This window comes from Tinamus guttatus, unplaced genomic scaffold (genome assembly GCF_059628265.1).
Source record: "Tinamus guttatus ecotype Peru unplaced genomic scaffold, ASM5962826v1 Tinamus_guttatus_pri_ptg000153l, whole genome shotgun sequence".
Classification (NCBI taxonomy): Eukaryota; Metazoa; Chordata; class Aves; order Tinamiformes; family Tinamidae; genus Tinamus; species Tinamus guttatus.
In genome coordinates, this window is record NW_028288687.1 from 201,609 (window position 1) to 269,145 (window position 67,537).

General features: G+C 47.6%; 3 protein-coding genes across 4 annotated transcripts; all 3 read right to left on the reverse strand.

Annotated features, from left to right (window-relative positions):
* Positions 1-7,239: 7,239 nt before the first annotated feature.
* LEPROT (leptin receptor overlapping transcript) lies at positions 7,240-9,267 on the reverse strand. Its single transcript, XM_088522391.1, has 4 exons — positions 9,192-9,267; positions 8,968-9,043; positions 8,695-8,881; positions 7,240-7,400 (listed from the first exon to the last, which is right to left on the reverse strand). The coding sequence occupies exons 1-4, from the start codon at positions 9,205-9,207 to the stop codon at positions 7,284-7,286; spliced, it is 396 nt and encodes a 131-aa protein (XP_088378517.1). The 5' UTR covers positions 9,208-9,267; the 3' UTR covers positions 7,240-7,283.
* Positions 9,268-11,196: 1,929 nt separating this feature from the next.
* DNAJC6 (DnaJ heat shock protein family (Hsp40) member C6) lies at positions 11,197-53,826 on the reverse strand. Of its 2 annotated transcripts, XM_088522400.1 has the most exons (20): positions 53,719-53,826; positions 42,659-42,803; positions 27,996-28,146; positions 27,014-27,063; positions 26,758-26,906; positions 25,329-25,451; positions 25,097-25,230; positions 23,732-23,926; positions 23,191-23,308; positions 21,676-21,755; positions 21,302-21,495; positions 21,135-21,215; positions 19,822-20,262; positions 18,387-18,539; positions 16,971-17,039; positions 16,313-16,447; positions 14,562-14,822; positions 14,165-14,310; positions 13,274-13,450; positions 11,197-12,210 (listed from the first exon to the last, which is right to left on the reverse strand). In XM_088522400.1, the coding sequence occupies exons 2-20, from the start codon at positions 42,669-42,671 to the stop codon at positions 12,109-12,111; spliced, it is 2,772 nt and encodes a 923-aa protein (XP_088378526.1). In that variant the 5' UTR covers positions 42,672-42,803; positions 53,719-53,826; the 3' UTR covers positions 11,197-12,108. The 2 variants fall into 2 exon arrangements, with proteins under 2 accessions (XP_088378526.1, XP_088378525.1); XM_088522399.1 differs by lacking the exon at positions 53,719-53,826 and having other exon boundaries at positions 42,659-42,863.
* Positions 53,827-55,901: 2,075 nt separating this feature from the next.
* AK4 (adenylate kinase 4) lies at positions 55,902-59,680 on the reverse strand. Its single transcript, XM_088522401.1, has 5 exons — positions 59,524-59,680; positions 57,780-57,899; positions 56,760-56,932; positions 56,483-56,601; positions 55,902-56,053 (listed from the first exon to the last, which is right to left on the reverse strand). The coding sequence occupies exons 1-5, from the start codon at positions 59,657-59,659 to the stop codon at positions 55,939-55,941; spliced, it is 663 nt and encodes a 220-aa protein (XP_088378527.1). The 5' UTR covers positions 59,660-59,680; the 3' UTR covers positions 55,902-55,938.
* Positions 59,681-67,537: the final 7,857 nt, after the last annotated feature.

Sequence of the window (67,537 nt, forward strand, 5' to 3'; positions counted from 1 at the left end):
TTGCCTTTTTATGTGCATATAGTTATTATAAATTATACCATGGCTCCTGATACTGTATTAGCAAAGACACCAAGATGAATGTAGGAAAACAGGGCGAGTACACTAGAGATCAGAGCACTCAGAATTATTAGAATTACCAAAGCTGGTTCTGGCTGGGCAGAGAAACCATCATCGCAGAATCTCTTCTTATGCGGTGCATCCGGGCAAGCCATTCCTGGCAGAAATGGCCCTGAATACGTTCTAGCCCTTCTGCTGAGCACGAGTTGTGATTCGAACATCAATCCACACACAAAGGGATGGGTATTTTGTAACACCCCTCTTTCTGAGCTGCTGGTTGCCTGCCCCTTTTTCTACCTTGTTAATGCTGTCCACAAATGGGTGTTCAGGTCAGGGCAGGGAGGACCCCAGCACAACGTCCACCCGCCCCATGGTCAGAGAGGAGGACGAGACACAAACAGTCGCCAGCAACTTCCCCCAGTGGGTGAAGATGCTCCATCACCTACCCCGGGACCGGCGCTGGGAGGCAGCCGGCTCACCGGGAAGTCACTTGAGGTACCAGCATCCACCCAGGGGTCTAAAGACATTCGAAAAACCTGAATCCTGAATGCTAGGGGGTTTTGTGTTGCTATGGGTGCAAACTGTCTTTAGACATTTCCAGCTTAGCAGACTCCACCAGAAAAAAAAAAGGGGGGGCATTTTGAAATGTTTGTCCCTAATGAGTATTCTTCTAACTATATAAAAAAATAGAAACCAATGTATTTTTCTGCTGCAGATTTTAACTCAACAAAAATACATGCTAAGAACTCAGTCTTTCTTCCCTGAATAAACGAATAGAAATGATAGCGTTCCCTGGGCTGCCTACGTTATATTACTTTGTACAGCCAAATCCAAAAAAGCAAGCAGACTTTCTGCATGCATATGAGCAATATCCCACATTTAAAACAAGACTCGGAACAAAGTGCTCCCTCAAGATTTACATGGGAGATGGCTTTATCATCACGCACTTGCCTTCAAACAGCCCAGCGTGGTCATCAGCCTGGGCACAGAGAGGAAAACCCCGGCGAAGACAGACGGGCCTGGCAGGGTGACACTAGACGGTGTCACCAGGAACAAGGACAAGCTGTTAAACACTGTCTGGGCTCCAGGGCCCTGTGTTGAGACACCAGCTGACGGGCCCTGGACCAAACATGAGCCAATGGGCTTGGACCCAACACAACCGCACGCCCTGTGCGGCACCGTCAGGGAAAACGGGCCGTGAGGCTGATGCGTGTCCTGGAGCTGGTCCATACGGACACCCACGGGTGTCGCGGCCTCAGCGCCTGCCAGGATGAGGGGTCTTCTACACCCTCCCTCCACGCTCCATTGACCCCAATGGGAAATTCCCACCAGCTTCAAAAAGGGAGAACTTGGCTGGTGGCCAGTAACAACCGCTGCAGCTTCTGTTCTCATGTTGTGCAAAGGCTGTTGTTGTCTTTAAATGGAAGCCTGGCCACAAAGGTTCCCATTATATTGTGACACATCAGCCTTAAGCAGGAGTTAAACGAGTAACCAAATCACAAGCCCGGACTCAAGAGTCCAAGCAAAGGGTAAACAAAGCACATAAATGTCAGGATCCATCCGGTTATTCCAACCACAAGCTTTGTGCAGCTGGAGAAATACCTTTAACTTCTTCCCAAATGCTCAGGCAAACAAAACCATTCCAGCAACGTCACTTTTTGTGTTGACCAGTAGCTTATCCAGAATATTGGAAAGTAAAGTTCAAAGCAGGTGATAAAAACCAGGATTTGGAGACGTGGAGAACCTCAGCCGACCTCCTGCACGGCGCTGGCAATAGGACAACATCACCCCTTCCTGCCCGAGCTCTCCTGGAGACACAGCTCATTACACTGAACTGCATTCTCCGTTAAAGGAGTTCAGTGAAGTGTATTCAGCTTGAGCTTGAAGATGTTTTAAAAACTTTATACGTTTTAAACTACAAAAATGAGCAATTAATTTTATAAACATTCCAGGAAAACAAGGAATTAGAACTAAAATAAAAGACAGGCAAATTATATTACTAAATGGGAAATCCAGCTCAGCTGTTGGCAAAATAGCCAGCAAAGTTAGGGTTTCAGATCACAGCACCTGGGAGGACTGTCATAGGCACACGAAGGGTGACGTTGAATATTTTAATAAAGACAGCAAAGTCACAAGGGTGTCTCACAAAAGGAGCTTTCCTACATGCAAAGATTCAAAGGAGAGATCACACACTGCCCATACTGTTCTTCACTACGCACAAATTACTTTAGTAAACGCAGCCATATGCCTTGTCTCATCCTATCATTTATAAAAATATACACTTTTTTCCTTTTTTTTTTCCCCCTCTTAAATTCACAACTTGCTGCTCAACTGAAGGGCCTCTCTAGCACAGAACGTGAGCACCATGGAATAACATTACAGGCACGTGGTGAAGATATTGCTCCAGCCAGACAGGTTGGGGCTACAGGAACAACAACTTAAAATACTCAAGGGAACTCCCAGTTTGACAATGGATAAGACAGCTGGCAACAATTATACATTTTTTTTCTATAAAGCCCTATTTCTGGGTGTGGTGAATGCTCAAAACACATTGCTGTAAATGAACTGCATGTCTTTTAAGTTGGCCTGTCCCTACTCTGTCACCTCCAACCCCATCTCTAAACCTTTCTGGGGCTGCTTGGAAATTCTCCAACTGCTTCTCAGCTGAAATAACCTCAAGAGAAAGAAACAAAAGCAGAAGTGGGTATAGGAACAAGACAATGAAGAAAATAAATCCCAAAGAATATCAATTTGGTCTTTAAAATGTAATCCCGTTTCACCAACCCAGGGCTCCTCCTGTATCTCATGAAGAGGCACTTCCCGGTAAAGCCCTACAAGTATGAACGGGTCGTGTATTTGCAGGAGCCACTTAAACAAATCAGTTATTTGTACCTGATGCGTATCCAGCTTAATGAAACAGTCTTTCCATCCATTACCATAAACCAGAAATAATCCCTGCAGAGTAAATGATGCCGTATCCCCCAAATCTTGTCATGTTAGCAGTTGATCAGTATTACAGAGATCATTCTAGGGCTTTACATAATTTTCAACTTCACAAGAGAAGTCTGCATGTGGCTCCCTAGGACAAGTTTGTTTGCTTAAGCCCTGTGTATTAATGAGTTTACATTCATTTTACAGAATGAAAGTCTGCTTACAGTTCTAAAAAGTCACCCAAAGTCGTAACTATTTAAGAAGATTACCAGCTTAAGGCCTGAAATGACTATAAAATCAGTGCAAATTCCCAATTTATATTCACTCATTTTTTCCCCCTCCAGCTAAGGTTTAGTTGACAGGGAAGAGGTCTGAGCAGTCACCCAAAACCAGGGTGCGAGGGATAGACCACACAAGATGCTGCATCACGTTGATGACACAAGCAAACCCAGAACCAAGCTACGTTAACAGCATTCAGGATCCAAGCCTAAAAATCAAGAGTCTCAAGTCACTGTGTGCAGAGCATGAGCCACGTTAGGCAGCAAGGAGCAACTGGCAACGTTTGTCTAGCAGAACAGGGCAACGTCAGCACTAACTGATTCCAAGCACAAGCGTACTGACCTTCTCCCGAGCTTGGATGCTCCATCCATCAAGCAGAAAGCATCGTTCTTCAGACTCCAGACCCTATAGTCTTCTTTTCTTGAAGTTGAGCGACTTTAAAAGTTAACAGGGAAAGCTTCATTTTCACAAGCAGCAGTGAGATCAGAACCACCCACTTAACGTATTTAGCAACTACAGTAATGACCTAGAAGGGAAAGGGGTAGCTCTGATGCCTCCTGCATCCCTGCTTCCACCAGGGCTCGCTCGGTCTGATGCTCCATCCTTTTGGAAAAGCTCCTGCTCTAGTGTGCCACCTTACCCACACGCTTTGTTTTCTTTGAGCATCTTTAAAGAGATCAAAGGTTCAGCACGTACAACTGAGTACAGAACAAGCAATAGCTGCAGGCTAAGTGATGCTAAGATCCTGGCATGTTTGAAGGCTCTGTAATACGCTCTGGTATAAAACAACAGTCATTCCAGCTACTGCAATTAGATACTGGCTCCTGTTCCCCACGTCTGGGTCTCAGCAGAGCCGAGTGGCCCTCCTGGTGACCCCCAAGCCCAAAACCAGGACAGCCACAGAGCCAGGAGCCACCAGCGCTCGCTGCACGTGTCCAGAACCGGAGGGACGCAGACAGGGGAGCACCTGGCACAAAACCAAGGATCCTGCAGCCCGAGAATCCTCTCGAAGGCCTCGCTTACCAAAGAGCAATTAAGAGCAGTGAGCTCCACTGCAACAAACATCAGAACTGCTCATTAACCTCCCAGCTTGGCCATTTCTAGCAGCAACAAAACCACCATGAAGGACCCGCAGGCGGTTTCTCTAGCCTTGCCTCTTGTTTAGGTCAGCTCTGTGAATGCAAGAAGGACAAATACTTAAGCATCAGGCATCTTTACTCAGTTTTATTAGACAATTTTAAAAGAAAAAAATGAATATGTTTTAATTTCCATGGCTTAATACTTCATTTCAACAACCTGATGATTATGGAAAATAGTGTTTACAAAAGTTACAAAAGCTGCACTGCTGGATTTCAGAAAACATGGTTAATTGACAAAGAAGCTTTATAAAATGCATAACAGATTTTCAAATGATTATGAAACACAGTGATATTTCCATGGGCATGAGTTCACAAAATCAGCACAGTCTTGAAATTAAGGCACTTTGGATACATAGTATGCACTCCCATAGAGGAAAATAATTTCAGAGAAACCACAGTAAACTACTACTGGTAGATAGTGACAGTATGTCCAGTACTGGCCATCAGAGCACCAGGTTTGTTTGAATGAGTGAAGCTCTTAAATCTCTTTTTTTTTTTAATCCTATTAACAAGGACGACTCATTCAAGCAAATTGACTTTTAAGAAGGTGAAGGAAGAGTTCCATGATTTAAACCCTATATTAAATACAATTTTAGAAAACAACCATTTTGAAATAAGAGTCTCTGGTGAAAACTGCATGAAGTTCACATTAAAATTAGTGCATAGAGCATTTTCAGAAAAAAAAAAAAAAGTGTTCACTTTCTCCCTTCCGCATCTGCCTGCTGCTTCATGAGGTACCCACCGACCCCAGATTTACCCAAAGGAAACACAACAAAATAACTTGTCAAAGAGGCAATTTCCCTTCAAGACTGTCCGTTCTAGCCCTTTCCATTTCCGATTGTCACGTGTTTTCTGCAGCCTCCATCAGTTCCAAACACACTACTTACTAACAGAGCTAAACACAGTCTATAAATACTTATTGTTTCAACTGAAGAAAAAGTAATGGTCTCAGCTGTTCTTCACTTCCCTGTCTCTGAATGATATTTGAGTGGTAACGTAATAGTTCTGGAGCCTTCTATTGCAGCCTTTGGTATGCAAATTCCAAGGAGTAAAAATACAAAACACCCTTAAAAAAAACTCCAGAACCTGGTCCTGTAAATACACAACTATTTTAACAGGAGTTAAATGGAATGGTCATCAATGTCTTTAACAGCCATATGTAGGATTAGGCACTTAATTTTTTGTATTATCGTGTACCTCACCAATCAGAACAAGTATATGTTGTAGTGTAGGACAAATAAAAGACTTCTTTCAAGAAAAAAAAAAAAAAAAAAAGAAAAAGAGCAGTCTATAAGTGGAAGCTATGTTTAGAGTGAACAGCTCTACTGGTAATTTGAATAAGTTATTCCCCTATTAATGCTTTACAATAGTAAGGACAAATCAGTTGGGTCTAGCAGATTTCACCTGAAGTCAGGAAAAAACAAAACAAACCTTCTAAGAGAACGTGCTTATGCTCAGCATCTTCGCAAGCATTTTCCTGCTACAGCTGTGATGAACCATTAACATGCAGAAAAACAAAACAAACAAAAATTTGTCCTTTAACGTTAATTCTTCTTTTACAAGAATTACAGTCTAGACAGACGTATGAACTCCAGGCACTCAGCATTCCTCAACGCTGCAGGATTCACCTCTCACACACCATACCATCATCACCATAGCAATAATCACCTCCTGCCCATTTTTCACAAAAGACTGAGTTAGAGTGTCTGTTCTTCATCCCTTTTCATATTTCTGAAGTGTCCTCTAGAATTAGGGTTGTATCAGAAAGCGTCTTTATAAAGTCACATGTCTCCACTATTGGAAGGCTTCATCAAGTCAAAACAGCAATAAACTTTGCTTTTATGTGTGATTATGCGAACATTTACCAGGATAATGCTATTTAAAAATAGTGTTTTAATATAATCTTTTCTCACAGACATAGAAAGCAGTAGTTTCAGTTAAATATGTTTTAAAGCAGTAAGAACTGAGGAGATACCAAGTCCTACAGTTTCTGCTGTTGGGACTCACTCAGCAGAACACTCATTTCTTTGCAATCCAGGTCCTTCACACGTAGGGATACAGAGCTGTACACTACACTGCCATTATCAGCGTCCTGAGATCATGAAAGCAGTTTCAAATGTGCTGTCTTTTATGAGTATTTATGAAAGAAATGATTTCAGGCCTGAGCATAGCAAAAGGTATTAAATATATCAGGTATCTCCCCACATATAGCCAGAATGGTAAGTCATATGTGGATAAACCAGAACACCCTTACAGGAAAAGAAAAATGCTAAGTGAGCAGCATAAATGGAAGGGAGGATTTTAAACAAAGTTGTTATTTTCTTCTATAGTGCAGAACAGGTTCTGGCATAAGTGACATTCAGTCTTACATTATCAAAAAATCCTGCCAAAGTTACAATGGAAAACAAATATTCATTCATCCCCAACCGAGGCAGAAAGATCAAATGAAGTTGAACAGTAAGACAATCTTTATATTGGTCTATTTTGACTATATTGTTAAAACACAACAGGCTGCTTAACCAATGCCACATTTGTCAATGTTACTGTGATTAAAAAAAAAAAAGTTAATGCACATAGTGTGAAAAATAAGCAAAATAGTTAATGCTTTGTAAACGTATTTGTGGACAAACATTGCAATTGTGATTCGGGCTTGCACTGAGCACACTTAAAAGGCAGCCACAAGGGCCTTTCTCCTTCGCCTGATTCACGTTTTGGAAAGCACGTTATGAGCTGGCAACGGAGGGCGACTCGTGTGAGCACACACATCCTCCCCACACGCACACGGATGCACGTTATAATATTTTTACACACATACACAGGCAGGGGATGCACATGGTGGCAGATGCTGTCAAACGTTACCAGTGTCGGAGCGATGTCCTACCACTGCTCCCAGCTAAAGTCATCTCCTCGACCAAACACAAGAAAGAAGCCTAAAATAGTGAGGAAAATGACGGCGTTGCCAGCCAGGACCAGACCACAGGCTCCCCACTTGATCTGAAAAGCAAGGAAAGAAGAAATGCTGGATTGTTTCATAAGACAGGCACAGGCCAGTTAATTTTTTGCATGAGATAAAGCAAACAAAATACCTCAGAAAGGTGCTAAAAGCCTAAGTAAAAAGGACAAACAATAAATAATTTGTGAGTGGTTGCTAATTGAATAATTACACATATAGTATTAATACAAGACTTCAACAGACAGAAAATACTGTATTTTAGGGCTAAATAATTTTCTTGCCACATAACCCTCTCAGTAAGTAAAACATTTAATGATAGGAAAAGCTGGTGAAACAAGGGCTCGCTTTTAATTAGTGTGCCTCAGACTAGGAGTCTTTCAAATAAATGCAAGTAATAAACACAGAGAAGAGTATGTGGCCTTAAAGGTGGGTTGCTTTCTGCACCTTAGTACCTGCCTAAGCTTACTTTAATAAACAACATTTTACTTTTTTAAAAGCTCTTGCCAGGATGAGCTACAGAACAGCTATTTTGAGGGACTGCAGAATTCAAGGTCCCCCTCGTGGTCATCTCTGGTTCTGCCAGTTCTCAGGTCTATAACTTAAAAAAGCAGCGTTGGGTAAAGGGTGCATTATAGAGAAATTACAAAGCACTCAAAGGATGAAGGAAAACTGAAAGATCAAGGCGGGGAGGGGGGAAGCAAAACCACCCCAAAATGCCACTGGGTAGATTGGGAGATAAAAAGAAAGAGCTCTTTGCCTTGAAAAGAAAAAGGACAACATTTCATTGCTAAGGAGCAGCTTAGGGAGGACTAGGAGGATTTCCTTGGACTCAGGAGATGAAGCCTAAGCAAGGGAACACCTTGAAAACGAGAGCAGCCGTTTGGGATGTTTAACTTTGTATTTTTTTAGCTGATAATACATGCCAGGCGCCAAACTACCAATATCTTAAATGCAGATAGCAGACATTTGGGGGATAAAAATAAGGAAAGTGGCAGAAAAAGTGATGAGAAATTTGATGATGGAAGCATGAGATAATATCTAGCATTATCTCCTCCTCTAAGATCCAAAAAAAAAAAAAAAAAAAAAAAAAAAAGAAGCTGGGAAAAAGGGACAATGTTTTAGACACCAGAGTCCTTTGCTGGTGTCCTAGTGCAGCACAGAGACACAGACCTAGGTGGATCCATTGGAAACACATAAGTGACCAAGGTGAAGAAACCGGAGCCAAGATTTGCCCTCAAAAACGCTCCTTGGGGGACACAACGGGGCCCTCCAAGCCGTTTCAGAGGGCCCCGGGCGCCCAGCTCGGCGCAGCACGCGCCGGGGAGCAGCACTTACGGCCTCGACGCGCGCCAGGATGATGGGGAAGCCGAAGGCAGAGACGACGATGCCGGTGGTGAAGAAGTAGGCGAGCTCCCTGCAGGCGCTGCTGGCCGCCTCGCTGTCCTCGCTCACGCGCTTGGCGATGAAGTGCGGAATGGGGCAGACGAAGTAGAAGAGCAGGACGAAGAGCGGCCAGTACACCCTGCAGGGGAGGGATAAAGAGGAAAACGGTCGATTTAGGGCGCTTGGGGAGGGTTTTTACACGACGTAGCCGAGGTGTTGCCTCACCCGTAGTACTCCAGGGCGCAGCCCAGCATGAGGAAGGTGAGGCCGATGGCTCCGCTGAAGGAAAGCGCCACGAGAGCTGCAAGGGAACAAGGCGGGCGGTGAGGGGGGCTCGCGGTCCTGGGGGGGTGTCGGGGCTGGGGGGCGGCCGGGGGCGACTTCGTCGCCCCCGGCCGCCCCCCAGCCCCGACACCCCCCCCAAAACCGGTCCCCGGCGCCCTCGGTACCTTTGATACCCGCCATGTTTCCGGGCGGAACGAGCGGCGCCTCAGCGGGTCACTCAGCGCTGAGGTGGCGGCGGGCGCTGGCTCCGCCCCCTGCCGCGCCACGTGGGTGCCCGCCTTAAAGGGGCAGCGTCGGCCCGCACGGAAAGCGGCCGTCAAAGGGGGGCGTCGCCCTTTTAAGAGGGGGGCGGAGGAGAGCCGAGGTGCCCGTCGCTATGGTTACCCGGGGGCAGGGCGGGGCTTGGGGCCTGGTGACAAAAACAAGCAGGAAAAAAGGTTGAAAAAAATAGAAAAGTGGTTAAAAAATAAAAAAAAGTTTAAAAAATAAAAAAGGTTAAAAAACTAATAAAGGTTGTGGCTTTGTGTACATACTATTAGTGTATCCTAAAAGTTATATATAATATATAAATAAAAAAATATGGCACACCACTTGATTTGCTTCATAATTTTAGTGTTTAAAGAAATTGAAGATTTGGGGTTTCATGGAGTGAAAATTGTTTCCTCCTCCCCCCTTCTCCCCTTCAGCAAGTCAGGTTGGGGATTTTTTTTCTCCCCCATTGCCCCGTTTCTCTGTATAAATCCAGTTTTTGCTGCACTAAGAGGCCCTCAACGTCTCCACTCAGTGCGCTGCCTCTTGAGGAAATGAAAATAAACCAGAAAAAGCTGTTTCCAGAGCAAGTTAATTGTGGGTCAGGCTTGTGGAGGAGGCGCAGATGCCACCCCGCCCCGCAGCAGTGACAGCTGCGTTAGTCATAGGGAAAGAGAAGTTTCCTCAGAGCAGCCCCGGCTGCCTCCGTTTTGCAGCATGTTCCAGTTGTGTCTGGGCTGTGTTTGAACCAGGATAGTAAAGGACATTTCCCCACCCCCCCCCAAGCACAAAATATACCTGAATATGTTAATTTGAGCTTTTTAATGTATATACAAATATTTTAGACCAGTCACAATTTCATTGAGTATATACTGTATTTACAAAAATTACAATAGTTTAGTCAAACAGTAAGCCTGAACACTGATAACCTCTGTCACTACCAGATATGACAAGATTTTTTTTTAAGTTAACTATTTTGATATACATACATCCTAATACTTTCATGCATCCATAAAAACAGTTGGGATGGGAGTAATCAAAACGTAAGTGGGGAAGGGTAGACAAAGTTTAATGATGAAGTGGTATTTGTGAAAGTATGAGTATCCAGAGTTGTTTGCCATGACAAAAACCTGATACAAAGCTAATGTCATTTTCATTATTAAAAAAAAAGTACATTATAGCAATGAGATCCTTTTTATTATTAGGCATAGGTCACAATATCTACAAATGTAAATGAGAAACAATAAACCAACAAATCACAGGAACATGATTCACATTCCAGGTATCTCTTTAAATAAGACAAGCACATACTGGATCAAAACATTAATAAATAACATCCAGTTTGTTACTAGTATCTTAAGGTCTTTTATATAAAAGGAGACTTATATGTTGGTTTCACACCTTCAATTAATGGTAGTAAATAGTGGACCAATAGAACAAAAGGATGACTTTTATACAGAGAGCACTGTATTCAGACACACTGTCATTGCAGTAATAGTTTCGCCACTTGAGAATTTAAGTGCAACAGCAAGTGGATTGTCTTTAAAAACACCAACTTTATAGACTCACATTAGATATCAACCTTTTCCTTCAACAGGAAGCATGAAGCCTCTCCTTCCTGACCTCTCTCTGCCCTTTCAAAGCTCGGATACAGACACGTGTTGGCAAACGGGATGCTAGTTTTACTTATCCTGTGAAAGGAGAAAGCCAGGAATTGGGGTGAAGAGCATAACTTGCATTTTAGCAAGGCAAAATACTCCAGCTTTAGCATCAGAGATAGTCCCTTGTAACTATTACTGCTTTAGACCAGTACAATCTTTAAGATAATGGAGTTGGGCTGTATTTACTGCTCCACAGATGCTGCATGGCAGCTTCAGAGTGCTCTGGAGCTGCTCAAGGCAGAGAGGTGATGCCAGCAACTTCTCAGTCTGCACAAGGGGAAATATAACCCAGCACCTGGAAATCCACTGAAACTTTCACTGGTTCAGTAGGGTTTTTAATCATTGACATTTCTTTGATGGCTTTAGCTGCTAAGGAGAACTTCATTTGAGATGTAGTACATGTTTGTTCTTCACTTCTACAGATGAGGAAAATGATTTCTCCCACTATTTCCCAAAACTGTCTGTTTAACAAACCAACAACGTGTCGTTTAACATCATATACTTGTTGCTTGCTTTAAAGACACTGTGCTGTGGAATTTCTTCTGCATGTTTCACTGCTGGACTGTGAGGTGAAGTACAGTATTAATGCATAAAGCAGCAATAAGCTGCCACACTGATCTACCCAGGATTCTGCTTCGTCTCTATTCAGGCATACTGTGTTGAGCAGCAAATGGTGACTGTTAGAAGTGTGTCTAAACCAGGTCTGAGCACTTAAATTTGATACAGTTTGATCCAAACCCAGGAAGAAAGCACATCAGAGTTTGGGCTTCCACCACCAGTGAGTGAATTCAACTGAAGTGTCGCCATTTCACAATTCACAAAATAGTAGAAAATTCAGCAGCTACACAGTGTCAGAGACAAAACAATTCTGCCTTTTCCAGAATATGTTCTCTCACACCCCACTTGAATCTACAGGGAGGGGGAAAAAAAGTTACAAGAAACTGTAACCTCGTGGCTCCCACATGGCAAGCCACATGGCTAGAGTTCCTCTGAGCACAAGATTCTTGATACAAGCATAAGGAAACCTTTGTCTTGTTCTTCATGATAAATATTAGGTTCACAATTTTTTGAAACATCTGAATTTCCACCCGAGTTTGGTTGATCTGTGACATTTGTGACAGGAGACGATACAAGCACTAGCAGAGGTCTGCTGTGGAAACTGATAAAATACCTAATACAAGGGTTTTTGCCCTTGGTTTTCAAATTCCGACCAGGCATCATTTAGTTCCATAAATATCATCTTTGCATATTGTTCATACGGCTGCCCTGTAGCCTGGAACAAGAACAGAGAAAGGGATATCACATCTACTGAGACAGACTACATAAAAGTGACATTTTTTAAAAGCGTTAAATTCTCAAGCAGTTAGTTCATTTTAAGCAAATGGCTTTCAGTTATATTTGACAAGAATAAGTCACCTTTCCTGAGGGCTGCTTACCTGCTTTATAGCTTAAGAACTTCATCGTATTTCAGCTGCTCAGCTCCCCAGAGCAGATAACTCCACAAGTTTATGGTAAAGCACTGCAGCCCCGAGACGGGATGAGGACTTTTAATCTAAGCTTTGCCAGAGGCTTCTGCTCAGACTGTATGACAGAGCTGTCGCTTGCCCCATCTGCCTAATAAAAGCAGCATTCCTGCAAGGCTGGGTGCAGCCTGCATCTTCAAGCCTTGCTCTGAAAACTTCAGGATCTCCAGACACTTAATGGTGGAAACTGCATCACTGTAGGGTTTCCCAGACTGCTTCATTGCACATCAGCTGGCACGCGTGATCAGCAAGACCATAAGACAGGTTTGAGACTTGGATAACCCAACTCTTTCATTCCAGAAGCATGCTGAAGGCCTCTGCCCTTTCCTATGTCTTTAATCACACCACTCTTCTGTAGCAAGCGCAATATTCTGTATCGTTGTCTGGCCACTACATCTTAGAGTCAAAGTAAGAGTGAGAGAAGCGGAAGATCTGAATCCCTGTTGCTTAGGGAGGTATAAGCTGAGGGAAGCTTATACCAAGCAGTCTTGACACTGGGCTTGTTTTGTCAGAGTTCTCACCATTCAAAAACCTGACAAATTTTTCAACTAGAATATTCCCACAAAGTTGTTTGAACCAATGAATTAAGCTATAACATGAAATGCTTTATTGCTCACCTCATTTTCAAGAGCAGTGCGAGTTTCCGAACGAGATGAAGCCAAGAATCATAGAATCACAGAATGCTCAAGGTTGGAAGGGACTTCTAGAGATCATCTAGTCCAACCCCCTGCACACGCAGGGTCACCTAGAGCACGTGGCACAGGACTGCATCCTAGCGGGTTTGAAGATCTCCAGAGAAGGAGAAACCCTTACCTTGTCAGGATGAACGACAAGGACTGCCCTCCGGTAGACCTTCTTCACCTGCTCTGGCGTTACTAGATCTGCCATGCTAACGGGCTTCCACTTGGTCTCCCCTGCCCACAGGACAGTATGCATTGTGGACAGCAGGGCTCTAATATTTCTCTCCTTCCCCTCAATCCATTCTAGGACCTGGAGAGAAGAATGAGAATTCTCAGGTTATGCCTCACATTACATGTTGCAGAGGAAAAGAGTTTCTCCGTTTGAACAGGAATAACTCCAAGCAGCACCCAGCACTTCTTTACAAGTTTTAGAAAGCGACTGGAAGATACTTGGCAGTCTGTGTTTTGTCTTAACTTTTTTCATTGCTTCTGAAAAGAACATCCCTCATTTAGTCAAAATCCGAGTTTCGCAGACTAGCAAAAATGTTCTTTGTTATTTATGTGGTAGAATAAAATGTTTAACAAACCACTACAGGCCAGAGTTTGATTTTATTTTTCAGAGTAGAAAATATACCTATGCATTCTTTCAGTTTTTCTCCAGCAGTTTAGGACTTTGTCTTTCTGTCACATTAAGAAACTGCAATGTAAGTGTGGAGCACAGCAGTTTATGATGCAATCAAGTTTAGGCACATACCTAATGGAAGGCAAGCACAAGGCACCGCCTGGTGCTAGGGATCCAGCAATGCAGTGGAGCATGTGCATGAGATGAAGTAAGTGCTAAAACAGGGTGATTAATGACTTTGGCACTGAAGAGTAGGGAAGATTTGCTTAGCTGCCTCCTCACATTTAGGAAGGCTGGTCACTTCTTAACTCCCTCCACCCTTCAGGGGGAATAGTGCAAGCAGCCTCCAGCATGATGAGAGGGAATGATTGTAAGAGCGTAACAAACAACGGTATAGCTTACTTTTAATTTCTCCGGGTCCATCTCCTTAGCCATTTCTTCTTTTCTCATCTCGGCTATTGTTTTGGGTCCTTTCTTGTCTTTGTGAGCATTGAAACCTTGACCAGATAACAAATCTTCAAAGTCTGCAGACACTTTTGGTTTTGAATCTTAAAAAAAAAAAAAAAAGAAATTCACGAGTAGTATCATGCAATGCTACTTTTGAATTATCAAGCACATTCATAATCCAAAATTTCCTAAATGCAAAGTTGACAAGACAAGCAGAGCTGTTGAGCTTTGCATTTCCAAGGATAATGCATCTCAGTGTCACTCATTTAGATCCTAACCTGTTTAGGTGTTTGAGCATTAAGCTGTATTGGAAAGCCCCAACCCTGCGGATACTGAATGCAGAGATGCTCACCAGCATTCGGTGGCCCTTTTCCACGCTCGTTCTGTGCTCCCGGCATGGCTGAGAAGCTCACGTTGTAGTTGGGCTTGTTCTGGGGCGAGGAATGCGGCATGCCCGGCGGGGCCTTGCCCTGCGCCTGCTGCCAGCCGTATCCCGCTCCCTGCTGCCAGCCGGAGCCGCCCATGGGCTGCGGAGAGGGTCTCTGCGGCGACGGGGGGAAGCCCCCGCCGAGCCCCGTCGGGGTGGTGGGTTTGCTGGCAAACGAAGGAGCGCCTGCAAGGTCAGGGCAAAGGGGTGTGCGTTAGTGAACGGGACACCGGCCGGCCTTCTAGAATGATAACCTACAAAATCCCCCCGGCAGCTGGCTCCTTTCCCCTCCCCGTGTAACACCAACTTACTTTGGTACTTTAAGCAAGACGTTCAACTTTCCTGCTTTATAAGCAGCCCCTGCCTTGCAAGCTTGCACAGGAATTAGCACAGTGGCTTGGCAGGGGCACAGGCAGAGCGAGGTGCAGCCAGCAGCTGCTGCATGACAGCGGCAACGCCAACTTGATGCACACAGATATTATTTCAATTTACACTGTGCTGTCCTGATGTCATGCAGCAAAGCTGTGTTCTTCAGCACTTTATTACCTGAGGGGACGCTCCTCTGATTTAGTCTGTGGTGGGTAGGGTGCAGTGTGAGTGCTTTGAGACTAACATGCAAAGTCAACTCTGACTCTGAAACGTGTCATGGAAACTGGGGCAAGCGTTTTTGACATAATCATGAACTACAAAAACGTGGCAAATATCCTGCAGATGTCAAGTCTCCATTTGTTTTTGAAACCTGTAACTGGAGATAGAAAAAGGCCACAAAAAAACCCAACAAAAACACAACTTCAATGGCTTTAACATGAGGCTTGGCATCTTTTTTATTTTTCTCCTGCAGAGCAGCTAGCCATCCAGCAGAGGGAACTGGGAAACCTAATTCCAGAACCATGCTGGCACTGACGCAAAGGAGAAAACAAACACCGGGTAAAACCACAACAGCTTAGAGCTGAAAGCAGTGACAAAGGGAAGAAAAATCTATTTACCAGACGCGGAGAAGCTGACATGGGTGTTTTTAAGGAAAACTTAAGTCAGTTGATCAGAATGGCCTTTTTAACATTGGGGGCTAGGGTTTGCGGATGGTTTTTGCAAGATAAAACAAGGGCTTATTGAGGAGCCAAGCAAAGTCATTCGCAGCAGGTGCTATTGCGAACAGGCTGGGGGCCCAGCCTCCACCTTTAGCTAGTGCTGTGAATTAGGGGCAGAGCTGGGAGAAAACCTAGGGTTCCTCATTAAGAATAAGTCATGTCTAGAAAAAAGAAACGAGTCCCTAAAGACCCCAATAGCTTTTAAGAGGCAAAGTCTGTTTCTAGGGACACCTCCAAGGCCACTAGCAACAGTTCTCCAGTCAAAGGCAAATGGAGCAGCATCCTTAGCCCCCAACTTTGTTTAAATTTATGAAGAGTATGTTATACTTGGCGATCTCCATTGCTAACTGCACTATAATCCCAACAAGGTGCTGTCAAGACGTTTCAGTGCAGGGCCAAGTAAAGGAATATATTTGCAAAAACTTGTGGAGAATCAGGCAGGAGGGAAAATCTGAAGCATGTTCTGAGAGCAACACTGTCATACAGTCAGCCTGGGAGGACCCAGAGAGATCTCTGCCACATCCTGGGTTTGTTCATCCTATTTCTCCAAAATAGAGCAAACTAGTAATTTTTATAAGGAATGCAAACCTGCTAAACTTGCTCCAAGAGTGCCCAAATCAGCAAACGGATCCAGTGTTTGGGGTTTAGGATGATGAGTGGGAGTGCTGTGAAGGGATCCCGTAGGACTGGTGGCAGCTGACCTACTTCCCATACCTAGGCCACCTTTAAGAGAAAAATAAAACAAAATAAAAGTTTTACATGGGCCCAACTCTGTTGCCTATGTTACCAAGGTGCTGTTAAAACAGACTCTACTATTGTTAAGTTTCCAAGCAAAGCCTTGACTCAGTAACCCACACTATTTGCACACCTACTCACAACTAGGTTCAGCAGCCAGAATGTTTCTCAGACTGCCTGCAGGGACTAGTTCTGACAAATAGGTTGATTTTTCAAATTAAGAGGCTTGAATTAGCTTTGCATAGTATTTTGCCAGGACACACTTATTCTCTCTATATCAGAAAGTGCACTCGTCCAGGTGCCTGGGAGAGCAGGACAACAGGCTCAGCATATCTGTGACAGCCTGGACAAGAGTAACTAAAATCCTGATAAAGGTTTGCTGTATTAGCTAAGTGGCAGACAGTGGGAACCAGTTCTTTTCAGGCACTGGCAGCATCTTCCACCTGTCTCTCATCTCTCAGTGCTCCTTAAAGTGTTTTTTTATTAAGTGTCTTGACGTTTTGACACGTACCTGGTTTGCTGGGCCAGTCCCAAGCACCTGAAACATCTGGTTGAATAGAAACCGTTGGCGTGCTAGAAGCTAAGCAGAATGGTTACATATAAATATCTCAAAGTAATACAGCAAAACAAAATATTCCAGCTTCTAGGAAGAGTAAGGGGCAAGGGAGCAAAAGAGCTAGTACTTTCTTTATCTGCTAGTCTTTATCTACTGTTTGTTAATCAGAAATGAACTTCCCCACTATATGCATTGCAAATTTGGCATTTATTTATGATCTAATACTGTGCAGAGGTAGCTGGAGAAAGGCACAGATTTATAGTGTTCATAGATTTGGTCTGGGACTTTATATGCGTAGATATAAAAGCTTATAATTGGAATAACATTTAGCTTATCTTTCTGACTACAACCCAATCCAAGGAAATATTCTATACTGAAAATGGAAAAGTTGGAGAATAAAACAGATCATCACTCACACACATAAACCAGAAAAAAAAGCACAGGCCTTCCTTTAACCCTGTATCAAATAAAGTCTTCACTTCTACACAGTTCATCCTGCCAGTAATTCATTATTCATAGGCAGTAGCACTGTAATTCAGTACCTTATCATGCTGGAATACCATTTAAATTCCTTTCATTAGGGCAGCCAGTTCCAAGTATGACCCAAACATCTTATTCACTGAGTTAATATCCGATACCCAAGTTTGGCAAAACAAGGCTACCAACAGTGGCAGCAGTGTACTAGTTCCCTCCTTTGTCATTTTGACTTTCCAGAGAGACTGTCCCACCAAGGCACATGTTTTAGATAATCAGAAACAGAAGAATTTGTATCAGGATGTGTTTTAATCACAGAAGATTACAATATGAAAATTTTAAATGGGAGAGGGGAAGGGTAAAGGAAACTAAGGGACAGTGTTTCAAACTAAGCAAGACAAGAAGAAAGTCCAAAGGCGGGAGGGGGGAAAAAATCCTTGCCTTATCTGCCAGAGCCAATTTTAACTGTGAATTTGACTGGGATTACTATCAAATCTGAAGAAAGAAGATGCCCTTTGACTAAAAGAACCAAAGGGCTTGTTTTCTTTAACACACTTAAAATACTGTGCTTTGTTTAGCTCAATTAATGGTAGTTTGGTTCAAATGAGACCCTATAAAGACAGGCATATGTAGGCAGATGTTCTTAGTGGTCTCACTTCTTTGTGCACACAAGTGGCTTATTAATTAAGCATAAAACACAAATATATTAATTCTCATCCTACCACACTTCAAATTATGAATATGCTTTAAATCTAGAGACAAAAAGCTTTCCTGTTTAACAGGGTTTCTGTGGTTTAGACTCATTTCATGGTAAGCACTGATTTGTACTTCATGGCTCCATCACAAAGCAGCATTTCATGTTTACTTAAATACACTAGTAGAGCCTCAGTTTCTTACCCATGTGAAAGGGATCAGTGTGCACGGTCGGTGAAGGACTTCTTGTTGCTTGAAGGAACGGATCACCAGTGACATTTGATGAACCAAGAAAGGAACCCAGGAGGTCTGGACCAGTTTGCTTAGGGCTACTTCCAAATGGGTCAAAGGCAGTTGCTGTAGAAACATATTTGAGAAAGCAAATCACTAACTTGTACGATGAATATGCTCCAGGGAACAGAGGAGGATGTGGAGAGGGAAGCCTAATACCTGCCGATACCAAACAGAAGTCAGCATTCCACTGGGGAAAGCAAATGAGAAAGTACCAGTACTGCCCAGCCATGTGCTGGGGGACCTAGAAAGACACGTGACAGTCATGGCAACGTGTCTGTTGATTCCATCTGTCTCAGGCAAAGGAAGTAGCTGAATTTAGAAGCAGTCAAAGCTAGGATTTAGGCACTTCCAACTCTAGGTTTCACCTTGCATGTACTGCAGATACATGAATGGATGGTCAAGCACAGCATAGGAGCTGGGAGAGTGGACCCTGCTGCACTTACTGCCGTCCTCTCAACTACTGAATGCAATCCAAGATTATTTCAGGTCATCTAAAGTTATATACATCCAGGGATAAAGGGCTGTTGCTTAGAAATAGCTTTAGAAAATAATTGGTATCTTTCATGGAATCACACAGAATCACAGAATGATTAGGGCTGGAAGGGACCATTGGAGAATACCTAATCCAGCCTGCCACGCACAAGTAGGGTCATCTAGAGCAGGCTGCACAGGATCATGTCCAAGGAGGTGTTGCAGATCTCCAGAGAAGGAAATTCCACAACCTCTCTGGGCAGCCTGTGCCAGTGCTCTGTCACTGTCACAGTCAAGATTTTCTTCATGTTCAGACGGAACTTCCTGTGTTTCAGTTTGTGGCCCCATTGCCTCTTGTCCTATCACTGACCACCTCTGAAAATAGCCTGGCGCCACCCTCTTGACACCCTCCCTTAAGGTATTTCTACACACTGATCAGGTCCCCCCTTCTCTCAGCTAAACAGGCCTACCTCTCTCAGCCTTTCCTCACAGGAGAGATGTTCTAGTTTCCTGATCACCTTTGTAGCTCTACCCTGGACTCTCACCAGTAGCTTCACATCCCTCTTGTACTGAGGAGCCCAGAACTGGACACAGGACTGCAGATGTGGCCTCTCTTAAAAAGCATATTGTTCCTTGGGTGACCCACACCAGAGGCTTTAAGACACACAGTGGATAGTCAAGAGCAGAAACCAGGACTGTTAAGCAACACCAATTTCTGCCTCAGAATAAAGGGGCAGGCTGAGTGTTTGGGATCCCTTGCAGCTCTTTGTTCCCATGAGATGATGCATCCAAGGAGGAAACCAATAGGAAACAATTCAGAAGGGATTCTCAAAGCACTTGACCCAGGACATGTAGTAGGCATGGCCAACATTACCTTCTCCTACCCTTGGGGATGGTGATGGGGATGCTGAAGCTGCAGAACGCCGAGGAGTTGACTGAACAGATCCGGTTCCCCCCACCTGAAAGACCTCCTCATTGGCAGACTGTCCACTTTGTGAACTTGGCCCACCAACCCCAAACAAATCATTCAGCAAGTCTGAGTTTGAGGGAGCAGCGGTGGGCTGGGAGGGAAAATTCTTGCTCATAGGGCTGCCGTCTAGGCCCAGCAGGTCAACATCTTCAGGCGGAGGCGGTGCTGGAGGCTCCTGCTGCTTTTTGCTGTGTTTTGGTGTCCCATGAGGCTTGTCACCACTGGCATTACTGTGCTGACTGGAAAGGGACAAGAGTTCGTCATCTGACTGTTCGCTTTCCTCATGTACCAACGCTGCTCGATCCTCTGAGGTGGGGTGAGAGCTACTTTTGTCAGATTTCTGATCTAAATGATTAAAAATAAAATTAATTAGCTGTCAGGTTTTTTTTCCAGTCACAAAGCCCCTATAAAATCAGCTTGCATACACAACAGTTACTGAGAACACTACAGCAGCATTCATTAGATATTTTTAGGAGGCCTTTCCAAAGACTAATTTAGAACCTTATCTGGCCTGTATTGTAAGGAATGGGTCTTACTGAACAGGAAACAGACAGAAGTTAATTGATTCTCCTAAAACCTGAAGAGCAACTGAGTGTAAAGAGCACAAATGACAACTGAACAAATTTCTGGGTCAAGACCGAGCATTTCGGATGTCTAGTCACGCCTCAAAACCCAGGCAAAACGCTCCTTTAAAAGAAGCAGTGCCATAAAGCACCTTCCTGGTTTTACACACAAGGATCCCTTATACTGGGTTCCTACCTAACATGTTATTAATGCCAAAGGAAGAACCTTGCATTAGGCTGCACCATGAGATTTTGAACATATACAGCACTGTTCAGTGGTCTTTTGGACAGACACCCAAATCATGCTTTTTATTCAATGCTTTATATTCTCATAACATCTTATATATAAATGCAACATCAGGAAAAAGCAGTTTGAATTTATTTTAGCACCGAGGAGGCCTACAGTGAAACTATATTAGAACTATGTCAGTAATCATGGTCATATACAGTAAAGGCAGGCAGTATTTGAAGAGAATATTGTAAGAAATTAATTTCCACTCAATTGCAGCATAAGGATGTGACAGCAATCCACTCTGGTCAAATTCAAATGATATGTTACAATCAGATCCTTTGGCCTGGATGCTTTAGGGAGAGATGAAAAGTGAGATTTCCTAGTTCTAAATGAACTTTACTTTAAAGACCAATTCTACATACCTTGCCAGCTAAGAGATGAAAAGAATGCGCTCTGCCCAACATTTCTTATGTTATCCTGAGGTGTTTCAGTGGGACCTTTGCCTGCAGCACAGGGAAAAAAAGAAGTCAAAGAGTCCAATATGCAGTTAAGCTTTTAAGTTAAGTGTGTAAGACTGTGCAGCTCTCACCTGCCAAAGCAAGAGTGTCCTGGTGCTCCTGATGAGAGGAGAAGAGAATGCTTGGATTGATGTCTTTTGTTGTGAAGTTCTCCCAGGGAGGAGTTAATTCAGTTTGTCTATCAGCAGACTGTATTTCTATGTCCAGTATAACATGGAAGAGTTGTGGATATTTGTCCGGAGAATCACAGGCATCCAGTTCAGGCCTAAATGGGAACAAGAGCTGTTCAGTTAAAAGTGAAGGTTGTTTCTGCAAGTCTATATTAAGTCTTTTAATATATGCATGCACACAGGCTTGCATGTTTCATTCATGTGAATATTCTCCTTCAGCTTTCATAAGGCTTTTACGTTTCAGGTTTGATTAATGCCCAGCGTAAAATACTCACTTGGTGAACTTTAGTGTGGTTGTTCCCAGGGCTATGAATCCAGTATGAAATTGAATTTGGAATATTTGTGTGTTGGTCATCTGGAAAACAAAACACACACAGAGCACCAGATTGAACAACTGCTTAAATTCACGCAATTAAAATATTTATAATACACAAAGACAGTTACTTAAGACTATCTCTCTGCCACTTACTATACAGGCTAATTATAAATAGGAGTATAAGCTTATTTGTTCAGTTGTTTTTAGGGAAGTGAAGTTGATATCTCTTTCTATTGAATGAACTAGAGCAACAGTTTTGTAACCTGGGACCATTCCACTTGCAGTGGAATCTTCAGTGAGGAGTTGCCTACACAGCAGAGGTCACCAATAAAAATTTAAGAGAAAAAGAATCTCTAGTTAGTCTGTAACTTGAACATTAGAGTTTCAGATATATCATCAGGAAAATTAAGATTGGATGACTAGAGTATCAGATCTGGTGGACAACACGACAGTTCAAGGATGCAGCCACCACAGCTGCCTCCTGGGATTCAGGAGCTGTTCTGCAGCGCCCAGCAGCAAGGGAGGTGGGGCACGACTTGCTTCTTCCATCATTTTTTGCTCTTTAAGCAGATTGCTTCACTGATGAAGACCGTCTTGGCCAAATAACTAATACAAAGGTTATTGGAGCAACTTAGGGTATTACTACTTATTCAGCTTCTGCAGATACAAGAGTTTGCTAGTCTGTGCATAAGGCATCTCCAAATTACTTCTCCGCTATTACAAGAGCTAAGTAACAGCATTTCAAAGTTAATCTCAAGTCATAGAACAGTATGGACCAATAAATATCTTCACTTTCAGGGCTGCCAGTACCTTGTGGAAAGCAGAAGTTTGGGTGCACTCACTACAGTGTCCCTGTGTTCTCCCTTCCCAGTTCCCACCATCTCCCATTTCTTTGGTCTGCTAGAGTTGTAAGGCTGTCTGGCTGTGGAGAGGTGACTATCTGAGCAACCTGGGGCTCAAGTTCTTTGCCATCCCAATGGCTGACAAAAAAGCATAGAATTACCTCTTTGCCCTCAAAGAGAGGGGAGAGGAAAAAAAAAAAAAGGCGTTCTCCATGTCCTGCAAAGGCTGTTGGGGAGCAAGAAACACGCACGCTGTTCAGTAGTGATGGCTCAGTAAGTCACGTGAAGTTGAGAGGAGGATGATGCTTCTTCTATCTTCTTACAATAGGTAGATGGGGGGCTTGGTGGTGGTTTGCCCTGAGCTGGTTACTGACAGATTTGTTTCTTTTTACAGAAATAGGGTCTGATAAAAAGACACCTGCACTCCCAATAAATAAATAAATAAATAAAATAATAATTTAAAAAATCTCTGTTTTCAGTTGGCATTGACCAATTTTGTGTATGTCTGCTGTAAGGAAAGTTTCTATATTAGCAAGATTAGTGTCATGTGAAGTCTTAGATCATATAGTTATTCCCTCCCTTAGCTAACTATACTGTCTCTACTGTGCAAGAAAAGTCAGAGAAACCCATACTTTTGCTTGTAGGCGTCCCCCAATGGTGGATCTCATGTGGTAGACAGAAACAACAACATCTCCATGTACAGTGGCTCCTAGTGGAATTAGGACTTTCCCTTCTTGTACACGGTATTCTCTTTAAAGGGAAGAGAAGGAGATCGATTGTTAAGCTCCCCTCCACATACAAGCAATGCTTAAAAATGTCAACATAAAAGCTATCATCTCATTCAGGTCAAGCAAACAAGAACAGCATTCAGCACTCTGCTTAGTTTTAGCTGAAGCAGAAACATTTCACAGAGGAAAGCAGCATAATCCTGATCCTGAATCCTGTGAAGGCATTCTGCTGCACGACATGATTTCAGACAGATTTCAGACATGATTGCTGGCAGTTTGTTTTCATCACTATGCACCAACCTTGAATTCATATTGGCAGTCCATGATTTATCAGGCAGTGTGACGATGACCGCAGCCAGCAAGGATACTAGAAACATTACAATAAAACCAACCTCACGCCTTGCTTTAGCTTCCTAAAGGATGGTGGAAGGTCACAAGAACTCACTTCATTCTTTCGTACTCCTGGGAAGTTGTAAGGATTCTGGTTTCTCCACTGAGAATGTCACAGAAGGGTCGGCAGCCATTTCGTTGCTTGTTGAAGCAGGGGACTGGACTGAGGGTGACTGACTTGATCGTAAGTGGCTTGCAGTGAGGAATGACAGGCTTGTCTGCTATTAGATCACAAATGTATCCTATGTATCTGCAGGCAGAGAGAGCCGTTACTGAAGTCTCCCGGGACGACCAATTTTATTCTGTATTTAGAGTTCATTGAAATCCAGTGAAAATGCTCATCTTTCACAGTTCCCAAACTGGAATTTTCATATACTCTACCATGCTTGAAACTGGCACAAAAACTACATTCATGATTTGTGTTTAATTACAAGAAAAGATCAAAAGGAAGGAAGTTAACCCTTAGCTCTGGCTGGAAATTATTTCTCTGCACCCTTCAGAAGAGAAGGTGCTAAGCAATGATTTCTGGTTTACCAGTAGAAATTTACTTTCAATTTTACATGCACATAGTACAGAGTATTCTGTCAGTCAAGTATTCAAGCGTTATTATTACATATGTAACACTATATCTTTGGTTTGCACTGGCAAGCAGATCTTTCTCAGCTAAAGGAAACTGCAAGCAAGACTTTTTTTTCCTACAAAGACAAGGCCAATATAGAGAGGGGGCTCACTAAGGCTATGTTAACCACAACACTTCTCAGTTTTCCTGAGCTAAACAGCAAAATTATTGTAATACTTTATTCTGTTCCTCCATTGCTATTACTTCAGTGTGGGCAAAATGCAAGTGGCCATAAACATTATTTAAGACCTGGCAAAGCTAAGTAACATGACTAACAAACACATGAGTCTTAACACTTAGAATAGCAATTTTGGAGTTTTCTGTTTGTCGTCACTTGCCAGAATCTTCAGGACATTTTGGGTAGAGAGGCTGGAGTACACAGCATACCCCCTGTGCCAACATGCAGGACTCCCCTTCAACTCCAGTGCATTATTTCACAAAATCATAAAGTCATAGAGTAGTTCAGGCTGGGAGAGACCTCTAAAGGTCATCTGATCCAGTTCTCTGCCCAAAGCAGGAATAACTGCAGAGCTGTATCTAACCTCAGAGCTGGATTGTACTGCTTAGGGTAATACCCAGGCAAGTCCCATGCATTTCCAAGGATTGTGATCCCACAGGATCTGACCACTACTTTACTGAAACTGCCAGTTTCACTTTCAAATATTTCAGCAGAGCTACTGAAATTTGAATGCACGTCTCTGAGAGATGGGAACACACTGCCAAAACACACGTGTGCACTCACATGCTTTTCAGCACAATGAACACAACTTGGTTACTTAGCACTTAAGCAGTATACTCTACCTCCTGTGAGATGGCCAAAGTACAATTCCAGGTCTTTTCAAGTTTAGCAAATGTATAGCAGGGCCTGGATTAGAGAAGAGGTGGCAGAAACAGAACATCGCACTGACCAGGACTGCTGAGGCTGCACGGCCATCCTGTTAAGGAGAGAAAAGGCACAGCATCACAGATATCCTTTCAATTTCAATCAATGCTTCATACATCTCAAAACACAGTTACTTTCTTGTGTACTTACCATACAGTGGATGACACACACATTTTTGGGGTTCTGCTGTAGCCAGTTGTGCATGTTCTTACAGACAGCATAGAGATTATGCAGACTGGGTGCTTGTCTTACTGGCCAGCTACATTCAGATACCTACAGAAATGACATAGTGAAAACCATCTTCATGAGGGCACTAACTGAAGTATACTTTTACAAACTATTTTTGCCAAGAAGAGTACTGCTGTTTTATAGTCTATAAATTTTGTCCTTATCTACTCCATCCCTTCTTATGTGTAATTCTGCTCCAAGACTTTTATGAATTATAAAGGGAAAAAAAAAGAAAGAAAACAATTAAATAACATTATATTGATGTATTGCCAGTGGGAAATACATCCAGTGGTTTTGCAGGTTAGGAAATGAAGTATCAGAGGTGGAAGCATTGTGGAGTTACAGCCAGGTCAAGCAGTATACCAAAAGATGTTTAATGCTGGGCTGTTAAAAGATTTGTCCTTCTCCTCTTACCAAAAGCAGTGTACCAGAACCAAGCAAAAGTGAAGATTCAGAGCCCTTGTTAGCTTTTAGTCTTTCCTGTTCATTTACCCATATTTAAAGTTACGGATGAGAAATTTGCTTTTTTTGAAGAAAATTGAAAAATAGAATAGCAGAAAATTGAAAAATAGATTCAACTATATCTCCAGCTAAAATGGAGTGAGACTTGTGCAGCATGAGATTCTCTTTAACAGAGGGCTAAGTCTGGCAATTGTTGTTGCCTTCTTTGTTGAAGGCTACAGCAACAAAAGTCATTGGTTCCTTGTGGCAGAGGGAAAAGACAGGCAGATTTCTGGAAGATTAGGTCTAATCTTGAATTTGAACAGCAATATTTCATAGGGATGGCCTTTAAAGTCCCTTAACGAATCAGAGCAGTGCTTCTGTATTCTGCTCTGGTTTTAGAGAAGGAAACTGGGGCAGAAAGTGCAGGTGCCTTTTTGAAGTCACACAGCAGCAGAAAAGCCAAAGCACACTTTATATCCAGTTTCTAGGCCTGTGCTTTGCCTGTTAAGCAGCCCAACACACCTGAAAGTCCTTCAGTATGAAAATAAGCTATCTTATTTTATTAATTTATTTTGAAGCATGTTTGTTAGGATCCATCAGGAATCCCTTAGAATTCCTGCTGAATCCTTGTCGTTCCTCCCACCTCACTGGTCGAGAGGCCCACAGCTTCGCCCTGGGCTGCCGATGCTGCCGACCCCTCGGTTTTCAGAACCCTGGAGTTTCAGTAGTGATCTGTTGTGTCTCAGACTTCCTTTAACTCAGCCTAGAAAGTGTCTATAATTCCTTTTCCCATTACATTCTGCCACACAGAAGACACAAATACACACTCCTGCCTTGTTTCACAGGAAGACTGGGAGGACTTGGAAGAAGTGTTGCCATTCTCGTTATCCTGTTCGAACACACTCACCCTGTTATGAAACTTGGCACTGCGATAATACTTCGGTGACAAGTTGAAGACTGTGTAGTGGTCAGGATGTCTGGAATCCAGAAATGTCCGTACATCTTCAATGTGGTTCCTGAATCCCAGTTCAACGCCTTCAGCAGGAAAAGACATCACTAGAACCACAAAAAGAAGCCAGGCTGAGCGTGCACCATAACATGTTCATGAATCTCCGAACCCTGGAACGCTGCAAGCTTTGTTTCTGCCAAAAAGCAGTACTTACCTATGATTCTTGAGGTAATATACGAAATATCTAGCTCTCCCTTGGTATAACTAAAAGAAAGTAGGAGACAGATGTTATGCACGTGTTTACAGAAGACATTTTACTACAGGAACCAACAGGACAGTGTTTTCCCACAAAGATCTTTTGACGTAAGGAAGGACTCTCTTAAAACATATAATACAAAGAATTAGTTTTAAGAGAATGGTTTGAATAATTTCCTGCAGTCAACGACTTGTTCTTTACCTTTACATCCATTTGTATTAACTGGATGCAGAAGTCGCCAAAGAGAGTCCTTTCTCCACCATTTTGTCATTAACTATTAGTGCCAGTTTTCAGGAGGAATCTCTATTACGTAGCCACTTAACCAATTCCTCAAAACCTCTGTGGTTCACATCCTATTTCTTTTAGTTTGTTGTAGCCCCATATCACTGAGAAGCAGGTGAAGTGCCAAGTACAGGGGATATCACCAACACAGGTGACTGAAGCAAAGCAGAGTCGGTTAGCTCTTCCTTCAGCTCAAAAGGGGGGATTTTCCACAGTTAAAACGGTTTAAGAGGGAGAATTAGGTTGTTCAGCAAGAGGAACCTTCTTGAACAGAAGAGTAAGCGCTGAAATACAAAATGAGCCAAATTCAGTGCTAAAATATTCAAGTGTGGCTAAGCAGTAGGAGGATCCCATAAGGGGAAACGAAAGAATTGGAGAGAGCACTCCGGTTTCATAGGGGATGCCTTACCTAGATTTCAGAATGCTGATGTTCAGCTATTATCAAGATTAGAGTCTTACTTTTTTCATGCTTCCTTGAGGCCATATACCCAATTATGAGGCAGAATTATGAGAGTCATTTGTGATTTTCACCTCATTCTTTCACTAGGTCCTCTGGAAGTAGAGTTTTCCTGTATTGTGCTAGTTAAGAGGACAACTTAGACTGGCACTTTGCAGCTACTGATTTCACCTGAGTTTTGTCGCTTCAGCTGTACTGTACCTGGCAACAGATTGCATGACCTTTGAAGATGTATCTTTCAGGGTGTCCTTCAGGTTATCCTTCAAATTGCTGAAGAGTCTCCCTGCTCCTCCTTTCACCATGTCTAGCAAGCCTCCCCCATAGCTGGACTCCATGTCTGGTGATGAGGCACCTTCAAGCATAACAAAACCAAACTCAATATCACTTTTTTGGAACAAACGCATAGGGCCAACAAGTCTGCTGCTCCATTTAGACCAAACTACACCCGTCAAGAGCAGTGCAAAAGCTGCAGTGCAAAAGATTAGAGATTTTCCAGATGTGAGAAGTAGCACATTCTTTTTGGCTAGGCCACAGAAACTGTATTTTATGTAGGCTAGGTCCCTAGGATCAACACAATATCAACAGTCGCCTTTCAAGCTCTCTCATCCCAACCCAAAGGAAGACCAGAGAGCAGCGACATTCAGCTCCTTAGTATTCATCTGCTAACCACGGACTAGACCAAATCAATAGGTGCTTCCACAGGAGTAAAAGAATTCCTAGCACATACAACAGCTTCAGCATAATGGTCATGGCTACCAGTTTGAATGCAGGTAGGTGACTGAAGGTTGTCTGTGACTATCGATTTCTATGGATATTAAATAATTAGAGCAACTTTGAACCATTTAAGAGGACAGTTACATTCACTTGAAAGGAAGGAGATAGAAGTTTGCTTTTAGAAGAGAGGAAAGGATAATAATTGAAAAATTAAACTTCCTAACTGAAAAAGTAAGGAGCTTTCTGGGTCTTCTTACACTCACAGCATTAGCACAATCCAGCGAATTGGTAAGTCTAAAAGGGAGTAGGGCCTTGAATTAAACCTCCTTAGTAAGCTTTTCCTTCACAGCTTGAAATGTCGAAGTTGCAAAGCCAATAGTAGACTAAAACTGAAAGAGCAACTTCTGAGGTTATTTTGGTGAAACATGATATGGTCTTAAACTTCACACGTTTACATTTTACAGTTTAATACTATTCCACCGTCTTAATCAAGAACTGACTTATTGCAGCCTCTTATTACAACAGCATTGCATTGATAGTGTAAGTTATTCCTAGAAACATAGAAATACAATCAATTAGATGTAGACTTGAGCAAACATCTTTTGTTTCGTTGCAGAATTGTCAGACACAAGTCTAATAAAATGATACTTTAAAAAGCTTATTACCTATAAAATAGATTTAAGTAGTAAAATTGTTTTCTATTCAACTACTTTTGTCTTTACTGAACTTTAGCTATATTACTTTAATTACACATTTGTTACCTTGTTATGAGAGATTAGTTTAAATGCTGCTGCTTCAGACTTGTTAGTTTTAACAAGTCAACTCCTAGATTGTTTCAAGGCATGGATTAATTTTCAGAACAGATAAAGACCAAGTAAAGTGGGACATAAACCATCTCAGAGACTGCAAGTCTTCTTTATCTGGTATTAGATAAAGGTGGGAAAAAGAGATCTAGATCATGCAGCATAACAAATGAACAAGCAACCTGTGCGAATACACGTCAAACACTACGGTTGCCTTAATCAAAATGACATCCAATATGAGTTGCCCCTCACAGAGCACAAAGTCTGCAAACATTTGTCCTGTTTTAGAGTAGTGGTTCAGCTGCTTTCTAACAAAACCCATACTGCTCATTATAAATTATTCCAGCACCAGGAAGAATGAAATATTTGTCACAGCTAAGGCAGGCCAATGGCATTCCCAATGCTCATTATATATTTGTGGAAGCTTAAAAAGAGCTACAGAAGTTATAGGTGTAAGGTCTCTATAGCATCAGTGGTATTAGATACACACTGCTGAAATATGGCTCCCAAGATCATTACCAGAATAAATATTCTGGGGGCATTAGGACTAGTAAGAAACATGAAAAAAGCTAAGAAAAAAAAGTTTCTGCTGATTTGTTCAGTAGATTAACAGACCCACTTAAAGGGTATTCAGTATTTTAAAGCCAGAGTAAGCCATCAATTAATATTTTTATATATATATATATATGTATGTATGTATATCTTTAACCTAGAGACTCCACTGGTAGAGGGATGTTATTTATTCCTCCGTACACAAGTGGTGCTTAAAAGATCTCAACCCATATGCATATGATTCATGTGCTAAACTGATAAAACCCAAGCCAGCATTTTCTACTCTCCTTTGTGCTTGTAACAAGATCTAAAATGCTCTGCCAGCTTCAGGGCAGAAGATGCCTTCTCAAGGCAATAGGAACATCTCCTTTATCCAAATCATTTCCAAGTATCTACTTCAAGTAGAAATCAAAATAGCTTTTTGGCTTCTGAGTAGGGAATCAGTGTTTGTTATCTCTGCAAATGCTTTGCTTTCATATTCTTCTGTGTTAGGAGACCCAGGAGGGTAGGAAAGAAGAAATGTTCCGGGGGTACATTTAGTTTTGTAGGTCAGCTTTCAAAAGAAAGCAGGAGAGCAAGAAAAAGGGAGCAAGAGGGATCAGAAGACCAGCGGATACTTGGCAACTTTGACATTTTCCATATTCTTAGAGCTTTTCTGTTGTTCTCCTAGAGCATTTTCAACAATAAAGTCTTGAGGAATCCGTCCCACCTCCCAAAAAGAAATGAGAGTAAAAGAGAAGCAGAAAGGGAGTGACAATTTCACTATTTTTAAGATTTAGCATGAGACAAAGCTATAGAAGAAGCTTAGAATATACCAGCATTGGGCACTATATTAAGTGCACTAACTTGCTTATCTTTCTGCCCAGGAATTAGATCAATATTCAAGGTGCTGACGAGGACTGTATCCTACCTAGTAGGTGAGACAGAGAGTTTCCACAGAGAAACAAGGATCTAACTTCATTTCAGAGATACCAAAGTTCCAGGATTAGGAGCAGCTAGTGGAGATGCTAACTGAGAATGTAGCGAAGGGCTGCTGTAATAACCAGCGTGTCCTGGCTGCAGGGGGACATGGTGACAGGCAGGGCTGCCATCAGCTCCCCGGCAGCTCCTGGAGGTGCCAGCCAGGGGGTCAGGCCTCTCCTCACGTCCTGCTGCTGTCGCACATCTGTAGAGCATCCTCCCAGGGCACAGGCTTGGTGGATTTGCTTGTCTTGCACACACAAGCCCTGAGTAAATGGGGCCGCCACCACGTCCTCTGCAGACTGGCCAGTGTCCTAAATCCTGCTCTGTGGCAGAGGGAAACAAAAGCTCGACAGAAACAAGCTCCAACCACACAACCACCAGAAATTAGATCAGGCTGAACAACCACACACACACACCAGGAAATATCCAGGCACAACCTCCAAATGATCCTCATTTAGAGCTGTTTTTAAGAGACTTGATTTCAGTACTGCAAGTGAGACCAGGCATTAGTAATCCTTGCCTGCTTCCAGGCACAACCCTGGGCTACCAAGGACACTCGCTAGACCTGAAGGAATGATTAATTGCTCCATTTTGAAGCCTGGAAAAAGAGATAATGCAGATAAGACAATCAACACCAGCTCGGTCAGAGTATTGAGTTGACAGCACAGTGAAGAATTTATCTGTTCAGAAAAAAAATCCTTGTACAAGAAACAGGTGGTAAACTCAGAAGAGAGACATAGTTAGCTTAACACAGCAGGACTTGCATCCCGCTTGCCTATTAGCTTAGGCTGCAGCCAAAGCCAACATCGACGCTCAACTTTGCAAACTAACCACAACAGCATCTCCTGCTAGGGGAGAAATAGGGGCTTGCAAACTCATCTGCATAAAAATACTTCACCGCAAATTAGCAGCACGGCACATTTGCAATTCTCAGCAATTTGCAACAATTTAAGTTTTCTGCACATTAACACACAAACTTAATTGCTGTATGCCAGAGTTGCTGTCTAGAAGCCTTATTATGAATAAGATGCACTTCGTATACAGTAAGAGTTCTTCATTAACCCAGTTCTGGGTATTCCTTGAAAGGCTTGGTGTGCTCACAGATGTGCTTGACCTGTGTTTGGAGGGCTTACTCATTGACTACAGCTCTTTAATTTCTTAATGAAGGAACTTCTAGTGCAGCACCTTTAAGGCAGCAGAGCCACTGCAGACGGGGTCTGAGACAGCTCACGAGACACTTTCTCCTGAAGAAATCCATAAGGTTGCGATGGCAACCCAAGCTAACCAAGCCAACAGAAGAGCATGGAGAAGTGACAGCTTCACCCATTTGGTTGATAAGGTGAAGTTTACGTGTGTCATGGCCCGGTCTAGCTCGATGCATTGCTCATTCTGGAGAGCACGGCCCCTCAGTTAGCCCGTCAGACCCTCATGTACCCTCATGTATCCTCATGACTGCCCCAGCCTCTCCCCCTCCTAGAACACACACACACACAGAGCATTTTTTTTCCCCTCTAGCATAGGCTAATGTCCTCTCTGAGGAGGGACCAGCCTTGGTTCATAGCACACCTCAAGCTGCCAACAAACAAAGTGACAACCTGTGGCATCTCCTTACAAAGCTCAAGTACCATATAGCGTGCGCCTGTCACGGTCTTGCCATTGCGGGGACACAAAACAATCACGATAGAGCCAGAAGGTAGAATCTCTGCAGGCATGGACAGGTTATAATGCAGGGAGCCTCTGTGACAACACTAGGGTTGTGCTGTATGGAAGAGCCTTCTTAGAAGTTTCACTGAAGCATTTGAAGTAGCTCCGTGTTCTCTGGCTAGTTAGACATAATGTTAGGAAAAGTGTGAAGGGCAGCAAGAGAGCCTGCAAACAGACAGACTTCAGAGACCCTCCAGTGGGCAGCGCATCGCTATAGACTTGTCCCGCTATAGTGGGTGCATGGTTTTATAGGTTAAAAAATGCAATCACTTTGGAAATTCAGAAAAAAATAAATCCTGGATAAAAACGATGTTTTGTAGGGTGACAAAGTGTAAGGTGCACAGAGTTCAGAAGCAGCAAGGCTATAGTTTCAGATGTGCAGCTCTGGTCTGTCATTTCCATGGGCCTGCGGAAGGCAGAAGGGAAATCTCTCCCTCCCTTATGGTCACAAAGGGCCTCTCACACTACTTGGTCTTCCTATACTCCCACAAGCAGCATTAGTCCCTAGTGTCAAAAGCAAAGATGCTTAAGAAAATCTGTTTCAAATACTGGATGTTCATGCCAGAGATGGCATGGAGGGTGGATGAGATGAGCTGGCTGTCCAGCCAGTCCATCACTGTGTGCTGGGCTGTTTCATGCTCCCAGGACACCCCCAACCCTTGCAAACTGCAGTTCCCAAATTCCAGCTCTTCAAGGAATGAAGGGGGAAGCAAACTGACATTTAGAAGGCACTTAAAAACGTGTGCCTGTTTGAACACTTATGCTGATGGTGCAGCACTTGGCTTGACTGTGAAAGCCAGAGGACTAGAAATTCAAGACCAGGCGGTTAAACACTGAGCTGCAGAGGCTACCTAGCAAGAGCAAGCAACCTCTTTCTACCTACGAAGGGCAGACAAAAAGCAGACATGAAATGGTAGGAAAGGAAGCAGTTTTACTTCCGTCTGCCTATACTATACGTAATGGTGTCTTCACCGTCAAACCTTTTCTGATCAAAGAGCTGCTGCCCACACTTCTTTCCGAAAAGGAGAGAGAAGAGCTAAGCCTTCCCTATTCCCCTATATAGGGACACCGTGGTTCCTCTCTAGAAAAGCATCAACCTTTTCCTCTCCTACCCTCCCCAATCAGCACGTACCTACCTATGACAATCCATTGCAATGTACCTGCTACTCAGTACAGCTTGGCCCCTTGCAGAGACAAGGGAATAATCTTTATTAACTAAGCCACCTGCAACGCGTAGAAATGGCCATTTATCATTAAGGAGATTCATACGCACGTGCCTACCCTACTAGAAGCACAGAAATCACCTTAACCTTCCCTTACTTCAAGGGTAGCATTTTAATGAGGACCTCTAGGTGCATATGCTCCAGCACATCCTACTGAGGGGGAAGAAAAATACCTCATTTCCCCTCACAGACAAGCAGGGCATTCTGTGCACTCAGATGCTTGCAGCTCCTGTAAATTGATGTCAGTATATGTTTCAGTCTAACGTAGCAAAATAAAATATGACTTGAAATCAGCACCAGCGCTATGGATCAATTCAGAAGATTCCAGCTACAGAAGATTTCAATTCTTTTTTAAATCGAAAGCTATGGGATGGTTAGTTTGAGAGTATCAAATGTTCTTTTGAATTCTGCTTCTATGGCACAGAAGGTCTGACACTATGCTGAGAACAAACTTGCCAGCTAACTGCAGGCACGGCCCAGCCTGCAGATTGCCAGAAGTTTGCAGTAGTTGCCACTGCTTCTGCCTCCCAATGAAGTGCTCCTAGTTTATTTGGGGGGTTCCCTCCCTTTATTTCTCTTTCCCCCATTCGCTATCACCGCAGCGCCGTGCGGAACAGGACCAAGAGAAACAGGAGGGTTTGGCGTAGGAAATGCGTAGCCTTAGAAGCAAAGGTTTTTTCAACAGTTCACAAACTGGAAGAGGTCGAGCCCCTGCTGTTGCAATGTCGGCAACAACGCCTGAATGGTTTTCAAGGAACACTCAGCAGAAATGGGTGCTGTTTGTGCTTCGGAGGCCGTGCAGCGTCCCCGCTCGCCAGCTGAGGTGCTGCCGCAGCCCGCGCTCGCAGCGCTCCCGGGGAAGCCGGTGCAATGCAGGGCGCGATTCCACAGCGGCTTTGGGCGTTAGGAAGCTGTCAGAGCCCATCACGTTTACAGCGCTCCGCTCAGCAGCACCCGCGTGTCCAGGCGGCACAGGCAGGGGAGCAGAGACGCAGCGCAGCGGGGCTGGCCCTGCTGCCACACGTTATTAGAGCACCCCTGTCTCACAGAGAGGGGTGCAAGGGCACAGGAGCAGGCTCTGGGGTTGAGGAGGGCGGAAGCTTCATCAACGCAGACTTTCCTCAGACTCAGGAGGAGACTAGATTCTCTAACGACCCGAGTCTCGCTTATCACCTCCTCCATCACTGCCCTAGATTTTTGGTACAGTTAGATTCCCTAAAAGGCTGAGCACACATCTTAAAAGTGCTATTCTGTAAACAAACAAAACCCTCTCCACCTTCAGAGGAGAAGCTGCAGAACAGCACCCAGTCTGGCCAACACCATTCGGTACCTTTGCTGCTTGTCCAGCTGGGATCCCCGTACAGATGTTTCATTCTTACTGACGTTTTAAAATACATAGGGGAGACACACAAGTGTTTTCAAAGTGTGAGCAAAGTAGAACAAATTATCTGAGGGCACCAGAGACACCACACTCCAGTTGCTAGAGCAGGATCAGTAATATTTGATGCTTCTGCACACCATTACTTGCCCAAAGTGCAGCGAAACCCTTGGCAAGTGGCTAAGTGCAGCAGTGGAAGCAGCGCAAGCGGCTCTCTAGCAGCAAGGGCTCCGAGGGACGAGCTCTTTGCTCCCTTCTGAGAAGGCTACGAAGGCTGCCCTGGCGAGAGGGACACCGGGGTAGCAGCCAGGAGGCTCGGGTATAGGAAACCTCCTGCCACTCAAGCACCTTCCCCAAGGCCACAGGAGCTTTCTTTGCTTCCTATGGATCCAGCAGGCTGCATATTCTGAAAGATTTTTGACATGTACATTCAATACGTATGTTTTTGTTTCACTGCAATAGGTTATTTAAGAGAAAATAAATGTGGCTCTTAAAAAGTTAAGTTACAGATGAGAAGCGCTGAGCAGTCCATTAGTTATACAGACATGACTGCACTTCCAATGTATTTCAAGGTATTTTTGCCACAGCTAAGGAATTAACCTGGCTTTTTGCCTCAGTAATCAAACAATTTCCATTAATCTTTCATCTTCTTTTGTTAAAACATGAAGTTTGAAGTCCAGACCTGCATACATAATCCTATCTCTATACTGAATACAGACACTTCTAGTCTTGTCTCCTAAAGCAGGAGGATGAGACCCACTAAAAAAGCAGGGCAAAGAGCAGGTGCTCCTCTTGGGGAAACAAGCACAAACCCAAGCAAAAGGCAAACAAGAGGAAAATCCTCTAGCACAGATATGGCTTTGTCTGAGCAAAAGGGTTCCAGGAACTGCAGAATTAGCAATGGGACAAGTGATTTGGACTACAGTGCCTAAACACAGATGATCATTTTAAATGAAGCTAAACCACATAACAGTGTGAAATGAAAGTTTAAGAAAAGGTTATAAAAAAGTTCAGACTCTAAACAGCAATAGAACAATTTTAAACTTCATCCTAAAAACTGCTGAGTTTGGCTTTTTTTGTAGCAAGTGCCTTAAAGACAAGACTGTTCAAGACAAACAGCTCTTAGGCAGGAGGGGAAAGCTTGGTCTGCTGGAGAAGCGCTGGTGGATGAGAACCGTGATTGACTTGTGTGCAGCCCAGAGAGGAAATACACCCGTGCTGAGCTCCTTGAGAACACACGGTCACGTGCAGAGAAGGCAGTAAAGCACTACCCTTTATTTAAGTAGGCAGTTAGCATAAGAAACAAAGGCAGTAATACAGACTGTGCTTATATAGGAATACCAGACAAGAAGCTGGCAGAGGACGTGCTACAGGACCTGAAAGTAGAAGTCTGAGGTGTCAGGAGGCTACAAGGGCTGTCAAGGACAGTCTGGGCAGGTGATGAGCAAAACCATGGCTCCTCAAGGCACTACATGCTGCTTTCATGATAAGGAATGTTTAAGTACATATAGCATTCAGCACAGACATGGTTTATGGCACAGACACTCTAAGCATTATGGCATCTGAAGTAATTTAAGTGAGGCTTTGTTTTCACTGCAATCTTCCCGGAATCGGCTGGCACCATATCCACGGAGAGCTTTTGCCTGGAATAGTCTGCCTAGCAGGCAGGAAGTGCCTCAGGTCTCGAAGTGGTGTTATTACCTGCAGGAGAGCTTCTTGGCAGCTTCACATCTAGCAGAAGAGTAACCCTGTGGAACACCTGTGCCTCGCTCACTCCCGAAAGCGATAAGCAAGCCTTTGGAGAGAAGTCAGGCCATGAAGATAAATCCTTTACAAGATTACACAGTGCTCGTGCAGTGTAAATATTGGGAGGAAAGAGCAGATAGGAGTAAGTGACCACTGCTTAAGGAGGTGCGCTGGATAGGAGGTGCTCTCTGAGAGCTGGAAGGCTTGCTGGGCTTTGCTGCGCTAGCCCAAAGGCACGGCCGGGCGTTCCTGCCGCACGGAGCAGCACGCCGTTGGCAACCCAGCGAAGCTCCCCGGACAGCTGCCTCGAGGAGCCCTGCGCACAGCAAGCGCGAGGGCGGGCTCGCCTGGGCACCCGCTGGGACAGAGGTGACGCCGCACGGCTGTGACGCGCCGACACCTGCCAAACCAGGGTCTGGGCTCGCGCCTCACGGGCTCCCTGGCGGATGGAGCTTCCTGGGCACGTGCTTTTGCTGACGCCGCAGCGTTGCCAGCCTCCGAGAGCTGTATTCCTTCCACAAGGAGCATCACACTCCCTCCATGCCTCAGCTCCCTGTGCATGGCCTGGAACAGGGCCAGCGACCTCCTCTGGGCAGCAGTGACAGGATATAACGCTGCAGGGCAGGGAAACTTAAAAGTTCTTTTCCCCTCATCCTTTTCTATGGTAAAGAAAAACTAATTCTATATGAATCCAAAGCTTTTCATGTGGAGGTTTATTAGAGACATGTCATTATAGATGTAGTCTTAGTTCTTAAAGAAATCCAGTATTTCTAAAGCAAAAGCAGAAATACAAATAAAAACACTGTTTACATCAACTAATCAATAAGCAAGACTTCAGTAAAAAAGGGCTTTTAGCTTCATTTTCAAAAAAGGAATGAAATTGTATTTTAAAGCTAATTCTTTTCTCTTTATTGCCTTAAAAAAGAAAACTACCAGCGGCACCAACCCATTCAAGTGTCCAAAACCAGCATACAAAAGAGTTAAACTGAACCTCCTTGTTTGGGAGCACAGAAGGGAGCACAGAGCACATTGTCAGAGGCGCCTTTGTCTGTGGCAGGGACGTGGAGATGTCTCTCCTGACTCACTGAAGAGTAATCACCAGAATACAAGAGATGACATTTGCAAGTCAGTCCATCCCCGAGTGTTTAAAAGCTATTCTGCAGGTTACATGGTTTATAAATGCCATGGGAGAGCCTAGGACTAGAACTTGTTCCTTTTGCCAAGTATATTCTTGCTGTTACTCTCATATGTCTACATTTCCCAGACCCCCTTTTCTCAGTACTCAGCAAGTTGGTGAGAGAGCATTAATGAATGACCCAGCAAGAGTTTAAAAGTATTTCTTCACTGCCTGCTTCTCATCTTATAATCTTTTTTTCATAAATTATACAATATAAAAGGAAAATATTACATAAATTATCTTTAAATTCTTTGTTTTGAATTTGCAACATTGTGTTTCCTCACTTCATGTTAAGCTTTTTTCTCTCCCCTTCTCAAACTTTCAACCAAAATCCAGCATACTTTCTAGACCAACTAGTATTTAGGAGGTATGCCTGTAATGCGTAGGTCCATTGGAGACCAAGCTGAGTTAGACACATTCATTAAGTTAGAGCATGGCAACTACCACATTCTAGAGGATTTGTTCAAGACTTGATCACAGAGTTAAGGGCACGTACTCCAGTTGAACAAGAGCTTTAACACACCCAAGAAGTCCCATGACTTCTACGCTCATGAGAAGACTACGCTGAGATTTAAAGCTGCAATTTTTGTTAACCCACACATTGACCAGTATTTCAGTTCAAGTGGTTTAAGTCTGACAAAGTTTAAAGCAAATAAGGTCATGACACACAAAGCATCAAATGCCCAGAGTGGGGGATACAGCCACCCCACCTGTAATTGCTCCTGCTCTTGGTTACTTTGAGCAACTTGAATTGCCACCTCTTTAGTTCAATGATTTAGAACAAGGCTTCTCTTCATGGCATAGGTTACAGCAGGGTAAGAGCTTTCAATAACCTGGATGAAAACATGTTTATCAGTTATAAAAGCAAGCATGTGCTTTATTTTCCTGGGCTTAGTCACCCTCAGTGCTCCCAGGACACCCCAGTGCTCACATTCTGCTGTCACACCTACGGCACGCTGGCTACACATGCGAGCTAAGCCTCAGGGGCATCTCCAAAGCCCTTGCTTTACTTATTATACTTGTTACTACCTATTTATTATTATACCTAACAGCAAACCCATCCCTGGCTTTTGGTTCCCTTTTAGGGCACCAGTCAGTACTAGTCCAAAAACTATTTAGCGAGTAATCCAAAGTGCCTGAAAGTTACAGCATGGCTGTAACTGCCAATTACTTTTATTGAAAGAAGCTATTTATAAGATTACAAGCCGATATTAAAAGTTGGTACTTTAAGTATTAAAAGCCAGCACTTTGGATTTATTAAAAAATAGAAATAAGAACCCACAGAGGCCTGCTTCCTGAACTCATGTGAGTTAGTATAATTGTAGCAATATAAAATAAGAGCTGTTCTGGTTCAAACCAATCAGGGATTTGTCCAGAGTTGTCAGCACTTTGCCTTCAGCAAAGATCCTCGTCAGCCTAATTTCTGTAACTGCTTAACATTTATCTATATCCACATCTCCTGGTTAGCAAAGGCCCATTTTTCTATGCTCAGACTAATGCAGCTACCTTATAATCAATATTTCACACATGTAATTTTACAAGTCTTTCCTCAGCACAGAAGTAAAAGATACAGACACGCTTCATCTAACTTTTTCATCATTTTCTTCCCATCTTGCATGCACAAGATATTCTTTTCCCAGTTAAGTCACCAGTAAGCTTAGCAAAATGCCAATTAAATTTAGAGAAAGGTTAGTTAAATATAAGCCAGTCCATCCCAACAGTTTAGTGTCTGTATTTGAGGCAGCAACCAAATTTAAGCTTGTTTTTCCTCACACAAGGGCCCCTTGTTCTGATGCATTTAATCATTCCAGACAAAGCTGCTCCTTCACACAGTGTTAAGGGACACTGCCGTACATCGTATCAAAACTGTATATATTTCAGTGTCCCAGAGATAGCAGCGCGGGGCTGCTGTGCCAGCAGTTATTCCCATCTTGCAAAATGGTTCTCAAGCAAAGTCCGTGACATTGCCCTAGTGTGGATGAAACTTAACACGTGGGGAGAGGAGGAAGGCTGGATTCTCCGGCTATATAAATGCATCTAGAAGTGTTAGGCTCAAGCACCGCAGAGCTCTCATAGACAAACCAGGACGCTGCAGGCGCAAACGTTTGCACCAAGGGTCCCAAGCTGCCTGGTTACACAGTGCCATGCCTAAGAGCTACTTCACTGCTCCACAGAAAACAGCCCTTTGGATACCTCCAGCAGCAGCTGTCATAGCGTAACCATAATTCCAAGGAAAGCATAATTTAAAGCCAGAAATAATGACTGAAATACAAGGAAAGGCAGGTGTGTTTGAAGTAAACGATGAGTTCTAGTTTTTGCAAGGACACTGCCTAGACTTCAGCATCACAATATGTCCTAATGGCAGAAAGGCCACAGAAAGACCAAAAACACTAAAAAGCAAGAATAACATTTCCTTTCACAGGCTAACATACCATCAGGTTCTATCACCCTTCTACTTCCCGAAGGATTCACATTTCCTCCCTCCTCCCTCTCAATGTAAATATCTTCTCCCACTGCCCATCCTGTGAATTTAGACTTTGGCATCATGAATGGGAACAGTCTCAAATATTTTAAGTATTACATCCTGTTTATTGTATCCCCCCAAAAAGCAACCAGAGGATGGGGTTTGAGGAGTTTCCTTGCCAGTAGTTAGCCAAAACACCAGCATTACCATAGATTATTTTTTCTTTGCCTTTTAACACCACGTACTTTCAGCTATCCTGAGCCATCCATCTTCATACAGTGCTAAAGATAAATCATGTCCCCCAATTAATAAGCAGCTTCCATTACTGAATCACTGGAAATCACGAGCAGACCGGAGCGGGGGATATGGTTCTTTGAACTTCTCTCATTTCATTACTCAGTAAAGAAAGGGATGTTTACTACAAACTGATCAAATTAGCCATTTATCAACAAGTGTTTAGCAGAGTAAGGCTCAGGAGAATGGCCTTCAGATTTTAAACTCAGTCTCACACTTCATGCAGATCTTTTGAGCTTCATGTGAACATCTAGAAACGCACAGCAAGAAGCCCTTATTAGATAAAAAGTACCACAAAACACTCCATGAACTCCATTCCAGGGCTGTATTAAGGTCTGAGGCTTGTTGCTGTTTAAGCGTAGTTGTGAGCAGTGCCTGTAAGACTTACGCAGCCTTTAAGGCATTGCCAGCAAGAATACCAAGGCGAACAAGAAGTGATCTCAAATTGAAACGGATTTCTAACACCCTAGACCAGTCCCATGCATCTTAGGGGAGAGCATCCTCGAAACTGATGAGAGCATTAATACGATTAATGCTCTAGGATGCTCTCATAGTTAGTAGCTCAGTTGTTGAAATTGCAAATTCATGGGTGAGTATTACACAAACAGCCTATAAATCAAGGTATTGTCTCACTATCCATGAATGCATCTTTTACACTTGGCAGGAAGTAGAAAGGCCTGAAGAAAGAACAAAAAAACTGCAACAGGAGCACTCAAATGAAACACTACCCTGACATTACACAAAAGTCATGGCTTGACACAAGCTACAGCATGATCCCCACACCTGGCTGCAGGCAAACACGCCTTCTGCACCCCAAAGCCCCTGCTTTTGGGGAGCTCATTCCAATAATTGCTTTAATGGTATAAACTGACTAGCATATCCCACCATTTCAGCAGGTGCCAATGTAAGAATCCAAGTGTTATACAGCAGCCTACTGTGAATAAGAACCTAGTGGAATATACTATTATGAGCAACTCAAGTAAAAATATAGTACAAAATTAAGACATTTCTAAAATCTAAGAGTAAATAAAAACAAAACAAAAAGCAGGGAACCCTAGAGAGGAAATTTTTATGGTGAAAGAAAGGGGAAAAACTTTTATCATCAGAAAAAAAATACTGAAATTACTGCAAAATTTATCAAATAAAAGTTTCATCTAGACACTGGTCATTAGGTTTTTTTGCTCTGGAAAATGTTACCCTTCTTGAGCAAAGATAAAGGGTTTCTTGTGCTTGCTGAGTGTCTTGGGAACCACACCGGGTACGGGTATCTGCTGGATCATCCTGGGATAAGGGACAGATATCCAGTTTGGTCCCTCACAACTAAACGGGGTGTTGCCCCGTACAAGCGCTTGCTCTCCAAGTTATCCTCAAAGGCTGCGGATGCGACGGGCACACGGGATCAAGCGGAAGGGCGGTCGGTTCATTGCAGCCCACCCCTCAAAAAGCACCGCTGGAGCCGGTGCTCTTGGCCACTGGTGACCCTGGCAAATTTGAACGTGTGATTTAGAGGTGACAAGCTCTCTATCCCATTACCAGTCACCAGGACCATCTGCTTCCTCCGCTCCATGATTTAAAGAGGACAGGAGGCGGGGGGGGGAAATAGATATAATTTAACAAAAGGGTAATTAACACAGCTCAGATCCATTTTGAGGGGGGAAGAGGGAGGGTAAATGTAGAGTGTGTGGAATAAACCAGCCGAAGAAGCCTCGGCCGCGGGTCTGGGTCCCATGCGGGGAGGTGACGCCCCCCGCAGCCGCCCGGACAAAGGCCGCTATTGTCCGCGCGCCCCGCGGCCCGGCCCGGCACGGCCCGGCCCGGCCCTGCGGCGGGGCCCGGCCGCCCTTACCTGAGCTGTCCATGGTGCTGCCGTCGGCGCGGGGCTGCGGCGGCTGCCGCGCGGGGCTCCTGCCGCCCGCGCCCGCCGCCGGGCTCCCGCCGCCGCCGCCGCTGCGCTCCGGGCCGCCGCCGCAGTCACCGTTGCTGTCCACGAGCTGCAAAGATTCATAGCCATCACTGCCGGGCTTTTTCCGGTAGCCGCCGAGCAGGCTCATGGGCGCGCCAGGCGCGGAGCGGCTCCTCCGGCAGCGCGCGGGAGGCAGGCGGGGACGGAGGGAGGCGGCTCGGCACCGGCGCTCCGGCCGCCCCCGGAGGCGGGGCGGGGGCAGCCCGGCCCGGCCCGCGCCGCTCCGGCCGCCGCCGCCGCCGCCGCCGCGCAGGCCCCGCGCCGCAGGCCCCGCCGGAAGCGCGCGCGGAGCGGCGGGGCCGTGACGGGGCGGGGGATGGCGGCCTCCCCCTCCTCCGCGCGACCGTTATGGGGCGCCGTTACCCGCCCCATCCTCCGCGCGGCCGTTATGGGGCGCCGTTACCCGCCTCTCCCCTCAGCGCGGCCGTTATGGGGCGCCGTTACCCGCCCCATCATCCGCGCGGCCGTTATGAGGCGCCGTTACCCGCCTCTCCCCTCAGCGCAGCCGTTATGAGGCGCCATTACCCGCCCTCTCCACGCGGCCGTTATGAGGGGCAGGAATCTCCCCCCGCCACCACCGTTAGGTCCGTAATGGCCACCCGGGAGCTCCCCGAGGGGAGGATGGCCAAGGCCTCGTGATTCACCCCACAGCCCAGGGCAACAGGGCCGCATCAGACCCACAGGGGCTGCAGATGGGGGACCCCCATCACCCCTCTGCTCCCCTCCATGCTGACCCCATCCTGCGGTGTTGGCAGCCATTTGGGCTCATCCCCACCGTGGAAACGGCAAGGCGCCATTCAGCACGCCGAGGCCGGCCTTCTGCCAGCCCGCCGCGAGTCTCAGGCGTTGACACCTCCAAAGGGACACGGCCACAAGACGGTCCTCCACGTAGCCGCCAACACCAACATCTCTAGCCCACATGCTCGCAGACGGGCCAAGGTTACCCCAGTGCACAACCATGGACCAAAACCCTTGGGCACATTTCAAGGATGAGAGATATCGGGGCTCTGCTCTGAGCCCCACCAGACCCAACTCCCTCTCTGCTCTGCTCTTCCATGAGGGTGACATTCCTATGTCCATACCCACCTATCCATACCACGCTTATTAACGGCTGGCCTAAAACCAGGTGACACCAAGCAGCAGAAGTGCTACCACCAACAGCTAGACCGCCTCCATCGTTAGCTCTAGCCTGATCACGTTTAACTCCTCACATGCGAAAGCGCTTTAGGTCAAATGCAAAATTTGTCCTTGAGCAACTGGTGAGCCAAGCGCACTCTGCACATCTCGCTGCTGCTGCAAGCAGATGGCAATTGCGTTTCTGATTGAGCAGAGGAGCGGCGGGATGCTCCAGAGGAAGTGACCGCTACACTGGCTCTAAATTGATTTCTTACAAGTTTAAAGGGAAGAAAAAAAAGCCATCCTGTCACATAGACATAACAGTTGTGCCCTCAGCCTCTTACAGAAAGGACAGAGTACTCTGCTTTAGAAGAAAACCCACCGTATTTTTCTAAGCAATAACATCAATAAGCACTTCTCTGTTAGTAACCATAATTTGGGATATTACTGACACTTGGCTTAAAATTAAAATTGCCTATTTAATGCTCTAGGGTCATGGGCATCTGGTATAGTCATACCTTTCATATCTTATTGTTTACGTAACTCCTACAATTTTTTTATTACATCACAGAAGAGATGCATCTGTGACCCAGAATTTTCTGAAATTCTGGTAGTTTTGCAAGCAACAAATTTAAACAAATTAACCAGATGTAACTGGTGTACAGTTAGTAGTGTCAAGGGTTTGAAATAAAGATTAGGCCCATATGCATTTGTTCCCTTCTTACTGAACTACTCATACACTACTTTGCATCGAGCAATAAGTAGATAGTAATATTTCCCAAAATGAACACATCCCCCTCCCTCACATTGCTAATATGCCATGACCTAGAAGAGGAAAAAATAAAAAGAAAAAACAACTTATATTTATTTACTAGAGATCATGTCTGGTGGTGTAGAAAGCTGGGCTGCTGTCATTGACCTAGAGTATAGCAAGTCCTACTGCCTTCTAATGTAGGAAAAAAAAAAAAAAAAGAAAGAAAAAAAAAGAAAAAAAAAAGAAATTTGGTGGGGGAAAAACCCGCCACGACAGCGCGATGTGCGGCCTAGCTGCCCTTTCCAAACTGCGTTTTCAAACTCTGCTCATACCTTTACCCACTAATTCAGGAAGAGCAGCTTAGACAAAATCATATCCTAAATCCATACGTCATCTCGCCCACCAGCCAACAGCAAGGGGCTGTGGGATACAGCATGAGGGAGTCTTCTCTGCTATTAGCCAAATTAAGGCCCTAGTGAAAAATGAAAAAGGAGCCAAGCAAAAGACCAGGTTCGCTGTAGCAGGAGCTGTAGCTGGCTGCTCTCAGAGGAGCTGCAGAATTCAGACCTCGCCAGTCTCATCCCCGCTGCCTTACAGCCCACCTTTGGCTCAGCATTTCCTACCTCACTTCGCTGTTGCATCTGCAGCAGTCGAGTACAGTCACATTCAGAAAGCAGAACTTGATGCTCTTGTGAATCCGTGTTCAATTCTTTGGTGCAGGGGGAGAGGACTAAACTAGCTTCAAAGGCCCAGCTTTGCATGCTATTACCATTTCTATAAATGCAAAGAGGGCACCTAGTGGAATTGTATCCATGCATTTTCCAGTGTCATGCAAAGTTTAAACAAAGAACATGTAATCTAAAGTAACAATTTATTTTTCCTTCTCCTTATTCTCCCTTTACTATGGGCTTCTGAGGACACACATGATTTCTCCTTTTTGTTAAATTGCACATGACTTTCATGAGCAACAGTAAAGAAGACAGATCTAGGGAAACAGCAGCCTAGAAGAATTCATTAATATGCCTCAAGATTTACTGAGCAGTGGTTAATGATACTGCAAACGGATATAGATGTTCCTACAACATTTGAATGATAACGCGTGAAGGTGCCATTAAGGCTGTGGGAGATGTTAGTGACACAACGAGGGATCGCATGGTCCTCACGAGTCCCAAGAAACAAGCTCTCACCCTGCTCCCGAGCTGCTGCATGACCTTGGAAACATAACTGCAAGTGTAATAGATAAATGCAACACCCTGAGCAACACCTTTTTAAATATATATAAATATTGTAGTAATATATAGCATTACATACCCCAAACTATGAGTTTTTGATGAAGGAAGAAAGCATGGATCAGTGCTAGTCCTCTGTGAACTATAAACAGCCCTCCCTGCTCACAAAATTTCCACAAGAAATGCAAAACCACAGGAAAGAGCAGGAAAAGTGCCAGGCGGGCTGCGTTATCTGGACTGCTCATTGTCCGAGAATAATCATAGACTGTTAAGAAAACCAAGGCTTACTCAAGCTTCCTAGCAGCCTCAGATACCTCACACAGAAGGCTTTGTTAACAACATTCATTCTGATAAAGAAGAAAATAAAGCAAAAAAAAATCGTGTATTCGCTTGAAAATTTGTGTTTAGAAGTTTTCCTCTGTCTTACCTCAGAAACTATCAGGATACCACCTATTATTTCTATACTACCACAGACAGAAAAATACAGAGTTCATTCTCTTTACAAGATTATGAAAATGGTTCTTTTTCCTATGTAAATGAGAAGACTCATTTTAAAACCGTCTTGATTTTAATAATGGAAATATCTGCATTTTCAAAGCCACACAGTACTACTGTTCTAGACCCCTCGTTCTCCCTGCAATCCGGTGTAGAATAACTTCTTCCATTCTGCTCGTGTTCACATGCATCTCATTCCTTGCAGTCAGACACCTAAGCAACCTAATTTCAAGAACTGCATTTTCCCCTCTTCAGAGCATACAAAACCTAAACAAATAACCTTAATTGTCAGATTACTGTTTTTAGACTGGCCTAAACAGAAGAATAACGCCTCGATTTTTCTATCTTATTTTTGGCATAGTGCATCCATCCATAAAAGAGAGGCCTTAAAAACTTAAGCCCTATGGTGTCACTCAAATGAACTTGCAAGAAAGAGGTACATCCTCATTGCATTTGCTACTCTCTTCTCCCCCTCTCACCCAAAGGTTACAAAAAAAGAATTTAAAAATGTGAAAAATGAAGTAAGAGAAGGAGTGCATTTCCCTTTTGAGTAAAGTCTAGTATAGTGAATAAAAAAAGGAGAGTTTTGCTAAGATTGAAACCAATTTCACTTCAAAAAAAAGCTCATACTAAAATAATAATGATAGTTCAGAAGTAACAGCAGCTAAGTAAGGTCACCAAAAGCTAATACAATGCCGTGCAATATCAGCCATTTCGCTTTGCTTCTTGTCCTAAGGAAAAGAAAACCAAAAGACCATCTCCCAACTCTACTTCAAAAGAACAACTGTTGAAAACTTGCAGTCCTTAAGAGAGGCAAAGGAAAACATTTACACACACAGCCAAGAGCTTTACCTCACTAGTCATCTTCTCTGAAGCCAATGAAGGAGAGGTGGAAAAGGAAAAAAGTGCCCTCTGTACAAGTTTTCTCTTTAAAAAGAAGAGGGGAAGGATGGAAGGATGGAAGGATGGAAGGATGGAAGGATGGAAGGATGGAAGGATGGAAGGATGAGCCACATCCTAGGTAAGGGACCACCTTGAAGTTGGGCAGGCTCCTGGGCACTTATATCATTTTAGCAGGGCCTCCCTCTTTAGCACAAGCCCTTCTCACAATTCCTCACCACTGCTGCAGGCTCTGGATGTGTTAAGGTAATTGGGGAGCATGATTAAGGGTTTCTTTCTTGCCAGCTCGTTATCAGGGGAGGTTTGATAAGCGACAAGGCACCCCTCTCCAGGTGCCTTCCTGTTGCAGCTCCTGTTCCCAGATAACAAGTTTCTGGTGTTTGTGCAGTGGGAGGTGAACGCGAGCTGCAGCTTTGGGTGCCTTCACGTAGGAAGGGCTCTGGTGCAGGTACAAAATGAGGATGGTGCTTCCTGCCCTGGTGTCAGGAGGCCTCGTTCGTTACCGCTCCTGTGCCGCGTGCCGGCCGGCAGCGTCGATTCGGGTGCCCCAAGAACGGGCACGTGAGGGCTAAATGGTTACGGGCTCTTGGTACAGAGCCAAAAACCCAATTTCAGACCCCTACCTGGACTTGGGCTGAGGATAAATAAGCGGGATTTGGGGTCAAGGATGGCCACGTGGTTCCTTTTTCCATATGAGGCTACAGGAACCGGTGTGTCCATGCTGGGATTTCTTAGAGAATGAAGGTGACTGTGGCAGTCTCCAAATGGTGGTGGGTACTCAGTGCAAGGCAGCACGTGTTACCAGGGTGGGATGCAGCTCGCCACTAGCAAATGGGTCAGGTAGAGAGGGGTCAGCAGATCTAAAGCCCCTCCTAATCCCCCATGATATTCCAAAATCTCTGAACTGGTGTTTGCTTCATCTCTAATGGTAAGTGTGGTCTTGAGAAAAAAGTTTCCGATTTGTCTTTCAAGATTAGACACAGGATTTGTTGCTTAAATCTTTGCTCGCCTTCAGGAAGCCCAGAGCATTCACTGTAACTAAATTGAACTGGAATATCAAGAGCCTTATTGATAGCAAGAGCTGGTTGAATGTTAAAGAAGGTATTCACAAGTGTTTGTCAAACAATAGCCATTAATTTAATTTCAGAAGGTGTTCCTTGTCCTTACACAAGCATCTGGTGAAGGAAACTTTTGTTCCCAAGAATGCAGATGGAAAAGAAAGCATTGCAAATGCTCACATAAAAGCACACATTCTAATATTAGTACCAAAACTTGTAATTATCCTGGAAGCATTTTGTGAGCTCGAGAGCCTTGAGAGCTGGGTTTCACAGTGCGTGCTATCAGAAACCTCTGCAGATAATTTCCAAAGCAGTTGTGTTTGCCCAGTTTATCTACCAAAGCAACGGGGACGCGCTGGTAAGCTTGCGTATCTGCAGGGTGATTCCCAGAAAGGAGGAAGAAGAAAAGGTAGCTCAGAAAAGTTGTCTGGATTAAGAGCTAAGCTTTGCTAAGAAACTTTGGAAAGTTTGTGTCCAAATTGATAATGGCCCTCTCCTTCTCCTTGATTTTTATCTTCTCTTAGGCGGTACTCAGTGTTCTCACTGTGGGTCAAGAGTTACAGACAGATAACTTGGCCTTGGAATATATTTGACGTATACAGATGATCCCACTTCGCATTAGTTCCCGTCATCGTCGTTGTCTTTTCATTCGATTTTCCAGTGACTTACGCTGTGACTAGTGTTCTTATCTCCTTTCCGATTATTTCTTCCCTCCTTGTGACACCACAAACCATTAAGCAGTGTGGCAGTGGTCTGCATATTTTTATTTCTTGTCTTTTAGTCTTGTTAAGATGCTGTCAGAGATGCAGTACGACAGCACCAGACTTTATTGCAAAGTACTCGAGTGTTTGACTGGCTTCTCAGCAAAGTTAAAATGTGAAGCTGCTCGTCAGGGCTTGTCAGAGGTGCTAAAAATTTATATGCTTCAAAAGGAGCTTGGAGAAATTCATGGGGAAAAATAAAATAAATTAAATAGGTGTATGGCATTGTTAGCTGGGGAAGTCCCTAGCCTGCAAACTGTTGGAAAGCCGGAGACTGCACAGCCATTCATACAACTGCTCAGGCCCAAATCAAGTATTTAGGTAAAGTTAGGTGCGTAACTACCATTCCTTTGTAGCTCCCCATTCCCTGCAAGATAAGTAGCTAAATACCATAAAAAATCTGGGCTCAAACCTCCTAAAGCCTGTTTGCAAGTGTGTGAAATATGTGCATGTTTAATCCTGCTTAGACTCGTGGAAGGTTTGAGTTCAGAACCACGGGGACAGGCCCCTTCCCAACAAAGGAAGGTCTATATTAAAGTAGAGCTGAAGCAAAGCTAGGCCTATAGTTGATGCCTTAGAAAATCCCAGCTTAACTGCATTAAACTTAGTCAGCTGCTTGCAACAGTGAGTTTCAAAGCCTAATTACTCAGTTCATGCTCTAATAACACATAGCTGCAGATGACCTTATCACTTCCCCACCACCACCCACTGTGGTTAAAACAGCATCAATCTCATGGCCAGATTTTTGCATTTCTAAACACGTGCGAAGGATATGTGTAATTTTGAATTTCTTTTTAGGGAGGTGTCGCTTGCATTGGAAAAAGCTTGGTAGTAAAAACAAGGATTAAAAAAAAATAGAGCTTCTTACACGTACAGTAGATGAGTCATCCCAGGGTAGCTTCAGTTACTGCTGCTGTGCTCAGTGTCTGGCTCCAGCAGCAAGTCAGACAGGATTTTACTTTCATTAGGAAGGAAAAAAAAAAAAAAACTTGGAAAAATCCCGTATTTTTAAGTCATTTGATTCAAAGAAAGGATTGAAGACTAGAGGAAATGAGTGGTTTTCCTGTGGTAAATGGTCAGTTCCCTGATCAGAATGAATGCGCAGTGAAATCAGCTCATATTTCACTCGACACGGCTGATGCCATGAATCCCCAGACCGCCTCGGCTGGGTTTGCAGAGCGCTGTGCAATTCCTTAACGCTCGGGGAGGGATGTGTGAGTGCAGTGAGGAGGATGGAGAGCCCCCGAACGCGGCGGTGGCCGCGTGGCTCCGGGCCCGTTCGCGGGGCCGCCCCACAACCCGCGGGGCTCGGGACGGCGCGTGGGGCGGCAGCGCGTGGGGCGGCAGCCGCGTCCCCTGCGCGAGGCCACGTCCTGGCGCGACGCGAGGGATGAGCCAGCCGGGAGGGCCCGTTTCAGCAGCGCGGGATCAGGGCAAGAGCAGGAGCTGAAGTTTTCCCCGTTAAGCTGTTTTCTCCATTAAGCTGTTTCTACATCCTGCTGGTTTCAAGAACGTAGTGATGATCATAATGAGAAGAATCATGTTTAGAGGCTCATTATTCTGGCTGTTCTATAAAGCAGATGAAAAAATGGTGTCTGCCTGAGCTCACAGTATCTACAGACCTGCAGGTCTTCATCACACCTCACTGGGGCAGCTCTGGTGCAGATTTATAGCTCTTCTCACCATAATTTCTCAGGTAAGATCCAAGCAGACACCACGAGGCTGTCCTCCCCCACGCTGCTGCTTTTAATACACAGTTCTGGAAGAACGGCTTGGATGCGATTCAAGGCGCGAGACATTTAATTGCGTCGATGTGGGGATGGTTCGCAGCCAAATCTCCTGACTTTGGATGCCGACGGCGAATTAAACGGCGCAAGAGCGATGAGGCCGCCGTGTCGCCCAGCTCGGGATGCTGGTGGCCGCGCGATCCAGCAGCGTCCCCAGGAAAGGCGCTTGACTCAGCAGAAAGGACTCGGCGCTGCCGCGGCCACCGCACTGACGCGGGCAGCGTTGCCCCGAGCCGTGCGGAGGGCGGCAGCGGCAAGGGCAGCGCAGGAGCTTGGGGAACTCACATTTCCACAGGCCTCTAGCTCAGCTTTTTGGCATCACTGAGCAGAGGAAATAATTAATGAGCATTTATATGGGTTCAAGCAGCAGCGCTGGAGGGCTGGCTTGTACCACCCGGCTGCGAGGTGCTCGGGCAGGAGAGGGTTTGCAGTGCGGCCGCTGTGTTTACATGTGCTTCAGTTCAAACACCCTGGGAAACCTGGTGGGGCCCGAGGCAGACACTGGGAATCGATGTTTGCAGGAGCAGGGCTGCAGAGCGCTCGCCTTCCTCGCACCCCACAACGCAAAAAACACCTCAGGTTTGCTCTGCTGCCGCTGGCTGAGTGCAAAGGCCGGGCAATGCGGAGGATGAGGTGGGTTAGTGAGCTGGAGCCCCCTTCAAAAGTCAACGTTTGCCACCCATGACAAACGTTGGAGACCTGAGTGGTGCAGAGGTGGCGGTGAAGAGGGTTAAGAGCGGGAAAAGCCCCTTTTTCCATTGCAGAGCAGCCCTGCTCCCGCAGTGGCAAAGGTGGCTGTGACTTCAGCCTGTGATATAAACCCGTGTCCCTGCTTCTGCTTTAAATACTGCGCTGGGGTACGGGATGCCATTGCCTAGAGGATCAGTGCTGAGGGACCTGTTGCATAAAAATTTCACTGTAGAAAATGTTTACTAGGTAGGAAGTAAATTTCTTTTTATGTGAAGTTCTCCTTTAGAATTGCTATTTGGAGCAGAAATCCAAGGATAACAAATTTCAGATAAAAGGTTTTCTTCTTTTTCTTCTTCCCCTGTTTCAAGACACGTGTTTTGTGGAAAGGATAAGCCTCACAAATTTCCTGCAGAATAATCCCTCCCTGGCAGAGGACCTGGATAAGATCCTGGCCTTTGCCATGTTTTTCCTCCATGGTCTTTCTCCGTGCATGCAATTTCTCTGCATCTCCATTCTCCAGCCAAGACTGAGGCATCTAAGTGGACGAGTTCTGCAACCTTTTAATTTCTCATTTGTTTCTGCGTGCTGGAGCCAGGAATGCAGCCAGGTGGGAGGCAGCAATGCCTGGCATGGCATGCCCAGCCAAACAGGGCCTCGTGCTGCCGCCCGCAGCCATGAAACATTATTTATATTTTACTGCAAATCAACCGGTATTTATAGCAGTCTCATTAAAGGGCTTCCCACAGCTGCCTTATCCACCGGTGGGAATATAAGGGCAGAGCCTCCCTAATCTTGTTTTTACGGATTGGAAATGGTAAATTGCGTGGAAATGGCAGCATCCGCTCTGGATGCGCCTCAGCGGGGCCCGCCTGCGCCCCGAGCTCCGCGTCGCGCCGTGTCACCCACCGCTCGCGGCGCGATGCTGTCCCCCTGCCCGGAACACCCCGTCCGCGCCGCGGCGCCCGCCCGGGATTACCACACGGAGCGGATTAACAGAGCCGGCCCCGAACCGCCGGGTTAACGGAGCCGGCCCCGAACCGCCGCTTACCCTGCGCGCGGCCGCCTCAAGGACGAGCCGCGGGGCCTCCTTAACGGCCACGGCCGCTGCGCCGCGTCCAGCCGCGCTCCGGGGCTCTAAATATAGCGCGGGCCGCGTGGATCGCGCTCCCGGGAAAGGCTGCGGCCAAAAGCCAGCGGCTGCCGCGGGCTCCGGAAGATGGAGGCCTCCTCCGAGCTCCCGAGGCCGGAGGTGTCCGTCTCGCAGGCCCTGCGCGGCGTTTTCCGCCCCCTCTGCTTCCCCCCCTCCTCGGCCGTACCCAAAATCAAGGGATAATAAGGGGAGTCGCAGCTGTATCACAAATGGGTTAAATTTCAGGGTTTAAAGTCCCGGTAATCCAGAAATAATGCCGGCAGCGTGAGCACATACCTTGAGTACAGGAATTAGATGCAGCACAGCATTGCAAACAGACCGATAACGCTCGCGCTGGTATCGCCTGCGCCGGCTTTCACCCCTCGCGCAGCCCCGGCTGCCTCAGTCACGCTGAAGCAAATCTATTATTATGTGAATGAATCCCTTTTTTCTTCTTCTTCTGGACAGCGATGGGGTTTTTAAAGGGAATGCAGTATTATGGCTATCTCAGAATAACAAACTAAGCAATTCTGAAGGTCAGCTCGGCAGCAGAGGGGCTGCAAAGGGCTGAATATCTGCCTTTACATCAATATTCATCAACTTAAATCCACAGCTCGTTAACCTTTCTATGAGAAGTGCAGTCATGTTCAGATATAAACTGCAATTATTTCAAGCTCGGACATCCCTTTATTTTTCTGCATGGAGGCTGATATGCCTGGATGCAAGAGGAGATGGTGCCGATCCCTGCGTAGCTGCTGCCTGTATAGGGCAGGATAGCTTTAAGTTGCTAAATGCTGATTTCCCGGCTATGCCCTCACTCATTTCAGCCTCCTAAATTGCCAGCAGGCAGCAATAGGAGGTACCTTGAGAAGAGAAGCACTTTTCCTCGCAATCGGTCACCTCGAGCACGTTATATAACAGCGTTCTTAGCCGGCAATGCTGCAGCCGCCCAGGATGCGTTTTTGGGGATTACTCAGCGTTTAAGCTGCGGCCAAGCCCGCGTCTCGCCCGGTGCCTCCCTTACCTCCGCGCGCGGCGCCGCTCATCCTCGCCGCGCTCGCCCGGCCGCACGGAGCCCGCCGCAGCCGCCGCCGCTCGTCCGGGCGGGCTGCGCGCGCCGCCGGCCCCGCACCGCTGTCCCCGTCACGGGAGGATGAGGATGAGGATGAGGATGCGGGTGCGGGCGGGCGGCACACGATTCCCAAAACGTGGCGTGGAGCAGGAGCTGGAGTCGCTGGCGCCCGCGGCGGTTCCCGCCTCGCTCCTGCACGCACGGAGCGCCCGCCCGCGCGGCGGGAGCCGGCGCTGCGGATTCGGCTCCGCTTTTCCGCCAGCCCCAGATCCCAGCAGGGCCGCCACCCGTCGCCCCCTCGCGAGCTCTTCACCTGCCCGTTGGCCAAATCCAGGCCATGTTACCCCAAAAGTGACTGCGACCCCACGGTGCTGCTAGGGACGGAGGAGGCCTCGCGCGTGACGCTCGAGTCGGGCTCCTCGTCCCTCTGCCCTTGGGAGATCGGGCTCGTCTCCCTCTATGCGGCTCTCACCGTGTCCCTCCGCTCTGCCACCAACCCCCTGCAGCCTCTGGTTTTGGGGACGATTTTTTGCTACCGTACAGAGCTCCTCATCCTCCTCCTTCACCTTTTCTCCTGCCCTCTGATGGAAACTGCCTCCGATGCCAAGGGGATCCCCCACCCTCTCCATCTCCATCCCTCGCAGCGGGACAGACAGACACCACCGAGACACAGGCAGGAGCAGGAGCTGGTTTTATTGACACCTCTGGAGCGTTACAGAGCAGAGGGGAGGGAGGTGGCAGTGGCCCTGGCGGGAGCCTCCTCCCGACACAGTACAAAAAAGTGCTAGAAAACGCGTAAGATTCACAGTAAAATACGAGCAGGGAGCGAGGCGGGAGGTGGCCACCACCGGCCTTGGTCCGTGTTTGGTCTCTTCCCAACATTGCACCATTCAGGAGCTCTGCGGCAAACCTGCCCCGGAGCAGGGCAGGTTGCTTGTAGAAAGGAAACGTCCCAGCCCTTTCCTCCGTCGGTAACGGCAGCTTGGCAAACCCCAGCAAGGAAAGAGCTCTCAAAAGCGGGCGCTAAAATTCAGCGCTTTTTTAAACCTTAAAAATACACATCTGGCTTTTTTTCTTAAATATATACTCTATAAAATAAGGCAACTCAGGGGGACGGAAAGGATGTCCCGGGAGATTAGACCCCACACCAGACGGCAGTGCAAGACCTGCAGTTTGGAGAAGCCAAGCACGGCATCCTGCCCCAAAACGGCCGCGCGCCGGAGCGGGAGCCGCGTTTGCAGAAGCGCTCGGGGGCCTCGGTGCTCCGACTGGAGCAAGTTTGGGGGCAAGAAGCAGGGAAGGGTCCCCCGTGCCGAAATGGGCTGTGGACACAGGAAGGCGGAGAGCACCTCACCTGCACCAGGGATATGGAACCACCGGCTTTCTCCACCAGAGAAACTACTACTCTTTGGGAGAAACTACTATAGCACGGCCATATCCCATTAAGTATTAAAAGCTATAGACAATCAAGCACAAATGAGTGCATCTCTTCTCCAACGCAGAGCCTGCTAGTCATCGCTTTGTCAAGACTAGACCACGTAGCAGCTTTTTATAACAGCTTTTCCATCTCTCTCATGGAAAAAAAAAAGCATAAATATAAATCTAATCTCCAGTATTTTCCCTCCTCTATGCATATTAACACTGGGAATCTGATCTCCACATTCCAAGCTTTGTAGTGTAAATGTTTTCTGTGTTGCTCACCAGTTCCCACTGGGCTAAGCCTTGTGCTCTAGAGCTTTATTTCTCTGAGAAATTTTATAGAAAATATCTAATAGAAAATAACTTAAAAAACAAGTTGTATAGAGCAATCTGTGGTAAACGGTACTGCGGAGCAGTGGAATGGCACGTGGCGAACTCACATGGAGACCGTGGGCAGGGAAATCACAGGGAATCACGACACACACCATAAACCTGCTATAGCCACTGCCTAGGATTGCCTCGTTGGTCAGTGTAGCCGATCACGTGCAGAAACACTTTATAGCCTGAAATGAAAAACACTTATTCTGGCACACTGGACCTTTGAAGGAAAGTCTCTGCATCCCTGTAGTGGCTATACCGATTTGCACAGCTGTTATCCTGTACACCCAGGGAAGTTACTCAAGACACTGTAGGATTTGAGCCCAGACACCAGATCCTCGGCTGCGTCCGTTCTTGGTCCTTTGCACAACACGACTAGTTTTCCTCTTCGGCGTGAACCGGCGGGATCTTGTTGCAAAGCAGAGCGTAAACGTATGGCCAGATTTTGTTGGTCTCTGTTCCCGAAAATGAGTGAAGGACACCTCTGCTCCTGGAGAGGAGTGGAGAGGAGTCAGGGGCAGCCGCGTTTGCCCATGGCCACGAGCCGCTTGGGGTGAGCAGCTCCCGCTGGACCCATCGTGCAGCCTGCGCTGGGCCCCAGACTCCAGCTTAAAGCAGGGGGAAATCAGGGCCCCAGCTCCTACCCTCCCCATGAGGGACACTCGGGACCTTCTCGCCCCACAGAGACATTTGCCTCTTGCAGAACAAGATCCGTCCCGGCCAGCTCTGAGGTCTACCAGGAGCAACGCACGGTTCAGAAGCTGCAGCAGGTAAACTTTTAATGCTACTTTAACTGGCAATTACGGAGGTGCTTTGGGTAGGGGATACGGCTCATTTGAGGGCAGGCGGCGAGGGGAACCTCTGCCCTCCGCCGTCCCCACTCACTGAGGAGCTCCCGTCTCGCGCGGGGGCGACTCACCTGTACAGCTCCATCACCGGCTTCGCCGCCTCCTTGTACGTCCTGAGGCGGGCGGCCACGGCGCCGGGCCGGTCGTCGTCGCGCTGCACCAGCGGCTCGCCCGTGACGTCGTCGCGGCCCTGCGCACGCGGCAGGCGTCGCGCTGCAGCAACGCGGCCGCCGCGCGCGGGGCCCTCCTTCCCAGTTACGCGTCGCCCGGTGATTCCCCGCGTCGCGCCAGGGCGCAGCCGCCCTCCCGCTCCCGCGGCGCCGCACTCTCCCCCCGGCGCGCTCTTACGTGCACGTGCGGCGGGTTGAAGTCCATGTTGTAGACGCGGCCGCTGGCCGGGTGGACCCAGCGGGCGCTCAGCCGGTCCTTGAGCGTCTCGAAGGGCACGTGCAGGCTGATCACCAGGTCGGGCTCGCAGATGCGGTCCAGCGCCTCCGCCTGCCCCAGCGTCCGCGGGAAACCTGCGGGGACGGACGGACAGACGCCACGAGCTGCTCTCCCACCTGAAGAGATACGGCAACCCCTCACGGCAGCCCGGCCGCGCCGCGGGGAGCCGCTGCTCCGCCTGCGAGGCCGAGCTCTGCGCCCAAGGACTCGGCTGGACGGGGGCCAGGCCGGTCCCATTCCCTGCGTTTCCCTGCTCGGGAGCCAGCGCTGAGCTCAGTGCGACCAGGCGCCTCCGGAGCACGTGCCGGAGGATCATCACTGCTAACGAGCCCCTCGTTAGACATGGAACACACTCCACCTATTCTACGGCATCTCTAACAGTGTCTGTGACCGTGCTCCCAAGGGAATTAAGTAGTGTGGTCATAACAACGGGTTTTTCATCATGGGGGAGAGGCCGGGCCGCCCGCCCGTGCTGACCGCGCTGTTTGCTCTGCCAGCTCGTGCCCAGGCCCTTGCGCCGGCGCTGGGGCTGGTGCTACGGGCTGAGGTTTGCAGTTTGTTCACGCACGGATGCGGGTGGCAGCGATTCCCCTCGGCTCGGCTCCAGCCCGCTCTGCTCGCTCGCTCCATGGGCTGCCTTATGCCCTTTCCACCAGCGCAGCAGCTTCGGACTTTCACCCCAGATCCACCCCAAAGCAGCAGCGGGACCTGCCGCCTCCCACTCACTCCAAAAAAGCGCCAGGAATCCCGTCCACGCTTTGGCCCTCCCCTCTCCTGCCGCATTTTCCCCGAGCGCCGGGAAAGGCATTGCTGGAAAGCAGCACTGCCAGCCCACGGGCTGCGGGGGCCTGGCGCCTTCCACCGAGCTTACGGAGCGCCGGGATTTTCCCGGAGCAGGGATCGGTACGTCCCTGCACGTACCATCCAGGAGCCAGGGCTGGCCCCGCCGCCTCTCCAGCTCCGCCGTCATGATGCGGGTGATGATGTGGTCGGGCACCAGCAGCCCTCGCTCCACGTACTGCTTTGCCAAGGCACCGACTTCTGCTCGAGACACAGAGAGAACAACACAGGAGACATTTCTACTAAAAAAATACACATATATGTATTTTTATATGTATATATCCACATTCCCGCTGAAGTCCTGCCCGCGCTGCACCTCCTGCCTAGGCCCTCCGTGTCCATCCCCGGGCACCACGGGGAGAGCGCCCGGCGCATCCCGGTCCTGCGGCATCGCACCCTGCGGAGCGGCAGCCCGAGGACGAGGTGGCCCTTGAGGAACGTCCCAGCACAGAAACGGGCACTTTGCAACCACCCTCGCAGCTCGCCCCGTTCTGGCTCCTCCTGCAGCATCCCCAGACCCCAGGGATCCATCCGGATCAGCGTGGGTGGCGCTTTGCCAGGCAGCGGCCCCCTGGATTTTCCTAACTGCGGGAGCCTGCTGGCGGTCAGTTTAACTGCACAGCAAAGCTCCTTGTCCCTCGTATTTATTAAAGGAAGCGCGGGTTGGTTTTTCCAACGCGTGGCAGCGGCAGCACTGGAAAAGGCCGGTCACCGGCACCGCCTCACCGGAGCAGCGGTGGCGCACGCCAGCGCGAGCCTTGTTTTAAGGCTGGCTTATGTACACCCCTGCTGCAAGGCTGCCCCCGGTGTCCCCAGATGGAGGGCACGGAGCAGGGGGGCTGCGGGGCTGCATGGCCCCTCGTGGGCTTCAGGCTGGAAGTTGCCTCTGGTGTCCCCAGGCCCGATGGCATGGCCAGTCCTAGTGTCCCCTGCCTCGACCGGCCATCCCCAGTGCTGCATGGCCACTCCTGATGTCCCCAACCCCAGTGGCATGGCTATTCCTGGTGTCCCAGTCCGATGGCACAGCCATTCCCAGTGTCCCCCGCCCTGCTGGCACCCTGATGTCCCCAGCCCCGATGGCAAAACCACCCTGTCTTCTGTCCCCACAGCACATCCATTCCCAGTGCCCTCATCCTGCAGCACGTCCATCCTGGTGTCCCCACCCCGCAGCACGTTCATCCTGTGCCCCTGTCCCGCGGCATGTCCATCCCGGTGTCCCCACCCCGCAGCACGTCCATTTCCGATGTTCCCGTCCCGCAGCACTTCCATTCCCGGTGTCCCTGTCCCACGGCACGTCCATTCCCAGTGCCCTCGTCCCGCAGCACGTCCATCCGCGGTGCCCCCATCCCACGGCACGTCCATTCCCGGTGTCCCCACCCCACGGCACGTTCATCCCGGTGTCCCTGTCCCGCGGCACGTCCATTCCCGGTGTTCCCATCCCGCGGCATATCCGTCCCAGCGTCCCCAGCCCGCAGCACGTCCATTCCCGGTGTTCCTGTCCCGTGGCACGTCCATTCCCGGTGTCCCTATCCCGCGGCACGTCCATTCCCGGTGCCCCGTCCCACGACACGTCCATCCCGGTGTCCCTATCCCGCGGCACGTCCATTCCCGGTGCCCCCGTCCCATGACACGTCCATCCCGGTGCCCTCGTCCCGCGGCACGTCCATTCCCGGTGTCCCCACCCCGCAGCACGTCCCTTCCCGGTGCCCCCGTCCCACGGCATGTCCCTTCCCGGTGTCCCTGTCCCGCAGCACGTCCCTTCCCGGTGCCCCGGTCCCACGACACGTCCATCCCGGTGCCCCGTCCCGGCGCCCCGCGCCCTCACCGCCGCCGTGGCGCAGGCTCTGGCGCAGGAAGCGCCCGCTGGAGAGGCGCGGGAGGCCGAAGCTGCGCGCGATGCGCTCGCACACGGTGCCCTTGCCGGAGCCGGGGGGGCCCAGCACGACGGCCCGCAGCGCCATGGCCGCCCCAGCGCGGCCTCCCCGCCGGGGGCGCCGCCGCCGCCGCCGCCGCCTCGGCACCCTGGGACTTGTAGTCCTGGCGCCGCCCCCCTCTCCGGTCCCCTCGGGCCTTCCCCCGACGACGGGAAGCGCCGCCCGCGCCCGGGCGTCCCGCGGGGCCGGGATGTTCCCGCGGGAGCGAGCGGAGCGGGCGCGTTCCCTGCCGCGGGGCCCGTGCCCTGCCGGGGGGCTCCGTCCCTGCAAAGCCCGTCCGAAAGCAGCAGCCAGGGCGACGTGTGGGGACACGCTGGGGGGCAGCCGGGAGGCCCCGCACGATGAGGGACCCTTCGGAGCACCGGGGAGGCTGCACCCGCCGCCCGCTCCCACCTGAGAGGCGGCTGCTTCGGGTCCTTGTGTCCCTCTGTCCATATCCCGCGTCCCTGTGCATGCCCCTGTGTGTCCCATGTCCGTGTCCCTGTCCGAACGTCCCCCATCCTCTGTCCTGCCATGTCCCGCATGCTGTGTCCCCATGTCCGTATCACATATCCCGTGTCCCTGTGCCCTATGTTCGCGGTATGTCTCTGTCTCCATGTCTGTGTCTATGCCCATGTGTCCCAAGTCCAATCCCATGTTTGTGTCCATGCATCCCTGTCCTGTGTCTCATGTCCCCCATGTCCTTTACCCACTGTCCCTATGTCCCGTGTTGCTGTCCCCATCTCCCTGTGTTCCTTGTGCCCATGCCGTGTGTCCCACCTCCCAAGTCCATGTCCCCGTGCCCACATCACACGCTCCCACCCCATGCCCATGTCCTGCGCCCAGTGTCCCCCCGCCTCACGTGTGGCTGTCCCCATCTCCCCGTGCCCCTCGTGTCCACGTCCCCACGCCATGTGTCCCAAAGCGCACATCCCTGTGCCCACCACGCGCGTTCCCGTCCCGTGTCCCGTGTCCCGTGTCCCCGTGTCCCTCCCGCGTCCCCCCCGCGCGGCGGGCGGCGCTGCCGGAAGCGCCCGTCACATGGCCGCGCCGCGCTGCCATAAACACGGCAAGATGGCGGCGCTCACGCTGCGCAGCCCGTGCTGCGTCATGGCCCGGCCGCGCCGCCGCCGCCGCCCAGGTGGGTCCCGCGGCGCCCCGCGCCCCGCGGCGCCGCCGCTCGGCTCAGCCCGGCTCGGCTCGGCCCGGCTCGGCTCGGCCCGGCCCGGCGGGGAGGAGGCGGCGCGGGCCGCCGCGTTGCGCACTCGCATTTTCCGGGCGGCGGCCGCCGTGTTTACAGGGCGGCGCGGGCGGGGCCTGGCCGCGGGGCCGGCCCGCGGCGAGGGGCGAGCGCCGCGGGGGGAGGCTGCGCGTGGGGCGGATCCGCGCGTGGGGCTGTGGGGGCGACTGGTGGGGCCGCGTTTGGGGAAGGGGGCGGTGGTTGTGGGGCTGGGTGGCCGGGCTACTTGGGGGGCGGGAGGGCCTGGTTGTGGGGCTGCATGTGCCTTGCGGGGGTTGGTTGTGGGGCGCAGTGCTGGGGAGGGTTGTGGGGCTGCCCACGTCTTGGGGGGGTTTGGCCGTGGGGTCGTGCGTGGGGCTGGGTGAGCCGGGAGGGTCCGGTCGGAGCCGGGAGCTGCAGCTGCTGGGAGGGATTTTGTGGACAGCGTCACCGGCTGCTCCTTGTCCCCAGGTGTCCGTGTGGATCTGCCGCCCGTCCCGCTCCCAGGTGCCGCGTCCGGGCGCGCTCCGGCGGCGAGCGTCGGCTCCAGGACCCACCAGGTATTGTCGTGTCTTGCAGCATCGCTGCTAAAGTCCAGCATGGTCGTTCCCGTGCATCACCGAGCTCCTTGAGGTCGCTGCATTCTCACAACTTACGTTGTGTTTTTTTTTTTTTTTTTCCGTTGAGATATCTGGAAGTTTTTGTTTAAATAACCCTACTGCACCCCAGGAACCTTTTGGAAATGCAGGGAAAGAGTGGGCCTTAGTAGTTGGATGTACGTGAGGAATCACCAGGGGTTGGGGCATATCAGTGATCCTGTAATGTTAAAGGCATTTTGTTTCATCTAAAACAATTAAACAGTTACAATTAAAAACATACACTGGCTTGGCAGCCCCAAAGGAGCAGGAGGTAGAATCAGTTTAAAGAGCATCTAGGCAAACCCGTCAGACTTTCAAAAACAACATCTGGCAGAAAGTACCACAACAGCAAATTAAAGAAGGATCATGGATGTATACAGTACTGTAGTAATAAGGTAAACAAAATACTTCCTAAATCCTCATCTACCGCTTTTTGTTTTGTTTTCAAGTTTAAGAAGGGGGTTTCTCTGGATAATAATAGGGGATTTAGTTACTGATTTTTGCCCGTTTTTGATTCTGTTTGCTTTTCACATTAGGTCTGTATGTTTTTATTCTGACTTAACCAATGCAAAATCATCATGTGCACGTCATAAGTGGGAAATGAGCCATGTTTGTATTGGAGTGTCCCCTCTAGAGAAATGGCATCACCCCCCCGAGGGTGCGTGTGGCTTCGGTAGTCGTCTCGTGCCGGTGGCCGCTGAGGAGGGATCGTTCAGCTCTGCGGTCGTGGACCTTCTCCCTTCAGTAGTGACTCCGGAAGCGTGGAATGAAACCTTGAGTGTGAGATCAAGGCATGCTTGAACCATAAAGTAGCAATCCCGCTCTAATCACTTCACCCTCTGGAATGCAAAATTCCCGCTTCTGCCTTTGTGCTGTGTTACTGAAGTCCTGTGTTACTGAAGTCCATTTCTCCTCCGGAAAAATAATAGTCTCATAATATTTTAATATGTAATGGTTCATTTTTTTTAAAGTGGTACCTTTTGAAAAGTTGTCATTATATGCACAGAACCTCTGAACATCTGTTTTTACCAAGTTTTTCTTCGCACTTTTTCTTTCGTGCCAGTAACATTATTTAATGATGCTGGTTAATTTACAGTTGTCGCTAATCAGCAAGTTTTTCGGATACGTGTTCAACTCATCTGTGTCAGCATCGTATGTCAGCATTGCATAATCTGTTGACTGTCCCCTCTTTATGTAATGTATGTTTGTAGTTTGTTTTTAATACGTACGAGTATTTTTTTTCACTGCGTGCCTCATTTCAGAGGCTTCATATTTATCTCTCCATTGCCCTCTTGAGTTCAAAACCTGTAAGGCACCATTTTGGTAGTAGCTGGATCTGCTCAGCATTATTTAATCGCTCTTTTGAAAGCAGCCCGTCTAATGTATCGGGATATTTTATTTTATTTTTTGGGGGGTGAGTTGTTTACTTAGTGTCAAATCATTTTTTTGGAGTTTCTGCTTTCTTCTGTCAGAAGTGTGAGTTGTGCTAGTGGAGTCCACTTAAATATAATGCTTAAAGGCCTAAAAACTCATTAATGTTCACCTTGTAAAAATTTTCACCTTTAAAGCTTGTTCAGTGTTAACACGTTGAGAGAGGGGAAAAAGGGAGAAAAAAAAAAACACACAAGCAGAAACCCACCTTATTTCCAAACTCAAATCTGTTTGGTGGTAGCCAAGAGGGGGAGAAACAGTGCCCTAATATTTATTGCAATGAATTGCAGAAAGATTGAAGTTGGAAGGGACCTCTGGAGACCATCTAGTCCAACCCCTCTGCTCACGAAGGAACACCTAGAGCACTGTTTATTTAAATATATATATATATATACACACACATATACATGTGTGTCAACCTCTACTTTCCCCTTACTAATTTTGCAGTGCAGTTCTTTAATTCCCTGGTGTTTTACTTGGGCCCTATGACCTAAGATGCCAGCCATGGACTGGAAAGAGCTGCAGCCTCCGGGCGCTTCTGCCGCTGGCCCCCGCCTGGCCGGGTGCTGCTCCCGTGGAGCCCCCCGTGCTGTGGTTCCTGCTGCTCCCGCAGAGCCCCCCGTGGGTGTGGGAAGGGGCTCGTGCCGCCCCGGCTCCACAGACGCGTGGGACAAACTTCCCTGGAGCCCAGTGGTGCTGCGGAATTGTGCGGTGGAATTTGCAGTGCGGGCCTGTTACCCTCTCCCCATTAAATCCCGCATTATTAGATTTGTCTTTTTAAGGCTGATTGGACAGAGGAAGCTGTTTCTCCCCCCCTTCAAAACACTAGAGGCTGCACTGAAGGCCCCGTCACGTCATTCAGATGCTGCTCGTTGCCTGGAAAGCTTGCGGGACGGTGACCTCGGACGCGTGGAATGACTCCCGTTCCCGAAGCCCGCGGGATGAGGAGCGGGGCTGCCGGCAGCCACGATGACTGACAGGCTGCCCTGGCTCAGTTATCACAGTGCTGATGCTGTCTCTTGTAAAGGTACAGTACTGTGATAACTGAAGGATGGCAGCCATCTGAGCTTCACGGCGCCGACGGGCGAGCGGATGCGACTGCGACGAGCCACAGAGCTCACGTGGAAGGTGCTCGTTGCAAATGCACCCCCTAAGGAAGGGGGAATTGATAGGTAAGAGACTTCAATTTTACTTGAATAAAAATTATACTTGATCCCTACTAAGAGTTTGCCTGTTAACTGACTTTTGGGTTGGAAGGTCTTTCAGAAATGCTGTGCTGTGAAGCAGGGTCCTGTGCAGTTTGCTGGAGCATTAAGAAAGCAGAGATGCAGGTTGCTGCAGAAGAAGCAGAAATGAATCTGGAGCGGTACAGAAAAGCAGACCCTCTTTGTATGCTCTCCTCAAGCTGTTTAAAACCACTCTCTTGGTCCAAGTGTGTTCCCTTCTGGTGAGGGCATGGGGTGTGGAGGGGAAACAACCTCAAGTAACAGAGGGTTCAGCGTGGTAGTCCCAGGGATTGTAAACCTATCAGAGTGACAGATAACACAAAATACCTTCCCGCATAAGTGCCTGGGAAGGGCATGTTCCGTGCCTTCCTGGAGTCCCAGCTTCTTTCTTTCTAACCTTTTTGTTAAAGACGGTAGCTCCGTAGCTGGTGAGTGTCCCAGCTCGGTCCCTGTGTCTCTTGCCACGCAGCACGCAGCCGGTTTCGCAGTCCAGGCGGCAGCACAGGGAGGTGCTGCCGTTCACACCAGTCAGTTGCTGGCGCAGCTTGGCCTCAGGGGGCCTGCGCTGGCCCAGGACTCACGCGGTGCCTTTGGGAGCCCCAGGCAGGGGCAGGCTGCAAACTCCTCGTGTCCTTCAGCCCATTCCATCAAAGCTTCCGGAGAGGCAGAGGTGGCGAGGGGTGGTGCTCCTGGCCGAAGCCAGTCTCTGTCATTTTTACGACTGAGTTAAAACATCTTTGGCCAGTACAACCTGTGTCTCGAGGCGGGGGTTTTCACACCCTTGGAGCCCCCGGAGGGCACCGTGCAGGGCGCAGGGGTAGCCGTGCTGGGCTGCAGTGCTGCAAAGCCACAGCAGAGGGGCCCCTTGGGCCGCTGCTGCTTCGGAGTCCTGCACACGAGGGGGCTTTGCACGACGTGAACAGAGCACTGCAGAGCCCGTGGTGTGGGGCAGCCCCTCCGTGCGCTCGTGCAGCAGTTGCCAGAGGTCTCTTCATTCCTGATGCCGTCACCGTTGGCTGGGGCATTGGCCCGTGGTGTCTGTGATGCTCTTCCCTCCACGCTGGGAGATTCAGACCGCGCAGCGACTTGCCCTGGGCTTTCCCGCAAAGCCCCCGGCTGTCGGCCCGTGCTTGGGAGCGGATTGGGAATCGGCTCTGCCCGTGCTCTGCTCCGAGGCGGCATTCCAGGGCTCGTGGGCAGCGTTTGAGCCAGGCGCTGCTGCTGCGGCGTTGGCCAGCGCTGCGTGTCGGTGCCGCTCGGCCCGGGGCGACGTAGGACGGTCCTGCCACGGCGGCCCGTGTCTGCGTCTGCAGGAGGGCTCGCTTTTACCAGAAACGGCACAAGTGATAACAGAGACATCCTGCTACCAAGAGCGTCGAGCTCTAGGGAGATGCAAATCTAAAGCTGCCAACCCTCAGCTTCCTTTGTGCATCTTTCAGAAGCCTGGAGGGACCCCTCGAGCTGGACCGAAATGCCCTCCTCCCCTAACTGGAAGGTGGTTGTCTCCGGTCCTAGAGCAGCAATGCACACACTTGCCTCCTTCTTTTAAGGCTTATATGTCCCTTTAGCTAATGCTGTTGTCATTTAGGGAGTCAGCAAGTGCTTGGAGAAAAAAGCATCTTTTTTCCTGGGAGGAAGGCAGGTGACAGTGGAAGCACCAGGGCATTCAGCCAGGCCCAAGTCTGTGCGCTTAGGACTGTTTTAATGTTCATGGGTGAATAGATAGAGTGGTGAAGGCAGCGATTTGCGCTAGAAACTGAAATAGAGTTCCTTGGGGTTATCCCTCCCTCAGGAAGTAAGGTAATTACTCAGAAGCACCTACAAATTCTGCTGTGGACCGGCTCCTTCCTTAAGGCACGTCGGTTTCAGGTTTAATAACCCCCTGCAGCGGCTGGGTGAGCGCTGCTAGCCCGGGCACGCTCGCTCGGCGTCCCGGCCTGCGGCGCCCCGGGTACGGGCAAGGAGAACCGAGCTGCCTGCTCAGATGAGGGACCGCGGGGCTTCACACTGTGATTCTCATTTCCTGCTAAAACAATTACAGGTTGGAGTATCGGTGAGGGACAGGAACTGAAAACGCTGCCCGCGCTTGAAACGCCACCTCCTCTCGGCACCGCGTTTCACGGCAGCCTTTATCGCGCTTCTCGCTCAGCGGACGGAGTCTGCATCGCTTTTTCCTGTAGCTCCCTACTGATACCGTAGTTGGACAGACTTACTAAGTAGTGGTGGGTTTGCTATGTCTAAATATTGCTACAGGCGAACAATGCCGCTATCAAGTCTTTTTTGGCAGCGGAGCACTTCCTCCCACAAACTGTGTTAAAGAGAGACATAAACAACATGCAAACGGTGACATGTCACATCACTTTGTACCCAGAAAGAAGCTCTCTGAGGACCACCAGTTTTCTGATAGCTTTCTGGGTGTTATGGTTTTGATCCCAGCTAAAGGCAGTTTTCATCTGGCACGTCTCGGCTGCCATTCCACATGGTTTTGTTCTAACTGAGTGGTTCTCAGCCTTTTTTTTTTTTTTTTTTTTTTCCCACCAGGAAAGTCCCTTTTCCCATCTGGAGGCCCTCCTCTTCCCACCCACGTTTTGCATGAGAACAGGAGCAGTTGTTTTTTTTTGCTCCTGCGACATCTCCTCGGGACTGGAGGCTGCAGATGAGATCGTCTCCTCTGCTCCTGGCTCTCATCCACGGATGATCCTTTTAAGGGTAGAAGTTTCTGCTGTGAGCAGGCTGGGCAGCCCACGTCTGCTTCTCCTGACACCCGCAGCATAGAAGATTTCTATTGTCTGCCGGCGCTGAACCTTGAAAGCAGTTATGGGTTTTGCCTTTGCCCAAAATATTTCTTTTAAATGTGACATTTCTATTACTGTACGGCGTAAAACATCAGTACCAGAAAGCTTCATTTTGGTTTTACTGAAAGTGGGAGGAATCCACCCTGACAGCCTCAGACAGGCAGTCAGCATCCCGCAGCCCAGCGATGCCCAGGGCGCATCGGGCAGCGTTTTCATTATTGGTCGTTCATGTGGCTCTCAGCAAAGCGCTTCCACTTGCATTTTAATCCAGCTCTTCTTGATTTGATGTTTTCATAACTCAGCACAATGTTGTGCTGCGTGTAAGGATTAGCTGTATCAGAGTGTAACAAAAACAAACTTGGGTTTAGCTTGGGTTAAGCAATTTCCAAATGTGAGCCTAGAAATGGTGGCCAAACTAGGATTAAACAGCAGCAGCTCATAAAGACTTTGTGAAGTTTTTATGAGTGAAGCGGGGTGAGTGCTCCCCATCGGTTCCAGTGCACCTCATGCACCAGCACAGTTAGATCTGAAATGGAAAAATACAGGATGCTGCCTACCAAAGGAGCGTCTGGCATCATAGGATACTCATGGAAAATAAACAGTCTGGAAAGTTATTC

What these genes read in the sequence shown, in the direction of transcription:
- LEPROT (XM_088522391.1), bottom strand. An exon ending in TGCGCCCTGGAGTACTACGG is followed by an intron (nt 8,882 to 8,967) that starts GTGAGGCAACAC and finishes CCTCCCCTGCAG; the next exon opens with GGTGTACTGGCCGCTCTTCG. An exon ending in TCCTGGCGCGCGTCGAGGCC is followed by an intron (nt 7,401 to 8,694) that starts GTAAGTGCTGCT and finishes CTTGCTTTTCAG; the next exon opens with ATCAAGTGGGGAGCCTGTGG.
- DNAJC6 (XM_088522399.1), bottom strand. Translation starts at nt 42,863, where the DNA reads ATGAGCCTGCTCGGCGGCTACCGGAAAAAGCCCGGCAGTGATGGCTAT. An exon ending in ACCACACTAAAGTTCACCAA is followed by an intron (nt 21,496 to 21,675) that starts GTGAGTATTTTA and finishes GTTCCCATTTAG; the next exon opens with GCCTGAACTGGATGCCTGTG. An exon ending in TCTTGGAGCAAGTTTAGCAG is followed by an intron (nt 14,823 to 16,312) that starts GTTTGCATTCCT and finishes CTGACCTTGCAG; the next exon opens with GCGCTCCTTCGTTTGCCAGC.
- AK4 (XM_088522401.1), bottom strand. Translation starts at nt 59,659, where the DNA reads ATGGCGCTGCGGGCCGTCGTGCTGGGCCCCCCCGGCTCCGGCAAGGGC. An exon ending in CCAGCCCTGGCTCCTGGATG is followed by an intron (nt 56,933 to 57,779) that starts GTACGTGCAGGG and finishes CCGTCCCCGCAG; the next exon opens with GTTTCCCGCGGACGCTGGGG. An exon ending in TCAACCCGCCGCACGTGCAC is followed by an intron (nt 56,602 to 56,759) that starts GTAAGAGCGCGC and finishes CCGCGTGCGCAG; the next exon opens with GGCCGCGACGACGTCACGGG.